The 72,089-nt window shown below is 37.8% G+C and overlaps 1 protein-coding gene and 3 non-coding genes across 7 annotated transcripts; 2 read left to right on the top strand and 2 right to left on the bottom strand.

The window, feature by feature from the left end:
- Positions 1-5,088: 5,088 nt before the first annotated feature.
- LOC112699828 (small nucleolar RNA R71) lies at positions 5,089-5,196 on the bottom strand. Its single transcript, XR_003152765.1, has one exon. It is a non-coding gene; the product is annotated as a small nucleolar RNA R71 (small nucleolar RNA).
- Positions 5,197-39,566: 34,370 nt separating this feature from the next.
- LOC112696565 (pyruvate dehydrogenase E1 component subunit alpha, mitochondrial) lies at positions 39,567-42,748 on the bottom strand. Of its 4 annotated transcripts, none has more exons than XM_025749376.3 (5): positions 42,204-42,748; positions 41,518-41,613; positions 41,351-41,422; positions 40,745-40,798; positions 39,567-39,901 (listed from the first exon to the last, which is right to left on the bottom strand). In XM_025749376.3, exons 2-5 carry the CDS (start codon positions 41,602-41,604, stop codon positions 39,701-39,703), a joined length of 414 nt encoding a protein of 137 aa, XP_025605161.1. In that variant the 5' UTR covers positions 41,605-41,613; positions 42,204-42,748; the 3' UTR covers positions 39,567-39,700. The 4 variants fall into 4 exon arrangements, with proteins under 4 accessions (XP_025605161.1, XP_025605163.1, XP_072053071.1 ...); XM_025749378.3 differs by having other exon boundaries at positions 41,518-41,590; positions 42,204-42,716; XM_072196970.1 differs by having other exon boundaries at positions 41,527-41,590; positions 42,204-42,713.
- Positions 42,749-53,494: 10,746 nt separating this feature from the next.
- On the top strand, positions 53,495-53,602 carry LOC112699942 (small nucleolar RNA R71). Its single transcript, XR_003152873.1, has one exon. It is a non-coding gene; the product is annotated as a small nucleolar RNA R71 (small nucleolar RNA).
- An 8,497-nt stretch (positions 53,603-62,099) lies between these two features.
- On the top strand, positions 62,100-62,207 carry LOC112700092 (small nucleolar RNA R71). Its single transcript, XR_003153014.1, has one exon. It is a non-coding gene; the product is annotated as a small nucleolar RNA R71 (small nucleolar RNA).
- The last annotated feature ends 9,882 nt before the right edge of the window (positions 62,208-72,089 follow it).

The raw sequence follows: 72,089 nt of genomic DNA, 5'->3' as shown, positions 1-72,089 counted from the left end.
GAACAACTTGAAGATCAAGGAAGAACAAAGAACATGCAATTCGAAAATTGAAAGACAAAGAAAAGCATGCAATTGACACCAAACTTAAAACATGACACTAAACTCACAGAAAAACTAAAAATTAATAAAGAAAAATAATATTTTTGAAAAACTTTTGAAAAGAAAATAAAAGTCTTTGACCCAAAAGACAAAATTTTCCTATTCTAAGCAACAAGATTCACCGTCAGTTGTTCAAACTCGAACAATCCCCGGCAATGGCGCCAAAAACTTGGTGCACGAAATTGTAAATCACAATTTTCACAACTCGTACCACTAACCAGCAAGTGCACTGGGTCGTCCAAGTAATACCTTACATGAGTAAGGGTCAAATCCCATGGAGATTGTCGGCTTGAAGCAAGCTATGGTTATCTTGTAACTCTTAGTCAGGATAATAATAAATCTCAGTTTTAATAGGTAGTAAATAAAAAGCATGGATTAAATAGTACTTGTTATGCAGTAATGGAGAATATGTTAGAGTTTTGGAGATGCTTTGTCTTCTGAATCGCTGCTTTCCCCCTGTCTTCTTCTTCACGCACGCAAGGTTCCTCCTATGGCAAGCTGTATGTTGGTGGATCACCGTTGTCAATGGCTACCATCCGTCCTCTCAGTGAAAATGGTCCAGGTGCACCGTCACCGCATGGCTAATCATCTGTCGGTTCTCACTCATGTTGGAATAGGATCCATTGATCCTTTTGCGTTTGTCACTACGCCCAACCTTTGTGAGGTTGAAGCTCGTCACAGTCATCCAATCCCTGAATCCTACTCGGAATACCACAGACAAGGTTTAGACTTTCCAGATTCTCAAGAATGCTGCCAATGGATTCTAGCTTATACCACAAAGACTCTGATTAAGGAATCCAAGAGATACTCATTCAATCTAAGGTAGAACGGAGGTGGTTGTCAGGCACGCATTCATAGAGAATGGTGATGAGTGTCACGGATCATCACATTCATCATATTGAAGTGCAAATGAATATCTTAGATAGAAACAAGCGTGTTCGAATAGAAAACAGAAATAATTGCATTAATCCATCGAGACACAGCAGAGCTCCTGATGAGAGGATAATTTATACACTTTTTGGCATTGTTTTTAGTATGTTTTTGGTATGATATAGTTAGTTTTTAGTATATTTTTATTAGTTTTTAGTTAAAATTCACTTTTCTGGACTTTACTATGAGTTTGTAGGTTTTTCTGTGATTTTAGGTATTTTCTGGCTGAAATTGAGGGACCTGAGCAAAAATCTGATTCAGAGACCAAAAAGGACTGCAGATGCTGTTGGATTCTGACCTCCCTGCACTCGAAGTGGATTTTCTGGAGCTACAGAAGCCCAATTGGCGCGCTCTCAACGGCGTTGGAAAGTAGACATCCTGGGCTTTCCAGCAATATATGATAGTCCATACTTTGCCCAATATTTGATGGCCCAAACCGGCGTTCAAAGTCACCCTCAGGAATCCCAGCGTTAAACGCTGGAACTGGCACCCAAATGGGAGTTAAACGCCCAAACTGGCACTAAAGCTGGCGTTTAACTCCAAGAAGAGTCTCTGCACGAAAAATGCTTCATTGCTCAGCCCAAGCACACACCAAGTGGGCCCGGAAGTGGATTTTTATGTCATTTACTCATTTCTGTACATCTTAGGCTACTTAGTAGGACCTTTGACTATTGTATTAGAGATCTTTGGATTGTTTTGAGATCCTTTGATCATCTTTGGACATCTAGTTCTTAGATCATTGGGAGGCTGGCCATTCGGCCATGCCTAGACCTTATGCTTATGTATTTTCAACGGTGGAGTTTCTACACACCATAGATTAAGGTGTGGAGCTCTGCTGTACCTCGAGTATTAATGCAATTACTATTGTTCTTCCATTCAATTCCGCTTGTTCTTGTTCTAAGATATCACTTGTTCTTCAACTTGATGAATGTGATGATCCGTGACACTCATCATCATTCTCACCCAAGAACAAGGTGACTGACAACCACTCTTGTTCTACAAGCGATCAAGGCTCTAGTGAATATCTCTTGGATTCCTGATTGCACGATGCATGGTTGATCGCCTGACAACCAAGTGCTCGTCTGACAAACGAGCAAACCATTCCGTGAGATCAGAGTCTTCGTGGTATAGGCGAGAACTGATGGCATCATTCAAGAGAATCCGGAAGGTCTAACCTTGTCTGTGGTATTCTGAGTAGGATTCAATGATTGAATGACTGTGACGTGCTTCAAACTCCTGAAGGCGGGGCGTTAGTGACAGACGCAAAAGAATCACTGGATTCTATTCCGGCCTGATTGAGAACCGACAGATGAATTCCGCTATGCTGTGACAGAGCATATGCAATCGCTTTCACTGAGAGGATGGGAGGTAGCCACTGACAACGGTGAAACCCTTGCTTAAGCTTGCCATGGAAAGGAGTAAGAAGGACTGGATGAAGACAGTAGGAAAGCAGAGAGACGGAAGGGAAGGCATCTTCATGCGCTTATCTGAAGTTCCTACCAATGAATTACATAAGTATCTCTATCTTTACCTTTGTGTTATTTTCGTTCATCACCATTACAATTTGAGTTTACCTGACTAAGATTTACAAGATGACCATAGCTTGCTTCAATACTAACAATCTCCGTGGGATCGACCCTTACTCGCGTAAGGTTTATTACTTGGACGACCCAGTGCACTTGCTGGTTAGTTGTGCGAAGTTGTGTAATGCCATGGTACTGAGCTACCAAGTTTTTGGGGTTCATGACCGGGGATTATGAGAGTTGTGAAAAAGTATTGTTCACAATTTCGCGCACCAAGTTTTTGGCGCCGTTGCCGGGGATTGTTCAAGTTTTGAGCAAGCTTTTGGTAACATCAGTGCCAAGATCCGGCAACAACACCAAGTTTTTGGCGTTATTGCCCGGGATTGTTCTAGTTTGGACAACTGACGGTTCATCTTGTTGCTTAGATTAGGTATTTATTTTTTTTCGAAATTCCTGAAGATGAATTCTAGAGTTTCATGATGATTTGTTGAAATCTGGCTGGCTGAGAAGCCATGTCTAATTTCATTGGACCGAGGTTTCAACTTATCACCACAAAAGCTTGTTGATTTTTATCAATCTTGCTTTTGGAGCAATGATCTGCTAAGGCTTGGCTGGCCTCTGGCCATGTCTAGTGTTTTGGACCGAAGCTTTCTTTGAAAGCTTGGCTGGCTGTGAAGCCATGTCTAATTCCTGGACCGGAGCCTTAGACTAGCATTGCACTGATTCCTGGAATTCTCATTAAGAATTTTGATACCTTTTTCCACTTAATTTTCGAAAAACACAAAAAAAATTCAGAAAAATCATAAAATCCAAAAATATTTCTTGTTTGAGTCTAGTGTCTCATCATAAGTTTGGTGTCAATTGCATGCATTCATTCATGTATCTTAGTGATCTTCAAGATGTTCTTGATGATTTACTTGCTCTGATCTTTGAATTCAATTGACTTGATTGTTTTGTGTGTCTCATATGCATTTTCATTTTGTTAGTGTCAGTAGTATACAAAACTGCTAAGTTTGGTGTCTTGCATGCATTGTTATTTGATTTTAATTGCATTTTGATTATTAAAAATCCAAAAATATTTTTTATTTGTGTCTTCTCAAGTCAATAATACAGAGAATTGAAGATTCAGAACATACAACAGAGGAATTGCACAGAGAAAGCTAGGCGTTCAAAACGCCCAGTGAAGAAGGACAGACTGGCGTTTAAACGCCAGCCAGGGTACCTGGTTGGGCGTTTAACGCCCAAAAGGGTAGCATTTTGGGCGTTAAACGCCAGAATGGATACCATTCTGGGCGTTTAATGCCAGGATGGCTAAAGGGGAAGATTTTGTTTTCAAATCAATTTTTTTCTAAGTTTTCAAAATCTTTTCAAAATCAAATCTTTTTCAAATCAATTTTTCAATCAAATCTTTTTCAAAATCAATTTCTTTCTATTTTCTAAGATACTTACTATCAATTAATGATTTGATTCAACATTTCAAGTATGTTACCTTTTCTGTTGAGAAAGGTTTAATGTTTGAATCATATCTTTTCTTGTTAGTCAAGTTTTTAATTTTCAAAATCAAATCTTTTTAAAATGTTTTTCAAATCATATCTTCTCAATCACATTTTTTTAAAAAAAAAAAAACTAAATCATATTTTCTTAACCACATCTTTTTCAAAATAGTTTTCAATCAAATCTTTTTGATTTCTAATTTTAAAATCTTTTTCAAAAATCACTTGATTTCTTTTCCACTTTCATTTTCGAAAATCAAGTAATGTTTTCAAAAATGTTTTCAAAATCTCTTACTTAATTTTCGAAAATTACTTCCCTCCTTCTCACATCCTTCTATTTATGGACTAACAATATCCCTTAATGCAAAATTCGAACTCCATCTTCTTTGATAAGTTCGAATTTTCTACTTCTGTCTTCTATTCTTCTTTTCCTCTGACACTTTAAGGAATCTCTATACTGTGACATAGAGGATTCCACATTTTCTTGTTCTCTTCTCTTTCTTATGAGCAGGAGCAAAGACAAAGGCATTCTTGTTGAGGCTGATCCTGAACCTGAAAGGACCTTGAAGAAAAAGCTAAAAGAAGCCAAAGCACAACTCTCTTTAGAGGACCTGACCGAATTCTTCAAAGAAGAAGGACATATGGCAGCCGAAAACAACAATGCCAACAATGCAAGAAAGGTGCTGGGTGACTTTACTGCACCTACTCCCGATTTCTATGGGAGAAGCATCTCTATCCCTGCCATTGGAGCAAACAACTTTGAGCTTAAGCCTCAATTAGTTTCTCTAATGCAACAGAATTGCAAGTTCCATGGACTTCCATTGGAAGATCCTCATCAGTTTTTAGCTGAGTTCTTACAAATCTGTGACACTGTCAAGACTAATGGGGTTGACCCTGAGGTCTACAGACTTATGCTATTCCCTTTTGCTGTAAGAGACAGAGCTAGAACATGGTTGGACTCTCAACCTAAAGAAAGCCTGGACTCTTGGGAAAAGCTAGTCAATGCCTTCTTGGCAAAGTTCTTTCCACCTCAAAAATTGAGTAAGCTTAGAGTGGAAGTCCAAACCTTCAGACAGAAGGAAGGAGAATCCCTCTATGAAGCTTGGGAAAGATACAAACAATTAATCAGAAAGTGTCCTTCTGATATGCTTTCTGAATGGAGCATCATAGGTATTTTCTATGATGGTCTCTCTGAACTATCCAAGATGTCTTTGGATAGCTCTGCTGGAGGATCTCTTCATTTGAAGAAGACGCCTACTGAAGCTCAAGAACTGATTGAAATGGTTGCAAATAACCAATTCATGTATACTTCTGAAAGGAATCCTGCGAACAATGGGACTAGTCAGAAGAAAGGAATTCTTGAGATTGACACTCTGAATGCCATATTGGCACAGAACAAAATATTGACCCAACAAGTCAATATGATTTCTCAAAGTCTGTCTGGAATGCAAAATGCACCAAGCAGTACTAAGGAAGCTTCATCTGAGGAAGAAGCTTATGATCCTGAGAACCCTTCAATAGAAGAGGTGAATTACATGGGAGAACCCTATGGAAACACCTACAATCCTTCATGGAGGAATCATCCAAATCTTTCATGGAAGGATCAACAGAGACCTCAACAAGGTTTCAATAACAATAATGGTGGAAGAAACAGGTTTAGCAATAGCAAGCCTTTTCCATCATCTTCTCAGCAACAGACAGAGAGTTCAAAGCAGAATACCTCTGACTTAGCAACCATGGTCTCTGATCTAATCAAAACCACTCAAAGTTTCATGACTGAAACTAGGTCCTCCATTAGGAATTTGGAAGGACAAGTGGGTCAGCTGAGCAAGAAAATTACTGAACTCCCTCATAGTACTCTTCCAAGCAATACAGAAGAAAATCCAAAAGGAGAGTGCAAGGCTATCAACATGGCCGAATTCTGGGAGGAAGAAGAGGCAGTGAACGCCACTGAGGAAGACCTCACTGGACGTCCACTGGCCTCCAATGAGTTCCCCAATGAGGAACCATGGGAATCTGAGGCTCAAACTGAGACCATAGAGATTCCATTGGACTTACTTCTGCCATTCATGAGCTCTGATGAGTATTCTTCCTCTGAAGTGGATGAGTATGTCACTGAAGAGCAAGTTGCCAAATACCTTGGAGCAATCATGAAGCTGAATGACAAGTTATTTGGAAATGAGACTTGGGAGGATGAATCCCCTTTGCTCACCAAAGAACTGAATGACTTGTCTAGGCAGAAACTGCCTCAAAAGAGGCAGGATCCTGGGAAGTTTTCTATACCTTGTACCATAGGCACCATGACCTTCAAGAAGGCCTTGTGTGACTTAGGGTCAAGTGTAAACCTCATGCCCCTCTCTGTAATGGAGAAATTAGGGATCTTTGAGGTGCAAGCTGCAAAAATCTCACTAGAGATGGCAGACAACTCAAGAAAACAAGCCTATGGACTTGTAGAGGATGTTTTGGTAAAGGTTGAAGACCATTACATCCCTACTGATTTCATAGTCCTAGAGACTGGGAAGTGCATGGATGAATCCATCATCCTTGGCAGACCCTTCCTAGCCACAGCAAAGGCTGTGATTGATGTTGATAGAGGAGAGTTGATCATTCAAGTGAATGAAGAATCCTTGGTGTCTTGGCCTAAGGATATCCCTCTGTCATCATGGAGAGGAAGCATGAAGAGCTTCTCTCAAAACAGAGCCAAAAAGAGCCCCCACAGTCAAACTCTAAGTTTGGTGTTGGGAGGTTCCAACACGGTTCTGAGCATTTCTGAGGCTCCATGAGAGTCCTCTGTCAAGCTAATGACATTAAAGAAGCGCTTGTTGGGAGGCAACCCAATGTTTTATAATTAACTATTTTCTTTTGTTATTATATGTCTTTTGTAGGTTGATGATCATAAGAAGTCACAAAATCCATGAAAAAAGCAAAAACAGAATGAAAAACAGGAAGAAAAACAGCACACCCTGGAGGACGCACCCACTGGCGTTTAAACGCCAGTGAGGTTAGCTGTTGGGCGTTTAACGCCCAGTCTGGCACCATTCTGGGCGTTTAACGCCAGAAAGGGGCACCAGACTGGCGTTAAACGCCAGAAAGGGGCAAGATGCTGGCGTTAAACGCCAGAAATGGGCACCAGCCCGGCGTTTAACGCCAGAAATGGCACAAAACGTGATTTTGAATGCCATTTGGTGCAGGGATGACTTTTCCTTGACACCTCAGGATCTGTGGACCCCACAGCATCCCCACCTACCCTACCACTCTCTCTCTTCTTCACCAATCACCTCAACACCTCTTCCCCAAAAACCCTTCACCTATCAAATCCCATCTTTCTCTTCACCACTCACATCCATCCTTCATAAAACCCCACCTACCCCACCATTCAAATTCAAACCACTTTCCCACCCAAATCCACCCTCAAATGGCCGAACCTCTCTCTCCCCCTCTCCTATATAAACCCTCCTTCACTCCTTCATTTTCACAAACCTTAAACACTACTTCTTCTCCCTTTTGGCCGAACACAAAGCCCTCTCCATCTCCTCCATTTCTTCTTCTTCTACTCTCTTCTTTCTTCTTTTGCTCGAGGACGAGCAACCATTTTAAGTTTGGTGTGGTAAAAGCATTGCTTTTTGTTTTTCCATAACCATTTATGGCATCCAAGGCCGGAGAAACCTCTAGAAAGAGGAAAGGGAAGGCAAAGGCTTCCACCTCCGAGTCATGGGAGATGGAAAGATTCATCTCAAGGGTGCATCAAGACCATTTCTATGAAGTTGTGGCCTTGAAGAAGGTGATCCCCGAGGTCCCTTTTTCACTCAAAAAGGGTGAATATCCGGAGATCCGACATGAGATCCGAAGAAGAGGTTGGGAAGTTCTTACCAACCCCATTCAACAAGTCGAAATCTTGATGGTTCAAGAGTTCTATGCCAATGCATGGATCACCAAGAACCATGACCAAAGTGTGAACCCAAATCCAAAGAATTATCTTGCTATGGTTCGGGGGAAATACTTGGATTTTAGTCCGGAAAGTGTGAGGGTGGCGTTCAACTTGCCTATGATGCAAGGAGATGAACATCCCTACACTAGAAGGGTCAACTTTGATCAAAGGTTGGACCAAGTCCTCACAGTCATATGTGAAGAGGGCGCCCAATGGAAGAGAGATTCAAGAGGAAAGCCGGTTCAATTAAGAAGGCAGGACCTCAAGCCCGTGGCTAGAGGATGGTTAGAGTTCATACAACGCTCAATCATTCCCACTAGCAACCGGTCCGAAGTTACCATAGACTGGGCTATCATGATCCATAGCATCATGATTGGAGAAGAAATAGAGGTTCATGAGGTTATAGCCCAAGAACTCTATAAGGTGGCGGACAAGTCCTCTACCTTGACAAGGTTAGCCTTTCTTCATCTCATTTGTCACCTCTGTTATTCAGTGGGAGTTGACATAGAGGGAGACACCCCCATTGATGAGGACAAGCCCATCACTAAGAAGAGGATGGAGCACACAAGAGATCCCACTCATCATGAGATCCCTGAGATTTCTCAAGGGATGCACTTTCCTCCACAAGACTATTGGGAGCAATTAAACACCTCCCTAGGAGAGTTGAGTTCCAACATGGGACAACTAAGGGTGGAGCATCAAGAACACTCCATCATCCTTCATGAAATTAGAGAAGATCAAAGAATCATGAGGGAGGAGCAACAAAGACAAGGAAGAGACATTGAGGAGCTCAAGCACTCCATAGGATCTTCAAGAGCAAGAAAGAGCCGCCATCACTAAGGTGGACCCGTTCCTTGATTTCCTTGTTCTTTATTCTTCTGTTTTTCGAATTTTATGCTTATGTTTATCCATGTATGTGTCTTGTGATCATTAGTGTCTTAGTGTCTATGCCTTAAAGTTATGAATGTCCTATGAATCCATCACCTTTCTTGAATAAAAACGTGCTTAATTGATAAAAGAAAGAATTGCATGAATTTTGAATTTTATAACAGTTTAATTATTTTGATGTGGTGGCAATATTTTTGTTCTCTGAATGTATGCTTAAACAGTGCATATGTATCTTGAATTTGTGGTTTATGAATGTTGGCTCTTGAAAGAATGATGAAAAAGGAGACATGTTACTGAGGATCTGAAAAATCAATAAAATGATTCTTGAAGCAAGAAAAAGCATTTCTATTCAAAAAAAAAAGAAAAACCGAAAAAAAAATTTATAGAGAAATAAGAGTTGTGATCCAAGGCAAATAAGAGTGTGCTTAAGAACCCTGGACACCTCTAATTGGGGACTTTAGCAAAGCTGAGTCACAATCTGAAAAGGTTCACCCAATTATGTGTCTGTGGCATGTATGTATCCGGTGGTAATACTGGAAGACAGAGTGCTTTGGGCCACAGCCAAGACTCAATAAGTAGCTTTGCTCAAGAATCATCATACTTTACTAGGAGAATCATTAACACTATCTGGATTCTAAGTTCCTAAAGAAGCCAATCATTCTAAGTTTCAAAGGATAGAGTGAGATGCCAAAACTGTTCAGAGGCAAAAAGCTAAAAGCCCCGCTCATCTAATTAATACTGATCTTCATAGATGTTTTTGGAATTCATTGCATATTCTCTTCTTTTTATCTTATTTGATTTTCAGTTGCTTGAGGACAAGCAACAATTTAAGTTTGGTGTTGTGATGAGCGGATAATTTATACACTTTTTGGCATTGTTTTTAGTATGTTTTTGGTATGATATAGTTAGTTTTTAGTATATTTTTATTAGTTTTTAGTTAAAATTCACTTTTCTGGACTTTACTATGAGTTTGTGTGTTTTTCTGTGATTTCAGGTATTTTCTGGCTGAAATTGAGGGACCTGAGCAAAAATCTGATTCAGAGACCAAAAAGGACTGCAGATGCTGTTGGATTCTGACCTCCCTGCACTCGAAGTGAATTTTCTGGAGCTACAGAAGCCCAATTGGCGCGCTCTCAACGGCGTTGGAAAGTAGACATCCTGGGCTTTCCAGCAATATATGATAGTCCATACTTTGCCCAAGATTTGATGGCCCAAACCGGCGTTCAAAGTCACCCTCAGGAATCCCAGCGTTAAACGCTGGAACTGCACCCAAATGGGAGTTAAACGCCCAAACTGGCACTAAAGCTGGCGTTTAACTCCAAGAAGAGTCTCTGCACGAAAAATGCTTCATTGCTCAGCCCAAGCACACACCAAGTGGGCCCGGAAGTGGATTTTTATGTCATTTACTCATTTCTGTACACCTTAGGCTACTAGTTTTTCTATAAGTAGGACCTTTGACTATTGTATTAGAGATCTTTGGATTGTTTTGAGATCCTTTGATCATCTTTGGACATCTAGTTCTTAGATCATTGGGAGGCTGGCCATTCGGCCATGCCTAGACCTTATGCTTATGTATTTTCAACGGTGGAGTTTCTACACACCATAGATTAAGGTGTGGAGCTCTGCTGTACCTCGAGTATTAATGCAATTACTATTGTTCTTCCATTCAATTCCGCTTGTTCTTGTTCTAAGATATCACTTGTTCTTCAACTTGATGAATGTGATGATTCGTGACACTCATCATCATTCTCACCCAAGAACAAGGTGACTGACAACCACTCTTGTTCTACAAGCGATCAAGGCTCTAGTGAATATCTCTTGGATTCCTGATTGCACGATGCATGGTTGATCGCCTGACAACCGAGTGCTCGTCTGACAAACGAGCCAACCATTCCGTGAGATCAGAGTCTTTGTGGTATAGGCGAGAACTGATGGCAGCATTCAAGAGAATCCGGAAGGTCTAACCTTGTCTGTGGTATTCTGAGTAGGATTCAATGATTGAATGACTGTGACGTGCTTCAAACTCCTGAAGGCGGGGCGTTAGTGACAGACGCAAAAGAATCACTGGATTCTATTCCGGCCTGATTGAGAACCGACAGATGAATTCCGCTATGCTGTGACAGAGCATATGCAATCGCTTTCACTGAGAGGATGGGAGGTAGCCACTGACAACGGTGAAACCCTTGCTTAAGCTTGCCATGGAAAGGAGTAAGAAGGACTGGATGAAGACAGTAGGAAAGCAGAGAGACGGAAGGGAAGGCATCTTCATGCGCTTATCTGAAGTTCCTACCAATGAATTACATAAGTATCTCTATCTTTACCTTTGTGTTATTTTCGTTCATCACCATTACAATTTGAGTTTGCCTGACTAAGATTTACAAGATGACCATAGCTTGCTTCAATACTAACAATCTCCGTGGGATCGACCCTTACTCGCGTAAGGTTTATTACTTGGACGACCCAGTGCACTTGCTGGTTAGTTGTGCAAAGTTGTGTAATGCCATGGTACTGAGCTACCAAGTTTTTGGGGTTCATGACCGGGGATTATGAGAGTTGTGAAAAAGTATTGTTCACAATTTCGCGCACCAGCTCCTCACCCCCAACAATGGAGTTTAGAGACTCAAGTCGTCAAAGATACAAAGTTCAGATCTAAAATGTCATGAGGTACAGAATAAATCTCTAAAAGTTGTTTAAATGCTAAACTAGTAACCTAGGTTTATAGAAAATGAGTAAACTAAGATAGATTGTGCATAAATCCACTTCCGGGGCCCACTTGGTGTGTGCTGGGGCTGAGACTTGAGCTTTTCATGTGCCTGGGCTGTTTCTAGAGTTAAACACCAGGTTATAACCTGTTTTGGGCGTTTAACTCCAACTTGTAACTTGTTTCTGGCGTTTAACGCCAGAATGGAACATGGAACTGGCGTTAAACGCCAGTTTACATCGTTTATCTTCTAGCAAAGTATGGACTATTATATATTGCTGAAAATCCCTGGATGTCTACTTTCCAACACAATTGAGAACGTGCCAATTGGATATCTGTAGCTCCAGAAAATTTATTTCGAGTGCAGGGAGGTCAGAATCCAACAACATCAGCAGTCCTTTTTCAGCCTGAATCAAATTTTTGCTCAGATCCCTCAATTTCAGCCAGAAAATACCTAAAATCACAAAAAAACACACAAACTCATAGTAAAGTCCAGAAATATGAATTTTGCATGAAAACTAATAAAAACATACTAAAAAGTAGCTAGAACCTACTAAAAACTACCTAAAAACAATGCCAAAAAGCGTATAAATTATCCGCTCATCAGATCCCATATTTTATTTTCACACCCGTCTTCAATTGATCTTCATGATTTTTCCGACCGGTTGGTTGACATATAGAATCCTCTTGAGTACACCAAGTCTTCTTCCAAGACCCATGTGAAGTAGCATTCCTCTAATCATGGTTCCTATACCTTGAGAGCTCGACCTCAATGAGCCTAATACCAAACTTCCAACGACTACACAACTCCTTTTTACCCTTAGTTCTACAAAGAGCTCTAAGTTGTCCATCCATTTCACTCAAGGCATATTCAAGTGAGAAAGTGAAGCTTAAAGGTAAGAGTTTTACCCACTTGAGAGTTATGTTGGACAGTGACTTAGGGAGGGAAACCTCCCCACACTTAGAGAATGCGAGGTCGACTTCCTTATGCTCTTCTTTGGGTATCTCCACCTCTTGACAACTTCTTTCAACTTCTTCTTGCTTGTTGACTTCTTCCAATTCTTCATCATCATCAATCAAATCAAACTTGGGAGGTTGTGTGAAATCTAGTTCAATATCAACTTCACATTCGAAGGAAGAGTCTTCAATGAGATCACCAACTTCATGTCCCATGGGGAAGGATTCAATTTTTGATAAGAAATCATTAATGATTGAGTCCATCTCTTGATCAACCTTTCATATTCTTCAATCTTTATATGCTTCGGAGGTTGTTGAGATCTACATGGTGGTTCCGCATCTCCTAAATCTTCAACCACTTCTTCCTTTGCTTTAATGACCATAGGTTTCCCCAATTGTTCCAATATAAACTTCGATTCCTCCTTCTTTACCGGATTTTCCAATCTCTTCTCTATGCTTTGCTCTTCCTTTAGTTCTCCACATGTAGCTACAAAAGTACCTTGAGAGTTCAAGCATTGGTAGGCTAAGGTATGCACTACCTTAGTCAAATTAGTTACAAACTCCAGTGTATCCCGTTACATATCCGCTTGTCCTTAAAGTATCAAAGCTAGAGAGTCATCTATTGGGGCTTGGGGTGAATAGGGAGGTTCATTATTTTGGAGAAAGGGTTCATAGTTAGAAGGTGGTTCTTCTTGGTAAGGGCATGGAGATGGTGTGTAATGAGGTGGGTCTTAGTAGTAATCATGATGGAAATAGGGTGGTTCTAAAGGTTCTTGCTCATAATGGTCACAAGGATGTGGTATGGGTGATTGGTCATACAATGGATATGGGTCACATGAAGGTGCTTGGTAAGAGTGGGCTTGTGAGCATAGTTGATGGTTATGTTGCGGGTAAGATTCATAAGCATATGGTGGTGGTTGATTATTACAAAAAGAATCACCATAGCCATTGAATTGACATGCATTAGGATGTGAATTATACCTATAATTGTCTGAAGGTTGTTGCCAATAAGAGTGATCAATTCCTTGAGGCTCCTCCCATATTTGATGGTTCCATCCTTGATACATGTTGTCATTAAAGTCCACATTTCCTACAACATAATTAGAACTACACTCATAGCCAAAGTGAGAATTTATAGTGGAAGAACAAAATAAAACTAACAAAACTAGAAAACAAGCAAAAGATAAACCTATTCACAATATTCACATATATACAATAACCAATAACATAACACCGTTGCAAGTCTCCGGCAACGGCGCCATTTTGATGAGCGGATTTTTGACGGTTTAGAATTTCACTAATGAAATCTCGTTGTAAAGTATAGTTTCCAAACCAACAATAATCCTTTCATACAAAAATTTGTTTGTCACAAGTACAAATCCCTAATAATCCTAATAACCGAAGTATTTAAACCTCGGGTCGTCTCTGAAAGGAATTCCATGGTAGTGTTCTTGTTATTGGTTATGGATTGCATATTTTGGGATTTTGGATAAGAAACAAGAAAAGTAAATGACAATGAAATTCTAATAATAAAAGCGGTCTTGGTAAGGATTGGTGATCAAGGATCTCTATCCTTATTGCTAACCACAACATGATAATTGCAAGGGTAAATCCCACTAAGTCATCCTTTAACTAATAGTAAAGGAGAGTTAAGTGAGCTATATCAACCCAAGTCCATAAGTCCTAGCTTCCCACTAATTGAATTATTGAGACCTAGAGTCAATGGCCATCAATTATCAATTACTTGGACATTAGTAACTCTAGAATTCCTAAGTTACCTTCCCAAGCCAAAAACATAAAATTCTACTTTAAAATCCAACCAAGCATTCTATCAAATACTTAGAAGGAACAAAAGGAAAGCATAGTAAAATAACAACAAGAATGAATTCTAATAACAATTAAATGCAAGGAATTAACAACAACAATCAAGGAAATCACAATTAACATGAATTACCTCAAATTACATTAAAAGGAAAATAAAAGAACAAAAGTAGATCCACAACAAAGTATAAGAACAAAATAGAAAAGATCACAACAAAAGAGTGGAGGAGCAAGATGTAACAACAAGGAATTGAATGGGGAAAGTAGATGAAAGCAAAGATTAAAACCTAGATCTAGAAATTCTAGCTAAACCTAATCCTAATTCTAGATAGAAGTGAGAGCTTCTCTCTCTAAAACCTAAACTAAAACTAACTAAATTCCTCCATGAATGAATGATGATTTTTCCCCTTCAATCCTTGGCTCCTTTAAGCATTTGGCGCCAAAGTTGGTTCCAGACTGGGCCCACAGCTCCTCAAAAATCGCTGGGCACGATTTCACTCAAAAATTACGTGCCATCATCGGCGCGTGTGTGCATAGCACGCGCGCGTCCATGGACATTTTCTAAATCTTTAACTTTTCATGAATTGTCCACTTTGCATGCTTTTCTCTTCACTCCTTTGATCCATTCCTAGCCCTATTCAATCTGAAATCACTAGCAAACACATCAAGGCATCTAGTGGAATCAAAGAGAGATTAAAACTATCAAATTAAGGACCTAAAAAGCATGTTTTCACACTTAAACACAAAACTATGCTATTTCAATGAATAAATGTGAGGAAAGGTTAACAAAATGCTTTAAATTCAATGTAAGATTAACCCTACAAATGGGGTTTATCATGGCACTGCTACATACGACAACAAGCGGCTGCGTCACCGGCGAAGCTCTCTGCTGCCGTTTTGCTCATCAGAAGTCATCACCGAAGCTGCAGCTGTTCTGTTCCATCGTTCTTCTATAAGTGCAGTAAGTTGTTTTGCTCTGAAAATCCTTTTTATCGTTGTTCTGTTATATGTTGCTGAGGTTTGTGCAACGTTATTGCAATAGGGTTAGTTTTGGTTCCTACATGTCGTGTTTGGAGTTGCTGTTGCTGTTGCAGAAACATTATGGAGTTGTGGTTACGGCTACCGCTGTTATGGGCTGGAAGAAAAAGTGTTTTGACGCGTTTTATGGCTTATGAGTTTTGACTATTTGAGGTAGGGTTTTTCTGAAATCTTGTTTTATGTTACGGAATTGTTATAAATTAATATTGATGCAAGAAATATATTTTTATGATTATGTGAGTCTTATGGATTAAACTGAGTTGCTCTGGATGATTGCAATATTTTTCCTGGTTGATTTATTGATTGTTTAAGAAGGCTAGGTATTTCAGAGTATTGGTTGACTTTGTTGAATTGGTTCTCTTGATATTTGAAATGATTTAATGTTGAAAATGATTGGATATTGGAAATAATTTGATATTGGAAATGATTTGAGAATGCAAATGATTTTGATATTGGAATTGCTTTGATTTATTGGAAATGATTTGAGATTTGGAAATGATTTTTGATGTTGGAATTTGTTTGATTTATTGGAAATGATTTGAGATTTGAAAATGATTTTAATGTTGGAATTGGTTTGATTTATTGGAAATGATTTGAGATTTACAAATGGTCTATTTTTGAATGCGCTAAGTTTTTTATTAAAAAGCGATTTTGGTTACTTGAAAATGAGTTTTTAAAAGAGAAATTGTTTTGAAGTTAATTTGGGACTTTTGATTTGGTGAAAATAAGTTTTATGAGGATTGGGACTTTTGATATGATAACTTCTTGGGTAGATACAGGGGTTGTGGTTCATCCACTTGCTGCAGGTTGAGGATTGGAACTCCTTGGGTAGATACAAGGGTTGTGGTTCCTCCCACTTGGTCTAGGTTGAGGATTGGAACTCCCTGGATAGATGCAAGGGTTGTGGTTCATCCCACTTGCTCCGGATTGAAGATTGGAACTCCCTGGGTAGATGCAAAGATCGTAATTTGCCCCCGCTTGATCCAGATTGAGGATTAGAACATCCTGGGTAGATGCAAGGGTTGTGGGTTGCCCTACTTGCTCCGGGTTGAGATTTGAGACTTTGTTGACCCTCTGTCGCAAGATGTGGTCGAACACCTAATCCTTTCCGGATGATTCCCCCAAGAGAAGGTGAATACCTCTTGGGGATGCGCACACCGAGGGACTATCCAGGGTTCGCTATCGAACATGTTGGGTTTTGGCTTATAACCAACAAATGAGTTCATTAGCCATAAGGCAAGCATGCATCATTTGCATCTACGTGACATTGTTTGGGTGTGCATATTGTATTTGGTTTGCCTGTGTAAATATTTCTGTTAAACTGCTAATTTCCATACTTGTTGTAATTCATCTTGATTGTGTTTGAACTTCATTACTTGTGATTGTGACTGGTTGGTTCGGATTACGGTGGTAGAGTATTGATTTATTTTGTTTCGGTAAGAGGCTGTGATTGCTGGGCCGGGCACCGTGATATGGGTACGTTATATGTCTTGGTAAGTTTGATTGGAATGGTACTCTGGTAAGTAGTGGAATGTTAAGGTATATTATGTTTGGTTTGGAGTTTTTATAAATAAAATATGAATTTGAATTTTTGGATAATTAACTGTTGATTTTCAAAAAGATTCATAAGACGAGCGATGATCACTGCGGTTGAAAATAATTTTCTTTTAAATATCTTCTTATGACAAATCTAAAACTCCTATGGTGAGACCGTGTAGTTAGATCCTCACCCTTTACATCCAACATTTTCAGGAAACGGAAGAGAAAGGATCGATTGATTCTACTGAGCATTTGGATGTTTATTTTCTATATTTTAGTTATTGTTTTCCCTCGACCTTATTATTATTACATTCTTGTAAGAGGGATATGACTCGGGATGGCAATGATATATATGTATATAATATTTGTAAGTTGTTTATGTAAGAAGTTTTGTATATATGTATATGCATATTTGTAAAAAGTGAAAAAGAACTTTCGATTTTCAAAGAAAACAGCGATACGGTTTTGAGTTAAAGGCTCTTATTTTATTATTAAGTATATAGTAGTCGTCGTAATATCCTCGCTATTAGAGTGGTGTAGCCGGAAGCATGGCATTCTGTAACACCCTACCACACAAAGCTTTACGATTAAGTCGTAAAACAGAGGTGGTGAGATATTATGACCTCTAAAAACAAAATATATACATAGATTTAGTTGGAAGAATGTGTAACTAGGAGCCTTGAAGAAAAGTTTAAGTAGAAACCACAAAAGAAAAGTGCATAGCACACATAAACGGAAAGCCAGATAAAAAGAGAAGGTAAAGCTTATATACATAAGATCAGAATACCAAATGATAAAGCTCCAGGCTCGACTTGCGAAGCTAAGGCTTGCCGGAGAATATATATATATCCCAGAAGTCCCAAAACAAATAGCCGACAACCTGTTTCTCCAATTCACGACTAAAAGGGACTGATAAACCCCATTTGTAAGGTTTATCTTGTGTTGAATTTAGGGGACTTTATCACCTTTTACCCACATTTATTCAATGAAATAGCATGGTTTTATAACTTCTCCCTTAATTGTGCTTAAGAATGAAAACATGCTTTTTAGGACTTAAAATAGCTAAATTTAATTCACCTTGATTCAATTAGATGCCTTGATATGTTTGTTAAGTGATTTCAGATGTAGGAGGCAAAGATTGGATCAAGGGAATGAAGAAAAAATGCATGTAAAGTTGGAGAACTCATGAAGAAATGATGGAACCAAAAAGCTGTCAAGCCTGACTTCTTCGCACTTAATTGACCATAACTTGAGCTACAGAGGTCCAAATGATGCGGTTTCAGTTGGGTTGGAAAGCTAACATCCGGGACTTCAAAATGATATAAGATTTGTCATAGTTGCATCTCGTATAGGGGTGCACACGCACACGGTACGTGGACGCGCCGATGGTGGCACATGATCCACTTAATGCAACTCGTGGCCAGCGATTTTAGAAGCCTTGTGGGCCCAATCCAACTCATTTCTAATGCTATTTAAGCCAAGGATTGAAGAGGGATGAGACATCTAATTACCATTAGTTTAGTTTATATTAGTTTTGGAGGAAAAGTAAGTTTTAGAGAGAGAAGCTCTCACTTCTCTCTAGGATTAGGCTAGAGGTAGATTAGGATCTCTTATATCTAGGTTAATTTCATGCTTTGATTTACTTTTTATTTTGTAATTCTTCTTCTTCTACATCTCTTCTCTCTAGTTTAGCATTTAATTCTTGTAATTCTTTACTTTTATGTTGATGCACTTTTGTTCTTCTATTTTCCTTTAATGCAATTCATGATTCATGTTTCTTTATTGTTCATTTGATTTGTTGTTGTTTAATTCTTTGCAATTGAGTAGTGTAGATTTACTTTTCTTGCAATTTTAGTATGCTTTCCTTTTATGCCTTCCAAGTGTTTGATGAAATGCTTGGTTGGATTTTAGAATAGAATTTTATGCTCTTGGCTTGGAGAGGTAACTTAGGAACTCTTGAGTTACTAATGTCCAAGTGATTGATGATTGGGAGCCATTGACTCTAGTTCTCACTAATTGGAATACTAGAGAATTAAGACTTATGGACTTGGATTGATATAGCTCATTTGACTTTCCTTTACTATTAGTTAAAGGATGATTTAGTGAGATTAATGCTTGCCAATTCTCATATTGTGGTTAGTGATTAGGATAGAAATCCTTGACCACCAACCCTTGCCAAGATCTTTTTAGCCATTAGTTTACTTTTTTCCATTTAACTTTCATGTCTCTTATCAAAACCCCAAAAATAACTCATAACCAGTAACAAGACACTTTATTGTAATTCCTAGAGAGAACGACCCGAGGTTTGAATACTTCGGTTATTAATTTTAGGGGTTTGTTACTTGTGACAAACAATCTTTTGTATGAAAGGATTATTGTTGGTTTAGAAACTATACTTGCAACGAGACTTCAATAGTGAAATTCTATACCATCAAAAATTCTATCATCAAAATGGCGCCGTTGTCAGGAATTGCAATGGTGTTATGTTATTGGTTATTGTATATATGTGAATATTGTGAATAGCTTGTCTTTTGCTTATTTTCTAGTTTTTGTTAGTTTTATTTTGTTTTTCCACTATGAATTCTCACTTTGGCTATGAGTTTGGTTCTAACTATGTTGTAGGCAATGAGAGCTTCAATGAGAATGTGTATCAAGAATGGGATAATCAAAGGTGGGAGGAGCCATATGCATATGATCAATCTTCATGGCAACAACCTCCCCCAATGCACTATGAAGAAGAGCCATTCTATGATGCATGTCAATCCAATGGCTATGGTGAATCTCCTTGTGATTTTCGAGAACCACCACCATATGCCTATGAGTCATATCCTCAACATGAACCTCAACCACACTCTCAAGCCTATTTTCACCAAACACCTCCATATGACCTTGATCCATATCCACCATACCAACCACCTTTTGAACCACATGAGCCCTACATGGAACCACCATTCCAAGATTACTACTCCCAAGAACCACCTCAATACACACTACCACATCCGTACCAAGAAGAACCACTTTCCTATAATGAACCCTTTCTCCAAGACACTGAACCCTCTTATCCACTCCAATCCTCAATGGATGAAATCCTTAGCCTTATACTTCAAGGGCAAGGAGAAATGCAAAGGGAGACACTAGAATTTGTAGCTACCTTAACCAAGGTAGTAAGCCTATTAGCCTCCCAATGCTTGAGTACTCAAAGAACTCCCATGGTCACATGTGAAGAATTAATTGAAGAGCATAGCATGAAGGAGAGATTGGAAACTCCGATGGAAAAGAAGGAATGTTATTTTGCATTAGAGCAATTGGAGAAGCCTATGATTATTAAAGAAAAGGAAGAAGTGGTTAAAGACTTAGGAGATACGGAACCTCCTTAGGAAGCTAAAATCATAGAGAATAGTTCCAAGAAGAGTGAATTTGATGTTGAGGAGGAGAGTGCACAACTTCCAAGGCAGTTGTTGAATGAAGACTTGGAAAGAATGAAGCAAGATTTGAGTTCCCTTGGTGATGAAGATCATGCATCCAATCTTCTTGGTGAAAAATCCTTTGAATTTGAAGAACCTTCTCCCAATGAATTTGAAAGTGATGTGGAGGTAGATTTCTCTCAACCTTCCATTTATGATTTGAGTGATGGAGAAGAGCTAGATGAAAATGATGAACAAAGGATTGAAAGTGAAGAAGTTTGTGAAGAGGTGGAGACAATCAAGGAAGCAAACAAGGGAGTAGAGCTTGCAAGGACATTAGAGATACCTCTCCCCAAGCCACCACCATCCATTCTCTCATTAAAGTGGGTAAATTCCTTACACTTGAGCTTTATTATTCCAATTGAATATGGTTTGCTTGAAACGGATGGTCAACTTAGACATATTTGTGGCTTTAAGAGCAAAAGGGAGATGATTAGTGGTTGGCAATATAAATCAAAGATCATGATGGTTGGGTGTAGAACTAGATCGCTTGGGTCTAAGATGATGTTTGGTCGCTTACATGAGAATTCAAAAGTCAAGCCACCCGGATGGACTAATAATAACGATAAACTTCAAGACAGCTGTGAAAATAGAGTGTGGGATCCCGGATTATAAGAAGAGGATCAAGTTTGGGAGCCCATGGTTTGTGAAGAACTCCACCCAAGCTTGGAGTTATTAATTTTGAAGAATGGTGCTTATTGGAGACTCAAGCATTGGTGGATGTTCCAAGATGAGTTCAAGCACAAGCCACCTTGATGAGGAGCTCCCCATAAGTCCAACTTAAGGACAATAAATAAAAGTGCTAGGTGGGAGACACCCCACCATGGTAAACTCTTTCCACTCTCTTCTAGCTTTGATTAATAAGTGATTTGAGTTACCATTATAGGTAGTTTTTCTTTTCATATAGTTGTTTTAATAATTTGGTTGCTAGTTGCTTGTGATGCAAGTTTTCCTTGCTCATATTTGAAAACTCTTCCAAGGCAAAAAGATTTTTTGTAATTTTGCATTTGTAGTTGGTTGTGTGTTGTAGGTAGTGTTAAGGAGATTTTTAGTATTTTTGAAAAAAAAATTTGAAAAAAAATTTCGGAAAAAAAAGGGGTCAGAGTGCGCGTATGCGCATAGCGTGCGTACGCGTCGATGGCACTACATGACTCCTGGTACATTTTTCAGAGAGTTGTGATAATTTTGAGCCAACGCTGGGCCCCTAGCACAGCGCACCTGGCGCGTACGCGCCCATGATCCCAACTACGCAAATTGCACGTAAGTGCGCTGGGCGCGCGTGCGTGGATTGTCCCTGCTGCATCCGCGCGTAAGCGTGCTGTGCACGCGCGCGGATTTGCACCCTGTTTTCCTCCTTTCTCCTTTCTCCTTGTTTTTTTCTTTTCTTCTTCTTTCTTTCTAATTTTTTTTCTTCTTCCTCTCTTGAAAAATAATTTAAATAAAATAAAAATAAATAAATAAATATAAAAATAAATAAATAAATAAATAAAATACTAAGAAAAAATTGTTTTCTTTTTTTTCTTCCATTTTCTTTTGTCTACTACATTTGCATACTTTTATTCTTTGCATTTTAATTTTGTTTCTATAATTTGTCCTCATTTTATTTTCTAAGTTTCTCCTTTTAATAATGGTGTTGAATTCTCTCACTCAATTGTTGAGAATTTCTTGCGTTGTTTTGGTGCTTCATGACTTGTTATATTAATTGTAATATTTGTCCACACACAAGATTAGTACTTTAGTGCTTCCTAATTCATTATCCTTTGTTTTTGTACTTCTTCATCATTGAGTTAGGATGGGACCAAGTGCTCGCATGCTTACCACTAATCTTGTTTGTGTCAATTCTTATTTGATCTTGATGCTCAAAATGCTCTTCATGCTTTGACTTTACTCTTGCATTAAGTATTAGTTGATATGCCCTTTGCTTATATTGTTTTCTCACTCACATGTTGTAGTTACCATGTAGTAGAGAACCACACCCTTATTTGGCATTAGCCCCCGCCTATGTTCTATTTACTTTCATATCTTTGTTATAGGCTTAATTTTCTTTCTTTTTCTTTTCTTTTAGTTTGGCCACCAAGAAGGAAGAAAAGGAAAAGCTTTTAAATGGGGCAACAAACAAGTCATCGACACAACCTTTCGAAGAAGCTCATCAATTGTAGCAACCCATCCACCTTGCTCTTCTTTGCATGCACCGAGGACGGTGCAATCTTCAAGTGTGGGGAGGTCGTTCGACCGATCTCCATGGACAACAATTTCCTTTTCAACACCAATTTTTTATTTTCTTTGTTAGATTAGCTATTGCATTGCATGATAGGTTGCATGGTAGTTAGAATTTGTATATATTTTTACCAATTCTTTCTTATTAGGACTACTTGGTTAGAGTGACGATTTCTTTTCCAAGAAACTATTTTAGGGCACCCTACCAATTTGAAAAATTTTGTTGAACTTGCTTGAAAGAATTCATTTTGGAACATGGTTTTTGAGCTAAGAACACAAGCTTGTGAGATTTGAGCCTAATGGTGTGGTTACATCTTATAACCACTTATTTTTCCTTCTTGTGTGTAATTGTTCTCTTTCTATGAATGTAATCTTTGATTTGTTTGATTCTTTATGTCCATTATTTTGTGTATTCATGCATTTATATTATTGAGGCCATCATTTCATTAACTCACTTACCCAAATAGCCTACCTTTTATCTTCCATTGTTAGCCAAATTTGAGCCTACACTTAACCCACTTGTTCTTTAATTTAGCACATTACAAGCCTTAAAGTGAAAAACAATAAATGTCCTTAATTTTGATCTTTGATTAGCTTAGGTTAGTGTGTGTGAGTATCATTCAAGAGTGGGAAAACTTGGGACATTGGTTGGGAAAAAGGGTGTATTTTGTATTTTGTTGAAAATGTTAAGAATTGGGTACATACTCATGTGTTAATTAAATGTAAAACCATATGCATTGATATTGAAAGAAAGAAAGAAATAGGAGAAAAACAAAAGAAAAAAGTGGAAAAGAAAAGAAAGGAAAAAGAAAAAAATATATAGAAAAAGAAAGAAAAAAAGAAAAGCAATAAAAAGGGGACAAAATGCCCCAAAGCGAAGCTCAATAAAGTCAATGCATATGTGTTGTGAAGCGAAAAAAAATGCATGAGTATGTGAAAAAGTGAGGAATGGGTAGTTAGATTAGTACTTAATTGTATAGGTTATTATATAGGTTAGGTGGGAAAGTCTAGGTTAATCAAAGATTCAAATTCTAGTCCACTTAACCATATATGATCCTACATTGACCCTAGCCCCATTACAACCTATGAAGAGACCTCATGATAATTGTGTGCATGCATGAAATAATTGTTGATTGTTAGATGAAAAACAAATCTTGGAAAGCATGATTAGGGGAGAATTGAGAGAATCGACCCTATACACTTGAGCGACTAGAGTGCAAACACTTTCGGTGAGGATTCGATACTCAATTCCTTAATTCCCGGCTTTCATAAGCGTTCTTCTTACAAGTCTACTTGAACTTCATTTTGATATTCGGATTGGTAGGATTCATGAGTCGTCATGGGACCTTATCCTACTTGTGCATGTATGTCTTGGAGATTGATTTATTTTTAACCAAGTAGGTAGAATCATTTTGCATTTAGCTGCATTCATATAGATAAATGCATATAGTTTAGGTTGCATTTAGATTAGCTCACATTGAATAAATGTTGATGCCCTTCGCTTTCTCTTGGTTTAAGCATGAGGACATGCTTGGTTTAAGTGTGGGGAGGTTGATAAACCCCATTTGTAGGGTTTATCGTGTGTTGAATTTAGGGGACTTTATCAACTTTTACCCACATTTATTTAATGAAATAGCATGGTTTTATAACTTCTCCCTTAATTATGCATAAGAGTGAAAACATGCTTTTTAGGACTTAAAATAGCTAAATTTAATTCACCTTGATTCCATTAGATGCCTTGATATGTTTGTTAAGTGATTTCAGATTTAGGAGGCAAAGATTGGATCAAGGGAATAAGGAAAAAAAGCATGTAAAGTTGGAGAACTCATGAAGAAATGATGGAACCAAAAAGCTGTCAAGCCTGACCTCTTCACACTTAATTGACCATAACTTGAGCTACAAAGGTCCACATAATGCGGTTCTAGTTAGATTGGAAAGCTAACATCCGGAGCTTCAAAATGATATAAGATTTGTTATAGTTGCATCGCGTATAAGGGCGCGCATGTGCACGGTACGCGGATGCGCCGATGGTGGCACATGATCCACTTAATGCAACTTGTGGCCAGTGATTTTAGAAGCCTTGTGGGCCCAATCCAACTCATTTCTGATGCTATTTAAGCCAAGGATTGAAGAGGAATGAGATATCTAGTTACCATTAGTTTAGTTTAGATTAGTTTTGGAGGGAAAGTTAGTTTTAGAGAGAGAAGTGAGTTAGAGGTAGATTAAGATCTCTTAGATCTAGGTTAATTTCATGCTTTGATTTACTTTTTCTTTTGTAATTCTTCTTCTTCTACATCTCTTCTCTCTAGTTTAGCATTTAATTCTTGTAGTTCTTTACTTTTATGTTGTTGCACTTTTGTTCTTCTATTTTCCTTTAATGCAGTTCATGATTCATGTTTCTTTATTGTTCATTTGATTTGTTGTTGTTTAATTCCTTGCAATTGAATAGTGTAGATTTACTTTTCTTGAAATTTTACTATGCTTTCCTTTTATGCCTTCCAAGTGTTTGATGAAATGCTTGGTTGGATTTTAGAATAGAATTTTATGCTCTTAGCTTGGAGAGGTAACTTAGAAACTCTTGAGTTACTAATGTCCAAGTGATTGATGATTGGGAGCCATTGACTCTAGTTCTCACTAATTGGAATAGTAGAGAATTAAGACTTATGGACTTGGATTGATATAGCTCATTTGACTTTCCTTTACTATTAGTTAAAGGATGATTTAGTGAGATTAATCCTTGCCAATTCTCATATTGTGGTTAGTGATTAGGATAGAAATCCTTGACCACCAACCCTTGCCAAGATCTTTTTAGCCATTAGTTTACTTTTTGCCATTTATCTTTCATGTCTCTTATCAAAACCCCAAAAATAACTCATAACCAATAACAAAACACTTTATTATAATTCCTAGGGAGAACGACCCGAGGTTTGAATACTTCGGTTATTAATTTTAGGGGTTTGTTACTTGTGACAAACAATCTTTTGTATAAAAGGATTATTGTTGGTTTATAAACTATACTTGCAACGAGACTTCAATAGTGAAATTATATACCATCAAAAATCCTATCATCAGGGACAAACATAAAAATGTATACAGAAGAGAATCTATATAGATATATACATAGCATAAATACAAAATATAACATCCCAAAGACCTAACTTCGCTTGCACTGGAAACTCCCGACGCTTAGCGAGGTGCCTCTCGACTTGCATATGAAAAATAATAATATATGTATAGAATGAGAACCGGAGGTTCTCAGCATGGTAATGGTGCCAACATAGGTAATATATAAGGTATCGGAAAAGCCAGAGGCATTCCTAGAACTCTGACACTCATAACTAAACTTAAAGAACTATATTAAACTATGAATTAAGTAAATTATCTAAAGTATCCGGATTCTAAATTTAGCTTTAACCTAACACTCCACTTTCTATCTCCTCCAGCCCTTCGAATCACCGGTGGAACTACCCCCATCACGCCTCCGCCAAAAAAGGGTCTCTCAGTTGCAAAGACATACAAGACAAGTAAAGAAAACACAACTAGGATGCAAATACAATAAGTAGGACAAATAGCAAATAAGCATGGAAAATCAATTAGGTAAACCAAAGTAATGCACACTCAAACAAAACATACAAATGCATATGATGTATGTCTTCCCTATGGCTGATAAGTCTCATCTATTGGTTATATAGCCAAACCTAACATGTTTGGTAGCTAACCTTGGATAGTCCCTCCCTGCACGTATCCCCAAGAGTTTATTCATATAATCTTAATCATTCATTTATCATCTCATTAGGGGAATTTTCGAGGAGTTAAAGTGCTCGACCACATCTTGTGACGTAGGATCAACAGAGTATCGAGTCTCAACCTGGAGCAAGTGGTGGCAAGCCACTGCATCTACGTAAGGAAACTCATATCTCAGATACATAGAAGTGATATGCCATAATCATTCAATATCAATCAATCATTATCAATACAGCTCTCATTCATTTCATATTCAGCATTTCTGCACTTCTCAAACATAAATCATCATTTCATAATCTTCCTTCAGTACCAAGTTACTCCCCTCTAAGTTCACCTCCTTTCCTATAATTAGAAACTAAGTATCAGAATTTAGAAGCCAACTATAGAAGTTTGGAGGCAAGAGAATAGGTTTAGATAAAAAAAATGCAACTTTTCCAAAATAAGGTGGTCATGCGTACGCATGCCACCCTATGCGTACGCATGGATGTAATTTTTGCCATACTCGCATACGCGAGCACCTCTTGCGTACGTGGGTGTTCAAAACAGATGGGGAGGCTCGCGTACTTGATGCACGAAAACTTGTATCGCTACAAATTTCCCTCGGCAAGTATATCGAGTTGTCGTCAAGTAAAAACTCACAATAGAGTGAGGTCGAATCCCACAGGGATTAACGAATTAAGCAATCAATGATTAATTGATTATCCTAGTTAGACGAATCATATTGGAGTGATAAGCAACAGGAAGTGTAAATAACAGAAAAGTAGAGGAAAGCAGTAAAGTGCAGAAAAGTAAATTGACATAAATGTAAAGTGCAGAAAGTAAATGACGACAGAAAGTAAATGTAAGAGCTAAAAATAAAATGAACATTGGGATCAAGAGATATTGAATTATCTGGATCAAGTTCATTCTCATCTCTTCCTCAATCAATGCATTCATTGATCTCCTTGGCAATCTTAAGTGATTGGATCCCAATTCCTTGGCAATCCAATCTCTCTAAGCTTGAACAATTGCCCAATTCCTTGATTTAATTGCTCATGGGAAGAGATGAGGCTTGGTCATTGATTATACCACACACATTCATAGATCAAAGTATTGGTAGGATTACATGTCACAATATCCATCCAACCTCCAACCTAATCCAACGTGAGAAAGCATTTCTAGCATGGTTTATGTGATTTCTCTTCCAAGCCTATCACAAAAACCCAAGTACATTCAATTTCTCTTCCAAGATAATTGAATGCTTGAATGAAAACCGAAAGATTTCTAGTAAAATCAAGAGAAAAGAAAGAAGAAGAAGAATGAAAACTACAATTGATCCATCAAATTACAGCAGAGCTCCCTAACCCAATGAAAAGAGTTAGTTGTTCATTACTCTATCAAAACAGAAAAGAAAGAAAGTGCAGAAAAATAAAGATGAAGATTAAAATTGAAATTGAAACTTCAAAGTTCATAAATGAAAAGTACAAACTGGAATTAAACTACTACTAAGAAAAGAAAAAGAAGAGAAAAGGAAGAAGAGTGTAGAGGGGAGGTGAGTCCGAAGACCCCTCTTCTCTGGTGTGTCCAGCCCCCAAAATACCGTTCTCCTTGAATGTTAAAACTAAGGCCTTTATATAGGCTCTCCTAAATTACAAAATGAAATAAAATTAAAAGAAAATTACAATTAAGTAAAAATTCCTATTCTAGATGCTTCTTGTGGCCTTGATTGGTTGACACTTGTGGGCTTGCTTGCTTGAGGTTGGGTTGTCCTTGAAAGAGAAGTGAATCAAGTTAAGGTCCATGTGCTAATTGTTAGTGCTACCGTTAGCCACACTAACACTACAAGTGTGGCGTTAGTACTGAAGTTAGTGTGGCTAACGTCACACTTGCTACCCAGTTGGTGTTTTTGGGGCTTAAAAGATTCCTATTATTTGTGCTCCAAATTCATGCCCACTATAAACCATTATATATCGTTAGAAAGATCTGAATGTCAGCTTTCTAACGCAACTAAAATCACCTCATTAGACCTCTATAATTCTTGTTTGAAGAAGGCATGGTCAGGCTGCCGGTTGAGATTTTGCCCACGTTAGTGGCACTAACGTGGCCACTAACGTAGGCTTTCTTTGTTTCGCTAAAGTTAGTGGCGTTAATGTTGCCACTAACTTCACAGCTGCCTCCTTCTTCCACGTTAATACCCACGTTAGTGGTGTTAACGTGGACCTTTTTTTGCTTCGCCAAAGTTAGTGGCGTTAACGTTGCCACTAACTTTCCATGCTTTCTTCCTTCAAAGTTAGTGACGTTAACATTGCCACTAACGTTGGAGCTTCTCCCCTCTTCCACGTTATTGCCCATGTTAGTGGCACTAACGGTGCCACTAACATGAGTCTCCTTGCCCTTCGCTCAAGTTAATGGCGTTAACGTTGCCACTAACATTCCAAACCTTCCTTCCTTCCACGTTAGTGTCCACGTTAGTGGCACTAATGTAGCCACTAACGCGGCACTTCTCTACTTCTTGTTACCTGAAATCAATCAAACATAGTGCATCAAAGTCTTACTCTTAATCATGAGATTATGCATCATCCATTCTATCATTCAATTCATGTATAATTCTCATGAAATCATTCAAAATTCACAATGTTTGCTTGAATCAAGGTATGAATGCATTTTCAACCAAATACTTGCTTATTTCCTAAGAAAATGCATGAAACCAACCTAAAGCATACAAAAAATGGCTAGTAAAACTAGCCAAGATGCTCTGGCATCAGTACCCGCCTACACCTCCGCGTATGCGTAAGTTCAAAACTGGACATCCTCGCGTACGCATGCATAATGCCTACGCATGATTTCAAAATTTGCCAAACTTGCGTGTGCGTCCACCCCATGCATATGCGAATATGTTGAAATAGAATAAATTCTCGTGTAAACATGCATGTGTCCGCGTGCGCATGCCTTGTATTTTTCAGAAAAGATGTTAAGTCTGCAGAAATCAATTTTCCACACCAAACTTCAAACGTGCATACTTTTTCATTAAAAATCATTTTTAGTCCGTTCATTGGACAGCAAAAACTTCACGAGCTCAATTTTCATTTGAAACAAGTTTTACAAAATTTGAGGGTCCGAAAGCCATATTATAGCCTGCCAAAGTTTAGTTAAAAATCAAGTTTTTATAAAAAGCACCAAACCTCTATTTTTGCTAAAACCTCAATTCAAACCAGTGTTTCACACCCCTAAAACACTACCAATTACATTTCAAACAATAACATATCCATTTCATCTCTTCCACAACATACTAATACTCAATTTTTATTATTTTCATCCCAATGGACCCATAACCAAATAGCACAATGCCCTATTCAACAATATTTCATCATCACAATTCGTTGTCAACTCCAATCATCTCAATCATTAACAATCAACATATTCTCATAGAGAACTCAAAATTATCATCCAAAATCACTAAACCTTAATAAGTTCACATAATCCAACCTATCCTATGGTCAACTATCCTATGTTTTCACGTTATGTTACATATTATCTACGAGAAACCAAAATCATACCTTGGTCAATTCCTCCCTAAGCTCAGAACACCCCAAAATCCTCAATTCACAAGCTTCAAGCCTCCACCAAAAGGGATTTTCAACACCCAACGCTCACTCAAGCTTCCAACTTCATCAATTTCGTTCCAATTCACATATATACCACCTAATTTCACATCATTACATCCATATTCATAAATTTAATACCTAAACTCATATAGTTAAAGAATTCACAATAATTTCTACAAGCTAGCTTGATCCTACCACATCAAAACATCAAAATCTTTACTACCCATGAACAAAATCTAAAAATTGAAGGGAGAAGAGACTGGTTGTGAATAATTGATTCCTTAAGACAATTCTTGGATGGTTTGGAAGAGCTCAATGTGGTAGTTGTGTGGCCGTAAATGGTGCGACAATCTGAGCTCAGAATTGAAAGATATGGGAGTTTGAATTTTGAACAAGGGTTAGGGCTCCTTCTTGCTTCCCCTTCCTCAATTCTTAGCATGATTCCCTTTGAATTTGGGGAAGAAAAGCTGAGTTTTCTCTTTTATATGGTGAGCTTTGGGCCTAATTTGGCCCGGTTTGACCGTTTCGTACCGTTGACCCATTTTTGGTCTAAAATCTTTAAAATTAGAGTTAAAATTTATATTTTAATTATTTTTACTTCTCTGGATTAATAAAATTTAATTCTCAAATTTATTTGATTAATAATTAATTTATTGGCTAATTATTCATTAATTATATGGGGTTTACATCTTACCCACCTAAATAAGAATTTTGTCCTAAAATTTAGATTCAGGATAGTCCTTTCTCATTTTGTCCTAGAACGGAAGTGTTTGTCAGGCACGCATTCATAAGTGAGAATGGTGATGAGTGTCACGGATCATCACATTCATCAGGTTGAAGTGCAAATGAATATCTTAGAATAAGAATAAGCATGAATTGAATAGAAAACAGTAGTAATTGCATTAATACTCGAGGTACAGCAGAGCTCCACACCTTAATCTATGGTGTGTAGAAACTCCACCGTTGAAAATATATAAGTGATGAAGGTCCAGGCATGGCCATGAGGCCAGCCCCCAAAACATGATCAAAGGATCAAAAGATAATCCAAAGATGATCTAAGGCTATTCCAAAGATCCAAAGATGTAAATACAATAGTAAAAAGTTCTATTTATACTAAACTAGTTACTAGGGTTTACAGAAATAAGTCTAAGTGCAGAAATCCACTTCCGGTGCCCACTTTGATGTGTGCTTGGGCTGAGCTTAAGCTTTACACATGCAGAGGCTTCTCTTGGAGTTAAACGCCAAGTTGTAACATGTTTTTGGCGTTTAATTCTGGATTGTGACGTGTTTCTGGCGTTTTACTCCAGAATGCAGCATAGAACTGGCGTTGAACGCCAGTTTGCATCATCTAAACTTGAATGAAGTATGAACTATTATATATTGCTGGAAAGCCCTGAATGTCTATTTTCTAACTCATTTGAGAGCGCACCATTTGAAGTTCTGTAGCTCCATAAAATCCATTTCGAGTGTAGGGAAGTCAGAATCCAACAACATATGTAGTCCTTTTTCAGCCTCCTATTAGATTTTTGCTCAGGTCCCTCAATTTCAGCCAGAAAATACCTGAAATCACAGAAAAACACACAAACTCATAGTAAAGTCTAGAAATGTGAATTTTGCATAAAAACTAATAAAAAACATCCATAAAAGTAGCTAGATCTTACTAAAAACTACCTAAAAACAATGCCAAAAAGCGTATAAATTATCCGCTCATCAGCTACCGACCCAATTCTCTTCAGAATCTGAAACTGGCCGATATAATGAGGATTCGGCTTCTTTGTCTTCATTGCTCTACCCACTCCTATTGCTGGTGTAACCCTTAGGAATACATGATCTCCTTCATCAAATTCTAAATGTTTCCGTTTCTTATCGACATAGCTTTTCTAGAGGCTTCGAGCAGCAAGGATTCTATTTTAGATATTCTTAATCTGTTTTGTGGTTTCAGCTACTAACTCAGGTCCCAATAAACTTAATTCTCCAATTTCATACTAACACAATGGAGATTGGCACTTTCTTCTATACAGAACCTCATACGGAGTCATTTCGATGCTCGCATGGTAATTATTATTATACGCAAACTCCACTAGTGGCATATACCGATCCTAGCTTGTCGGTTAATCCAGCACACAAGCCATCAATATATCTTCTATTGTTTGTATCGTCCTTTCTAATTGGCCATCGATTTGAGTATATTACGCAATGCTTAAGCTCAGTTGAGTTTCGAATGCTCTCTATAAAGCTTCCCAAAGTTTCAAAGTAAAATGAGGATCTTTGTCAGAGACTATAGTGGTAGGCACACTATGCAACCTTACAATCCCCTTAATGTAAAATTGTGCCAGCTCCTCCAAAGTACAATTCATTCGGACATGCAAGAAGTGAGCTGATTTCGTAAACCAATCTACAATCACCCAAATTGCATCAAATTCGGCCCAAGTCCTCGGCAATCCAGACACAAAATTCATTGTGATACTTTTCTATTTCCATTGTGAAATTTTCAAAGGTTGTAGGGTTCCTGATGGTCTCTGGTGTTCATTCTTTACCCTCTGACAAGTTAAGCACTTTGAAACGTGCAACGCCACATCGTTCTTCATTTTTGGCCACCAGAACATTGCTTTTAGGTCATAGTACATCTTAGTACTCCCTGGATGGATCGAAAACTTACTTCGGTGAGCTTCTATTAACACATCTTGCCTTAAATCTCCCACGTTTGCTACACATATCCTTCCCTTATACCTCCACACTCCTTCTCTATCTTGTGTGTCCTCTCTTGGTTTCTTTTGTTCAAATGCTTGCAACATTCTTCGCATCTCTTGATCATTCAACTAAGCCTTTTGAATCTCAACTTTGAAATCACTAGAGACATGCAATTGGTTCAAACACATATTTCCTGCTTCTTCTCTGACGCCCAAGTTGAGGTTCCCAAACTCTCTTAATAGCTTCTCTTCCTTAACCATCATCCAAGCAACACAAAACGATTTTGGTTCAAAGCATCTGTCACGATATTAGCTTTTCTTGGGTGGTAATTTAATTTGAAGTCAGTCTTTTAGTAGCTCCATCCACCTTCTCTGTCGCATATTTAGTTCCTTCTTATCCAAGAGATATTTCAAACTCTTGTTGTTAAGAAAACTTGGAATTTAAGCCTATATAGGTAGTGCCTCCACAACTTTAAGGCAAACACAACCGCAGCGAGTTCCAGGTCATGAGTTGGATAATTTACTTTGTAAGAACTAGAAGTTTAATTAGCCGTCTAATTAAAATAAAATAATAGTCAAATTTCTTGAAATAGGTTCAAAAATTTTGAAATTTTAATTTGAAAATTTAAATGTGACATTTGAGTTCAGTGGATCTTTCCGAGTAGAAAAATAAAATATTTTGCAAAAAAGTGTAAAAATGCACGCCAGTAAATTAGCCAGTAGTATCGGCTTAAGTTTGTCTGATACTGTGTGAGAGAAAATAAAACTATAGAAAAACTTAGAAAAGAATATTTGGAATTAAAAACTGGGCACTTATTCTAAAGATTTTGGTCCAAAGTTGGGCCAAATGAACCAAAAATACTAACAGGTTGGACTGGGTCCAAGCCCATATATATATATATATATATATATATATATATATATATATATATATATATATATATATATATATATATATATATATATACTTCATGAATGAGCCATTCAGCTGATTTAACATACTCATTTCAGAAATTGAGAGTGAGAGGGACGGTGGTAGAGAAGAGAAGAGAAGAGGGATTTGGTTACTATTTATCTTCTTCTTTATTTGCTCATATCTTGAGCTACGGTGCTCCGATTTACATGTCATTTGCGGTCACACAAAGCTCTTTCTGAACTCATCAATTTTAGCTAAACAAAGTGGTAAGAAACTCTTAATTTCTTGCCCAATTCTCTATCCTAATAGATTTTGCATTTTGGATTTGGTTATTTAGTAGACTTTGTGTTTTTGGTTGTTTTGGTGGTATCTAGCATTGGAAAATTGTTGGGTTTGTCCCAATCCATAGTGGATAAGGTAAGAAATCTCTTAACCCTTGTGGCTTGTCAATTTGTTAAACCCTAGGATTGAATTATGGTAATTTGTATGATAGCTAGCATAAATTGATGTTGGTTTGAGTGGAATTGGTGGTTTGGATTACTTAGAGTTGATTTTGGTGACTGAGCATTGTTAAGCATGCTTGAGGATCAATTTTGGTGGTTTTGTGCTTGTTAGGAATCGGCCAAGGTATGGTTTCGGTTTTCTTTAGCTAATATGTAATGTTGTGGGCAACTTAGGCTAGTGGACCTTAGGATAGGATTAAATTGTATGAAATTGCATGAATGGTTAATGGTTTTTGAGCATGTTATAATGATATGAAGTTGATGATAATTGATCATAGTTGTCACTATTGATGAGGATTTATAATGACTATTGATGAATTGATGATGAATATTGATTATTAATGATAATTGATAATGATTGTGATGTTGATAAGGAGTTACGTTGATTATTAGTGTTAATGATAAATTATGATGATGAATTGATACTTGGATTGAGAATTATTAAGATTGGTAATTATAAGTAGGAAATGTTGAAAAAGTTGATAATTTGGGAAATGAAAGGTTGGATGTTGTATGGTTGAATAATGAAGGAAATTCATAAGTTTTGGTGTGATTTAGGTTGAATTTGGGATTGTGGAATGAATTGCTATAGTGAGACATGTATGATCTAGGTGTTAGAATGCTTGAAAGATAATTGAGTATTGCTTATATGTTGCTTTGGATATGGCTAGTTAGGTTGTGATTTGAGTGTTTTGAAAACCAGAGGCTTTTATGACTTTTGGTAAAAACTTGTTTTCCACGAACTTCAACGAACCATAACCTGTCCTCCGGACTCTCAATTTTGATAAAACTTATTTTGAATGAAATTTGAATCCATGAGTATTATGCCATTTGAATAATGGATGAAAAATGATTTAAAACAAAAAGTTATGCGCATTTGAAATTTGGTACAAAAATCTGAATTCTGTAGTAAAACAGCTTTTTTCTGAAAATTGGGTGGTATGCGTAGATGGAATAGGGCCTGCGTACGCGAGCATTGGCCTCGGCCAAACACTCTTGCATATGCAACTCTGGCATGTGTACGCGGAAACCCTTTTCTGTTTTGAACGTTCGCATACGCCGACGATGCCCATGTATGCGACATTGTCAATTTGACACCCATGTGTATGCGGGACTGTGCATGCATACGTAATAAACCCCAATTTTAGGGTTTATCTTGTGTTAAATTTAGTGGATTTTTATCAACTTATCTCACATTTATTCGATGAAATAGCATGGTTTTGTGAATTTCTCCTAAATTGTGCTTAAGAGTGAAAACATGCTTTTTAGGCCCTTAATTTGCTAAATTTAATTCTCTTTAATTCTATTTGATGCCTTGATGTATTTGTTTAGTGATTTTAGGCTTAGAAGGAAAAGATTGGACTGAAGAAGTGAAGAAAACGCATGTAAAATAAAGAATTCATGGAGAAATGAGGATTTGGTGGAAATCATGCCCACGCGTACGCATGCCTCATGCCCGTGAGGAAGGAAATTGACCAGGCCACCCACGCGTACGCGTGACACTTGTCACGTGACCTCATTAAAGGAACACGTTGGAGGCGATTTCTAAACTTGCTAGATCCCAATTCAACTCATTTCTGAAGCTATTAGTAGCTAAATTCAAGAAAGATGAATGGGGGAGCAATTAGATTAGGTTAGAAACATGTCTTAGGGTAGTTTTCTAAAGAGAGAAGCTCCCTCTTCTCTCTAGAATTTAGGGTTCTTAGTTTAATTTCCCTTTAATTTCTCTCTTTAATTCTTGTTTTAGTGTAGTTTGATTTACATTTTCATGTTCTATTGTCTAGTCTCTTAGTTTCCTTTGTTAATTTCTCTTTTATGCCACTTTTTAGTTTATGAAATTTCTTGTTACTTTTAATTTCATTTGATGCAATTTGATGTTTTATGTTTCTTTGATGTTTGTTTGAGTTATTGTTGTTATTTTCTTGCATTTGCAATTGGTAGTAGTACATTTTATTATTTTTGCAATTTAATATTCTTTTCTTTTTATGCACACCAAGTGTTTGATAAAATGCTTGGCTTAGTTTTAGAGTAGATTTTGTGCATTCTTGGCTTGAAAAGAGAAATTAGGTGCTCTTGAGTCATTAATTCCCAACTTATGTTGGTGATCTAGAGTTGTTAATTAATATTGTTTCCATTGACACTAATCTTTTGCTAATTTAATTAGTAAGTCGATTAAGACTTATGGATTGAGATTAACTAGTCTTATTTGATTTTTCTCCCGATGTTGGAGATAACGAAATAAGATTATCTCTTGATAATTATTGTGTTATGATTAATGGCTAGGATAGAAAACTTTGATTCTCAATTCTTGCCATGAATGCCTCTTTAGTAATTGTTATATTTAGTTGTTTGCTTTCCTTTCTTGCAACTTAATTTCTAGTCTTCTTACCATCAACCCACCCCTTGATCTCATAACGAATAATTGAGCACTCGATTGTAATTCCTTGGGAGAACGACCTGCGAGCAATACTCTCAGTTATTTTTATTGGGTTGAACTTGTGAACAACCAAAATTAAACATTGATTGAGGGTTGTTTATTGGTTTAGATCTATATTTCAACGAGATTATTTTTGAATGAAAATTCTAGACCGACATTTGGCCTCTCATCAGTACACATGACCCTGTTTTGTTGAAAAATGTTATTTTTGTGTTTTAAGCCATCCTCTAGCCTTCTAAACCTCTCTAATCATTATTTGAGATCTATTAGTTAATGATTATGCTTGGGGATGAGTGAGAGGGTTTTAGGTGAATTAAAAAGGTTATTTGTTATTAGTTTAGAGTCGGTGACTCGGGTTTTGGAAGGCTTGTAGTTGAAATTAGTGAAAATTGAGTTGTGGAGTATTCCATTTATGAGAAATTGAGACATGAATAAGGTTGAGCAATACTTTATTGAAATGGTTAGTGAACTTGAAGGAACTTGACAAATAGGAATGATCATGAGGAGTTGAGAAGGTGAAAGTTCATAAGAATTACGAAAGGTCGAGGTTGATAAAATGGTTGAATATGAGCAGTTTTCACTTAATAATGAGTATGATATGTAATGATTTGGTAAGTCACTATGTGCCTGGCAAGGATGGTGGCTTAATCCTACTTGTTGAGGTAGCGGCGCTGGCGTAGAGACTATGGGGGGTATTCCATCACATAACCTTTCTTGCCATAAGAGTGAGTCGGGTACTATATCCCATAAAGCGCATATGAGTGAGCCGGACACTATATCCCAGGATGGAGAGAGTGAATCGGGTACTATATCCCAGGATTGCACATTAAAGTGAGATGGGCACTATATCGAAGGACCGCACATAGTGAGTCAGGCACTATATACCAAGAACGTGGCAGAAAGGCGACATCCAAAAGGATGTGTCGGATTGGAAACTTTGAACTGACAAGTGATATCACGAGCCAAAATAGGATAGGCATTCATCATATACATCTTCTACATGCTGGCTTGCTTTGATTACTTGAGTTATGTCTAATTGAATAATATGCCTAATTGCTAGTTGATTTACCTGCTATATATGTATATTACTTGTTTGCATTAAATGTGTTTTACTGACATTGAGGAGGATTGGTAGGCGGTGGCGATGGGATTGCACGGAGGGTAGGTTGGCAAAAGCTGTGGGATAGCGGTGACCATTAGAGTAGAAATCCCTTAATTTAGATTACATTGTTTATTGTTTTATTTCACTACAACAAACAAGGGTTTTTACAACGGTCAAAAACCATTGCCATAGATAAAAAAACCATTCCTAAAACTTTAGGCAATGCTTTGGCAACAGTTTTTGACCTGTGGTATATGCGGCCGTTTTCAATGGTCATAGGCAACAGTTTTTTACCTAAGGCAACGGTAACAAAAAAATCGTTGCCACAGTTACTAGCATAGACAACAGTTTTGACCAAAAATTTTAAACAACGGTTTCAATCCGTTACTCGATAAGCAATGCTTTAGAACCGTTCTTATTAATGATCCAACAGTTTAATACCGTAACTAGATAGGCAACGGTTTTAAACTTTTGTAGTTTTATTATGGGATAAGTACTTTTTTCGTCCCCAAGGTCTGGGGTCAAAATCAAAATCGTCCCTGACCTTTTTTTGTTATTAAAATCATCCTCAACGTTTAAAAACGATTTAAAATCATCCTTTTCCGAATTTTTGGACCAAAATACCCTTAACTATTAATAAAAATTAAAAATAATATTAAAAAAAAAACACCCCACCCCAATTTCTTCGTCTCTCTCCTCCCCCCCAATTTCTTCGTCTCTCTCTCCATCACCCCCAACCCGCCGCCGCCCCGCGTCCGGCCCGCCACTGCCCTGCGTCCAGCCCGTCGCCGCCCCGCGTCCAGCCCGCAGCCGCCCCGCGTCCAAGCCGCCGCCGCCCAGCGTCCAGCCCGCGCCGCCCCGCGTCCAGCCTGCCGCTGCCCCTGCTTTTGCTTTCTGCCTTCTGCTTCTTCTTATTCTTTTTCTTCTTCTTCTATGAACTGAATTTTTGATGAAATTTGTTGTTGTTGATGAAATTTGTTGTTGCTGAAATTTGAATTTCTGAATTTTTGATAAAATTTGTTGTTGTTGCTGATGAAATCTGATGATGATGATGATGATGACCATGAAGAGAGGGTATGAGGAAGGGGGTTGGGGGTTACTGTGAGGGAGTGGGGTGAGGGGTAAGGGGGTGAGGGGTGGGAGGGGGTTATAGTGAGAGGGAGTAGGGTGAGGGATGAGGGGGTGGGAGGGGGTTACAGTAGGAGGGAAGGGGAGACGGAAAAGGGGAGGAGGGAAGGGGAGACGGGGAGGGGAGACTGGGGGTAGGGGTGGGGGTAGGGTGGGGGAGGGAGGGGAGGGGAGGGCGGGAAGTGGAGGAGGAGGGGGAAGGGGAGACCGGGGATGGGGTGGGGGTGGGGGCAAGGGTGGGGGAGGCGGGAAGGGGAGGAGGGAAGGGAGGGGAGGGGAGGAGGAGGGGAGGGGAGACCGGGGTTGGGGAGGGGTGGGGTGGGCGAGGGGAGGGGAGGAGGAGGGGGAAGGGTAGACCGGTGAGGAGTGGGAGGAGGGGTTACAGTGGAGAGGGAGTGGGGTGAGGGGTGGGGGGTTACAGTGTGGGAGGGTGGTGGTGGTGGTAGAAAAATGATGATGATGAGGGTATTTTGGTCCAAAAATTCGGGAAAGGATGATTTTAAAGCGTTTTTAAACGTTAAGGATGATTTTAATAAAAAAAAGATCGGGGACGATTTTGATTTCGACCCGAGACTTTGGGGACGAAAAAAGTACTTATCCCTTTTATTATTCACAAAGCCAACGGTTTTAAAGCATTACCGTTGGTGTCATTTTTTGGCAACGGTTTTAATACCATTGCCATTTTATAGTCGTCTAAGACAACAATTTTAACACCATTGTCTTTTGTAATTTTTGACAACGATTTTTTGTAATATATAATTCTTTATTTACAATTATTTTCTCATGAATGAAATTAGTTCCAACTTTTTTTTAATTCATTACCAATAAATAACCTAAACTATTTGAATCAAATTACAAAAAAAATTAATTGAATATTTTCCATCAAATTTGATTTATAAAAATTGTTGTAAAATCTACAATCACATTAGATCATCATTGCAAAATAACATAATACTAATCTACGTCATAACTATTTGTACTTATATCATCATCATTTTTCAAAGTACCATAATACTATAGCCTAAGTCATGACAACCTCGAACTATATCATCTAATTTTACAAAAAATACAATAACAAAAAAGAGTTGAAATAGATAAGTAGCAAATAAGTTTATCATCATGTCCACAAGTTCATCTTCTCTAAAATTTGCTCTTAAAATTTTGACCTTAAGTTTGATTTGCCCTCCAACATGGTTTTCCTGTAAACAAAACAAAAAATAATAAATCAAATATAAAACTACACATCTTTAATACTAATAATGTTTACTAAAATTGTTTGGGAGAGAGAGAGGACAATCATATATATAATTAAAATTTGTTGGCTCAGAGACTGGTATTAAAATTTCTGTCTCTGTCCCCAAAATTTTAGTATTTTAGTGCTTCCAAAATGTAGGGACACAGGGGACTGATATTTTTAAAAACAGAGACTGAAATTTTAATAATATTTTATACCTAAAATACTCTCATTTTAATTAATTAATTCCAATTTTATCCTTTATGCAAATTAAATTAGAGTTTTATTCTTGTTTCAATTTTTGTCTCTCACTTGACACTAAACAGAATACTAAAACTTATTTCAGTCTCTGTCTCTTAGTCTCTGTCTCTCAGTCTCAGTCTTTCAGTATCTGTCTCTCCACCAAACACTACCTTAAAGACACGGACATATGTTTTAGACTAACGATAAGTAATTTTTCCAATCAATAGCTTATTACTTCTAAAGGATTTCTAGAAGTCAACTGCTAATGTTCAAAAGATAACATCTCAACCAATCATGAAACTAACAATTTGTATCTAACAATTTTAAAAGTAAAAGGCAAAATCTCAATTTGTCATTTTCTTATACTCGATGAAACTAGTAATGAATTTGGAATAAATTAATACCTCAACTCCTAAACCCTTAACATATACATTGGTAAAAAGTTCAGATGGGTCGGCATTGGGCATTACAGATTACAGAAAATGAACATGAAAAGTAAGATTGTTAATCATGTACGGCGATCACAAGGTATGGCTGATTGAAATATATATTTTTTGTTCTTTACCTTTGCTTTAGCGATGGCATCATCGACGTCTTTTCTGACTTGTTTCTCAATGTCCTAAAAGAAGAAGATCAATTGAATATATTCAGCATAGTACTTAAAATAAAATGTTTTATCTGACCCCTAAAACATCAAAATATATACTTGCATGTTCCAACTACAAATCTTCTTAAACTCCAATTGAATTGGAAACTTGAAAGAAACTAATGAATACTACTAGTAATTCACAAAATAGGCACCTTCTACACATAGCAAAAATAGTTATAGGCAAATATAACTCAATTTAACAGTACTTACTATAATAAGATCTTATACCCTATGAGAGGACTCGAATCCATTTACAAACTCCAAAGTATGGTAAACACGAATTGGAAGCCACAAAAAATATAACGTAGCCCATAATTCTTTAAATCAAGTCTGATACCTTACATCATAATAAAGAAAAGTTTAATCCATGAACTATCTTCAAAGAAATAAAAAAAAAGGTATGGTAAATTTGGCAAAGATGTCATCAATATGGAAGTCATAGTATTATACATAACCAAGCCTTAAAATTATCGCACTTCACATCGGAAGAACAAAGTAAGAAGTCTAGTTTCTTTTGATTACCTTCATCTCCTTCTCAGAAGCAATGCCATGAGCCAATAATAGCTTCCTCACTCTCTCAATTAGATCACGCTCCTATAATCATATTAACCAAGAGAAAAATTTGTGAAAGAACTCCATGATATTAAAATAACATCACATTATATGCTTTGCTTAGTAGTGTGACAAACCTGTCTCACATTGGAAATCTCGTCACATGTACGGTATGTGCTGCTAGGATCAGACATAGAGTGCCTGTGGTATCTATAGGTGTCCATTTCAAGAATCTTTACAAAATAATCAAGAATACAAGAAAGCAATAAGAGTAAAGCAAATACCAAACTTTGATAATTTAATCGAAACTACACAAATGCTAGAAAGTATTAAAGTTAGGGCAATCCTATATGTAGCACTTGGGTTGAGAAAGCCCAATCTTACCTTATATACACAAGTAAGCTTTAATTCAAAGATCTATACGTACATCCATGTCTGATGGCTACAAAGTTTTCATGGTTAATTCGATACCACTTATAAGTTCTTTCAGAGATCTATTTACCAAATCAAAATCATAACAGTATTATAGTAAATTAATATTAAAATTGAAACAAATTCAAATCAGGATTGCCAGAGAACCAGTTACATACTAAATCAATATTAAAATCAAAATTAAATCACAACAGCATTTCCAAATTACCAGTTACCAAATCAACATCAAAACAACATTATACCAAATCAACATTAAAATCAATATTAGGCGACATCAAAGTAACTCGCAGCAACAGCTTCAGTTAACATAAACACTTTAACAATAACCCTCACAGCAACAACGGGATGACTTAGACGAGCAAAGAGAAATCAGAAACAGGGTAAAGCTCACCAGGACAGTGGCGAGTTACAGCAGAAACAGAGTGGCGATCCAGACACCAACGGCGACGCACAGCTCAACAGCGACGGCGATCCCAACCCCTCCAGCGACGGCTTGGTAGCAATAGAGGTAACCTCCTCCTCCCTCATCGTGTTTCTCTCTAAGCGCGAACCCTTTCTCTCTCTTCGAGCTCTTCAGTGGCGGCAGTGATAGGAGGTGCAACGGCGACGACGAGGTCGACGGTCAGGACCTTCAGCGGCGGTGATCGAGTCCTCGACGACGGTGGCTACTTCTCTCTCGCGCGCACTCTTCTCCATCTCCACACCCTCCGGTTCACGCAACGATGGCGGCGGCTCCACGGAATGGCAGCAGCAGGCGGGCAAGGTGCAGTGACAGCGTGCTCTTCTCCCTTTCCTTCCCTTTTTCGTTCCCGATTCCCCTTCTTCTCTCTTTTCCCTTTCTTTCTTTTCCCTTTTCCTTCTATTTCTTTTTATGTATGTGTGTCTAGGGATTTAAGATAACAAGGTTAGGAATTTTGTGAAATTGGGGTTTTATTTGATAATTCTAGAATTAGAGTAAAATATATATTAGTAATATAATAATTTTAAAAAATATTTAAGATATAATAATAATATAGAATTTAAATTTAATACTGTAAAGATTATTTTTAAAATGTATAAAATTTTATTCATTAATTTATCAATGAGTTAAAATAATTATTTATAATTTAATATTAATGATATTTTATAAAATACAATTTTTAGCCAAAAAATATTAATTATTTAAATTAAATGATATAATTTTTTATCAGTTTCCGTCACTAGAACTTTAATTTTAAATTATATGAAATAACCAATTATAAAAATTATACAAGAATATTAATTAAATTAACTCCAAATATTAATAAAACTAATTTAATTACTCTTAATAGATTAGTTTATAAATAAGAAGTTCAAATTAATAATAAGTCATCACTTTTTCATAATAAAAGTTACTTAAATTAAATTGTACAATTATTTCTTATTTTCAATTATTAAAATTATACAAAATATTTCATTATAATAAAATTACTTAAGAGTATTAATTTATTTTTTATTTTCAATTACTAAAATTATACAAAATATTCCATTATAATAAAATTACTTAAGAGTATTAATTTATTCAAAATGAATTTATCTCCGAATCTCTTTAATTATTTTCTAATAGAATAATTTTTAAAATTATAAATTTTAAACTTAATAAGATAAAATCATAATTTATTCATATTTAGATTTTTAAAAATATATAATATTTATTATAAATTTATTTTAATTTTATTTTTTCTAAAAATAATATTTGTTATATATTTATAACAATAGTTTTTTAGTATTTTATAAGTTTAGTATTTATAGAAAAAATTATTTAAATTTGTATGATTATTTATAATTATTTTTATATGTGTCTTTTAATTTGTATAATTATTTAAATAATATTAGAAAATGAGGAAGTATAGGGAGCTCATGGAATATTTGAACAATGGGGTTTAGGAATGTTCGATTCAGTATTAGAGATATAACCATTAGTGTTATATTTTCCTATCAGCTTAAGCTTTTGGGCTGAGTGGTTTCACGACATGGTATCAGAGCTCTAGATCCGAGGGATGAGTGGTTTCATGACATAAGATATTTATTATCCCTGGTACCCGGACGGTTATTCTGGATAGTATGGGTGATGTTCATTTTATTCATATTGGGCCAAAGATTTAGCCCATTATACACATTATACACTTAGACTATTGGCTCCCTAGTAGTACTCCTTGAAAATTATTGTTTGATAAACCATTGTTGTAATGGTTATAAAAGTGTTCTTTAAAATAGTCAAAGAGAACGGTTTTATTTTGTTGCTATAACGTAATGAAAAATTGAATTTCAACAGCAACATTGTAAAAACTGTTGTCTAAGACCATCTAATAGAACAGTTTTAAAGTGTAGCATTTCGGCAACGATTTTTATGCATTTTTTTGTACAATTATTTAAACAACAATAAAAAAATCGTTGCTTAAAAACGAATCATGGTAACGGTTATAAAACCGTTCTTTAAAATAGTCAAAGATAACGGTTTTAATTTGTTGCTATAAATTGATGAAAAATTAAATTCAACAGTAACACTTTAAAAAACCGTTGTCTAAACCTATCTAAGAGAACAGTTTTACGGCGTTGTAAAATTTGGCGTTGCTAAAGGCCATATTTGTTGTAGTGTTATATATTTTGTTAACCTTGAATGTGTGTATCAATATGAAGTTCTAGGATTGCCTTTGGCTTCCTAGAACTTTTTATCTTATCTATTAGGCACTGTTACGATACTGAGAACCTCCGATTCTCATACCATATGTTGTGGTTGTTTTTCCGATGCAGGTTGTAACCTAACTCGGTGAGTTTGTATATGGCGACAAAGCAGAGGATGATTCAGCTTCTTGTTTTAATTTATTTTTCTAGTCTTTCCCTTTTATATATTTTGTTGCCTTAGAGGCTTGTATTTTGAAAACTTTGAGAGATCGGATGTTAACTATTATAAACATCAAAATTCTGTTATTTTCTGTTTGAGCTAGCTGGCCTAAACTCCACAGGCTATGACTAGTCACTTTTGTAATATATATATATATATATATATATATATATATATATATATATATATATATATATATATATCTTGTCTACTTCGTGCTTTTGTATTTCTATCTGTTTTCTGTGTCTTTGAGCTTTATTCCTTCATCAGGCTTCTAGTATATTATACTCCTTGATTTTGTACCTACTATATGAGCCTTAGAACTATCGTGGCCCTTTGTTATCCTTTGCCTTACGGTTAGAGGTAAGGCTTAGGGTGATAAGGTATTACATTTAGTGGTATCAGAATGGTTTGTCCTCGTGAGCCTGAGGGATGGACCGATTGTGCTTCGTTGCATACTTTGGGTCATTTTTCTTTCGTGCTATTTAGGATATTTGTTTGATATGCATAGCATGCTTATTTATGAGTGCCTTCTTGGGATAATTGAAGCATTGAGTTTGAGGTATTAAGACTGATCACCTTGATATCGATTATTTGGTGTGGACAGGACCCTGAATGGTGACTCACAGATGAGGTCAAACACGCACTCGAAGAGAGAATAAGGGTAACCTATCAACAGACAATTATGTTGAATTTATGATGGTGATGACCAACTTAGTTAACACGATGCAAGCTAGCACTGCTGCGACTACTCATGCTATGGAACAGATAGGGCACCAGCTGAAAATAGAAATGGAGAAAGGACTAGGAACAATTTAGGTAGTGTCCCGATGATGTTAGCTACTTTCTTGAAGGTTAACCCGCCAACTTTCAAGGGAACGACAAATTCTACTGAAGCAGATAACTGGTTTCAAGACATAGAGCGTCCGTTGCGAGCTCAGCATGTTCCAAAAAATCAATTTGTGTAGTTTGTGGCTTACCAACTGATGGGAGAAGCTTAACACTAGTGGTACGGAGAGTGCCGACTAATGCAACTACAGAATGAGGACATTTCGTGGGAGCTATTTCAGACTGCCTTCTACAAGAAGTATTTTTCGGAGTCAATGAGGGAGGCCAGAGAGTTAGAACTCATGCAGTTGAAGCAAGGATTTATGACTGTAGTGGAGTATATTAGCTAGTTTGAGGAACTCTGTAGGTTCTCAAGGATTTGTCAGGGTGCTCCTCAGTCCTATGAGAGCTGGAAGTGTATCAAGTGTTGATATTAGTGAGGATTTATAATGACTATTGATGAACTGATGATAAATATTGATGATTAATGATAATTGATAATGATTGTGATGTTGATAAGGAGTTACGGTGATTATTGCTGATAATAATAAATTATGATGATGAATTGATGGTTGGGTTGAGAATTATTGAGATTGGTAATTATAAGTAGGAAATGTTGAAAAAGTTGAGAATTCGGGAAATTAAAGGTTCGATGTTGTCTGGTTGAATAATAAAGGAAATTCATAAGTTTTGGTGTGATTTAGGTTGAATTTGGAATTATGGAATGAATTGCCATAGTGAGAGATGTATAATCTAGGTGTTTGAATGTTTGAAAGATGATTGAGAGCTGCTTATATGTTGCTTTGGATATGGCTAGTTTAGTTGTGATTTGAGTGTTTTGAAAACAAGAGGGTTTTACGACTTTTGGTAAAAACTTATTTTTGACATAATTCAACGAGCCATAACTTGGCCCCCGGACCCTCAATTTTGATAAAACTTATTTTCAATGAAAGTTGGGTTCGTGAGGATTATGTCGTTCGAAAAATAGATGAAAAATATTTAAAACATAAAAGTTATGTGTGTTTGAAGCTTGGTGTAAAAATCTGAATTCAGCAACAAAACAACTTTTTTAGAAAATTTTGTGGTATGCGTATGCAGAAGAAGACAGAAACATGCAATTGACACCAAACTTAACATGGATGAATGCAAGAAGAACAGAAATATGCAATTGACACCAAACTTAACATGAGACTAGTGTCTCAATAAGAAACATAAAATAATTTTTTAATTTTTTTGATTTTGTAATTTTTTTGGATTTTTCGAAAATTAAGTGGAAAAGAAAATAAAGGTATCAAAATTCTTAATGAGAATTCCAGGAATCATGCAGTGTTAGTCTAAAGCTTCAGTCTAAAGGAATTAGACATGGCTAGCCAAGCTTCATCAGGACATTGCATTCAAGAGCTAAATTGATAAAAATCAATCAGCTTTGGTGATGATAAAAACATCACCTTAAAACACTAGAATTCATTCTTAAGAACTCTGAAGAAAAATACCTAATCTAAGCAATAAGATGAACCGTCAGTTGTCCAAACTCAACAATCCCCGGCAACGGCGCCAAAAACTTGGTGCACGAAATTGTGATCATCAATGGCGCCATCAACATGGTACGCACAATTGCAATCTCAACTCTTTATCACAACTCCGCACAACTAACCAGCAAGTGCAATGGGTCGTCCAAGTAATAAACCTTACGCGAGTAAGGGTCGATCCCACGGAGATTGTTGGTATGAAGCAAGCTATGGTCATCTTGTAAATCTCAGTCAGGCAGAATCAAATGGTTATGGATGATTTATGAATAAAGCATAAAGATAAAGATAGAGATACTTATGTAATTCATTGGTGAGAATTTTAGATAAGCGTATGGAGATGCTTTGTCCCTTCCGTCTCTCTGCTTTCCTACTGTCTTCATCCAATCCTTCTTACTCCTTTCCATGGCAAGCTGTATGTAGGGTTTCACTGTTGTCAGTGGCTACCTCCCATCCTCTCAGTGAAAATGTTCAACGCACCCTGTCACGGCACGGCTATTCAGCTGTCGATTCTCGATCATGTCGGAATAGAATCCAGTGATTCTTTTGCGTTTGTCACTAACACCCCACAATCGCGAGTTTGAAGCTCGTCACAGTCATTCAATCATTGAATCCTACTCAGAATACCACAGACAAGGTTTAGACCTTCTGGATTCTCTTGAATGCCTCCATCAATTCTAGCTTATACCACGAAGATTCCGATTAAGGGATCCAAGAGATAAACATTCAAGCCTTCTTTGCTTGTAGAACGGGAGTGGTTGTCAGGCACTCGTTCATAAGTGAGAATGATGATGAGCGTCACATAATCATCACATTCATCAAGTTCTTGGGTGCAAATGAATATCTTGGAATAAGAACAAGCTGAATTGAATAGAAGAACAATAGTAATTGCATTAATACTCGAGGTACAGCAGAGCTCCACACCTTAATCTGTGGTGTGTAGAAACTCCATCGTTGAAAATACATAAGAACAAGGTCTAGGCATGGCCGAATGGCCAGCCTCCCAATGATCTAAGAACTAGGCATCCAAAGATGATCAAAAGATCTAAAATGATCCAAAGATGAAAATACAATAGTAAAAGGTCCTATTTATAGAGAACTAGTAGCCTAGGGTTTACAAAGATGAGTAAATTACATAAAAATCCACTTCCGGGCCCACTTGGTGTGTGCTTGGGCTGGGCATTGAAGCATTTTCGTGTAGAGACTTCTCTTGGAGTTAAACACCAGCTTTTGTGCCAGTTTGGGCGTTTAACTCCCATTCTTGTGCCAGTTCCGGCGTTTAACGCCGGGCAGTTTTGAGCTGATTTAGAACGCCAGTTTGGGCCATCAACTCTCGAGCAAAGTATGAACTATTATATATTTCTGGAAAGCCCAGGATGTCTACTTTCCAACGCCGTTAGAAGCGCGCCAATTAGGCTTCTATAGCTCTAGAAAATCCACTTCGAGTGCAGGGAGGTCAGAATCCAACAGCATCTGCAGTCCTTTTCAGCCTCTGAATCAAATTTTTGCTCAGGTCCCTCAATTTCAGCCAGAAAATACCTGAAATCACAGAAAAACACACAAACTCATAGTAAAGTTCAAAAAAGTAAATTTTAACTAAAAACTAATAAAAATATACTAAAAACTAACTAAAACATACTAAAACATACTAAAAACAATGCCAAAAAGCGTATAAATTGTCCGCTCATCACAACACCAAACTTAAATTGTTGCTTGTCCCCAAGAAACTGAAAATCAAATAGGATAAAAAAAGAGAATATGCTATAAACTCTGAACTATCAATGAAACTTAGCTCCAATTAGATGAGCGGGACTAGTAGCTTTTTGCCTCTGAACAGTTTTGGCATCTCGCTTTATCCTTTGAAGTTCAGAATGATTGGCTTCTATAGGAACTCAGAATTCAGATAGTGTTATTGATTCTCCTAGTTAAGTATGTTGATTCTTGAACACAGCTACTTTATGAGTCTTGGCCGTGGCCCAAAGCACTCTGTTTTCCAGTATTACCACCGGATACATCCATGCCATAGACACATAACTGGGTGAACCTTTTCAGATTGTGACTCAGCTTTGCTAGAGTCCCCAATTAGAGGTGTCCAGGGTTCTTAAGCACACTCTTTTTGCTTTAGATCACGACTTTAACCGCTTAGTCTCAAGTTTCCACTTGACACCTTCACGCCACAAGCACATGGTTAGGGACAGCTTGGTTTAGCCGCTTAGGCCAGGATATTATTCCTGTAGGCCCTCCTATCCAATGATGCTCAAAGCCTTGGATCCTTTTTATTACCCTTGCCTTTTGGTTTAAAGGGCTATTGGCTTTTTCTGCTTGCTCTTTCTTTTTTTTTTTGCAAGCTTTTTACTGCTTTTTCTTGCTTCAAGAATCATTTTTATGATTTTTTAGATCCTCAGTAACATGTCTCCTTTTTCATCATTCTTTCAAGAGCCAACAATTTTAACATTCATGAACAATAATTCAAAAGACATATGCACTGTTCAAGCATACATTCAGAAAACAAAAAGTATTGTCACCACATCAAAATAATTAAGCTAGTTTTAAGGATGAATTCGAAATCATGTACTTCTTGTTCTTTTGTAATAAAAACAGTTTTCATTTAAGAAAGGTGATGGACTCAAAGGACATTCATAGCTTTTAAGGCATAGACACTAAGACACTAATGATCACAAGACACAAACATGGATAAACATAAGCATAAAACTCAAAAAACAGAAAAATAAGGAACAAGGAGATTAAAGAACGGGTCCACCTTAGTGATGGCGGCTTGTTCTTCCTCTTGAAGATCTTATGGAGTGCTTGAGCTCCTCAATGTCTCTTCCTTGCCTTTGTTACTCCTCTCCCATGATTCTTTGATATTCTCTAATTTCATGGAGGAGGATGGAATGTTCTTGGTGCTCCACCCTTAGTTGTCCCATGTTGGAACTTAATTCTCCTAGGGAGGTGTTGATTTGCTCCCAATAGTTTTGTGGAGGAAAGTGCATTCCTTGAGGCATCTCAGGGATTTCATGATGAGTGGGATCTCTTGTTTGCTCCATCCTTTTCTTAGTGATGGGCTTGTCCTCATCAATGGGGATGTCTCCCTCTATGTCAACTTCAACTGAATAACAGAGGTGACAAATGAGATGAGGAAAGGGTAACCTTGCCAAGGTAGAGGATTTTTCCGCCACCTTATAAAGTTCTTGGGCTATAACCTCATGAACTTCTACTTCCTCTCCAATCATGATGCTATGAATCATGATAGCCCGGTCTATAGTAACTTCGGACCGGTTGCTAGTGGGAATGATTGAGCGTTGGATAAACTCCAACCATCCTCTAGCCACGGGCTTGAGGTCATGCCTTCTCAGTTGAACCGGCTTTCCTCTTGAATCTCTCTTCCATTGAGCACCCTCTTCACAAATGTCTATGAGGACTTGGTCCAACTTTTGATCGAAGTTGACCCTTCTAGTGTATGGGTGTTCATCTCCTTACATCATGGGCAAGTTGAATGCCAACCTTACATTTTTCGGACTAAAATCTAAGTATTTCCCCCGAACCATTGTAAGCCAATTCTTTGGGTCCGGGTTCACACTTTGATCATGGTTCTTGGTGATCCATGCATTGGCATAGAACTCTTGAACCATTAAGATTTTGACTTGTTGAATAGGGTTGGTAAGAACTTTCCAACCTCTTCTTCGAATCTCATGTCGGATCTCCGGATATTCACTCTTTTGAGTTTAAAAGGGACCTCGGGGATCACCTTCTTCAAGGCCACAACTTCATAGAAGTGATCTTGATGCACCCTTGAGATGAATCTCTCCATCTCCCATGACTCGGAGGTGGAAGATTTTGCCTTCCCTTTCCTCTTTCTAGAGGTTTTTCCGGCCTTGGATGCCATAAATGGTTATGGAAAAACAAAAAGCAATGCTTTTACCACACCAAACTTAAAAGGTTTGCTCGTCCTCGAGCAAAAGAAGAAAGAAGAGAGTAGAAGAAGAAGAAATAGAGGAGATGTAGATGGCTTTGTGGTTCGGCCAAAGGGGAAGAAGTAGTGTTTAGGTTGTGTGAAAATGAAGGGGTGAAGATGGGTTTATATAGGGGTGGAGAGAGGGGTTAGGTTCGGTTATGTGAGGATGGGTTTGGGAGGGAAAGTGGTTTGAATTTGAATGGTGAGGTATGTGAGGTTTTATGAAGGATGGAAGTGAGTGGTGAAGAGAAAGATGGGATTTGATAGGTGAGGGGTTTTTGGGAAAGAGTGGTTGAGGTGATTGGTGAATGGGTGAAGAAGAAGAGAGAGGCTGGTGGGGTAGGTGGGGATCCTGTGGGGTCCACAGATCCTGAGGTGTCAAGGAAAAGTCATCCCTACACCAAGTGGCGAGCAAAAATGCTCTTCATGCCAAATCTGGTGTTAAACGTCGGGCTGGTGCCCATTTCTGGCGTTTAACGCCAGCTTCTTGCCCTTTCCTGGCGTTTAACGCCAGTCTAGTGCCCCTTTCTGGTGTTAAACGCCCAGAATGGTGTCAGACTGGGCGTTAAACGCCCATTTGCTGCCCTTATTGGCGTTTAAACGCCAGCAAGGTCTTCCTCCAGGGTGTGCTATTTTTCTTTCTGTTTTTCATTATGTTTTTGCTTTTTCAATTGATTTTGTGACTTCTCATGATCATCAACCTACAGAAAACATGAAATAACAAAGGAAAATAGATTAAATATTACATTGGGTTGCCTCCCAACAAGCGCTTCTTTAATGTCAGTAGCTTGACAATGGGCTCTCATGGAGCCTCACAGATACTCAGAGCAATGTTGGAACCTCCCAACACCAAACTTAGAATTTGAATGTGGGGGTTCAACACCAAACTTAGAAGTTGGTTGTGGCCTCCCAATACCAAACTTAGAGTTTGACTATGGGGGCTCTGTTTGACTCTGTTTTGAGAGAAGCTCTTCATGCTTCTTCTCCATGGTGACAGAGGGATATCCTTGAGCCTTAAACACAAGGGATTCTTCATTCACTTGAATGATCAATTCTCCTCTGTCAACATCAATCACAGCCTTTGCTGTGGCTAGGAAGGGTCTGCCAAGGATGATGGATTCATCCATACACTTCCCAGTCTCTAGGACTATGAAATCAGCAGGGATGTAATGGTCTTTAATCTTTACCAGAACATCCTCTACAAGTCTATAAGCTTGTTTTCTTGAATTGTCTGCCATCGCTTGTGAGATTCTTGCAGCTTGTACCGCAAAGATCCCTAGCTTCTCCATTACAGAGAGAGGCATGAGGTTTATGCTTGACCCTAGGTCACACAGAGCCTTCTTAAAGGTCATGGTGCCTATGGTACAAGGTATTGAAAACTTCCCAGGATCTTGTCTTCTTTGAGGTAATTCCTGCCTAGACAAGTCATCCAGTTCTTTGATGAGCAAAGGGGGTTCATCCTCCCAAGTCTCATTACCAAATAACTTGTCATTTAGCTTCATGATTGCTCCAAGGTATTTAGCAACTTGCTCTTCGGTGACATACTCATCCTCTTCAGAGGAAGAATACTCATCAGAGCTCATGAATGGCAGAAGTAAATCCAATGGAATCTCTATGGTCTCAGTGTGAGCCTCAGATTCCCATGGTTCCTCATTAGGGAACTCATTGGAGGCCAGTGGATGTCCATTGAGGTTTTCCTCAGTGGTGTTCACTACCTCTTCCTCCTCTCCAAATTTGGCCATGTAGGTCATGTTGATGGCCTTGCATTCTCCTTTTGGATTCTCTTCTATATTGCTTGGAAGAGTACAAGAAGGGAGTTCAGTAATTTTCTTACTCAGCTGACCCACTTGTGCCTCCAAGTTTCTAATGGAGGACCTTGTTTCAGTCATGAAACTTTGAGTGGTTTTGATTAGATCAGGGACCATGGTTGCTAAGTCAGAGTGGCTCTGCTTAGAATTCTCTGTCTGTTGCTGAGAAGATGATGGAAAAGGCTTGCCATTGCTAAACCTGTTTCTTCCACCATTATTGTTGTTGAAACCCTGTTGAGGTCTCTGTTGATCCTTCCATGAGAGATTTGGATTATTTCTCCATGAAGGATTGTAGGTGTTTTCATAGGGTTCTCCCATGTAATTCACCTCTTCCATTGAAGGGTTCTCAGGATCATAAGCTTCTTCTTCAGATGAAGCATCCTTAGTACTGCCTGGTGCAGCTTGCATGCCAGACAAACTTTCAGAAATCAAATTGACTTGCTGAGTCAATATCTTGTTCTGAGCCAATATGGCATTCAGAGTATCAATCTCAAGAACTCCTTTCTTCTTATTTGTCCCATTGTTCACAGGATTCCTTTCAGAAGTGTACATGAATTGGTTATTTGCAACCATTTCAATGAGCTCTTGAGCTTCTGTAGGCGTCTTTTTCAGATGAAGAGATCCTCCAGCAGAGCTATCCAATGACATTTTGGACAGTTCAAATAAATCATCATAGAAGATACCTATGATGCTCCATTCAGAAAGCATGTCAAAAGGACATTTTCTGATCAATTGTTTGTATCTTTCCCAAGCTTCATAGAGGGATTCTCCTTCCTTCTGTCTGAAGGTTTGGACTTCCACTCTAAGCTTACTCAATTTCTGAGGTGGAAAGAACTTTGCCAAGAAGGCATTGACTAGCTTTTCTCAAGAGTTCAGGCTTTCTTTAGGTTGTGAGTCCAACCATCTCCTAGTTCTGTCTCTTACAGCAAAAGGGAATAGCATAAGTCTGTAGACCTCAGGGTCAACCCCATTAGTCTTGACAGTGTCACAGATTTGCAAGAACTCAGCTAAAAACTGATGATGATCTTCCAATGGAAGTCCATGGAACTTACAATTCTGTTGCATTAGAGAAACCAATTGAGGCTTAAGCTCAAAGTTGTTTGCTCCAATGGCAGGGATAGAGATGCTTCTCTCATAGAAGTCAGGAGTAGGTGCAGTAAAGTCACCCAGCACCTTCCTTGCATTATTGGTATTGTTGTTGTTTTCGGCTGCCATGTCTTCTTCTTTGAAGATTTCTGTTAGGTCCTCTACAGAGAGTTGTGCCTTAGCTTCTCTTAGCTTTCGCTTCAAGGTCCTTTCATGTTTAGGATCAGCCTCAACAAGAATGCTTTTGTCTTTGCTCCTGCTCATATGAAAGAGAAGAGAACAAGAAAATGTGGAATCCTCTATGTCACAGTATAGAGATTCCTTGAGGTGTCAGAGGAAAAGAAAAATAGAAGGAGAGGTAGAAGAATTCGAACTTATCAAAAGAGATGGAGTTCAAATTGTGCATTGAGGAGTAGTGTTAGTCCATAAATAGAAGGATGTGAGAAGAGGGGAAGAAATTTTCAAAATTTAAGTAAAATATTTAAAAACATTTTGAAAAACACTAATTAATTTTCGAAAACCAAGGGTTGGAAAAGAAATCAAGTGATTTTTGAAAAAGATTTTGAAATTAGAAATCAAAAAGATATGATTGAAAATTATTTTGAAAAAGATGTGATTAAAATATATGATTTGAAAAGTTATGGTTTTAAAAAAATGTGATTGAGAAGATATGATTTGAAAAACAATTTAAAAAGATTTGATTTTAAAAATTAATAACTTGGCTAACAAGAAAAGATATGATTCAAACATTAAACCATTCTCAACAGAAAAGGCAACATACTTGAAATGTTGAATCAAATCATTAATTGATAGCAAGTATGTTTGAAAATGGGAAGAAATTGATTTTGAAAAAGATTTGATTGAAAAGATTTGATTTGAAAAAGATTTGATTTTGAAAAATGTTGAAAACTTGAAAAAAATTTGAATTGAAAACAGAATCTTCCCTCTTGTGCCATCCTGGCGTTAAACGGCCAGAATGGTGCACATTTTGGCGTTTAACGCCCAAAGCACTACCCTTTTGGGCGTTAAACGCCCAGCCAGGCACCCTGGCTGGCGTTTAAACGCCAGTTTGCCTTCTTCACTGGGCGTTTTGAACGCCCAGTTTTTTCTGTGTAATTCCTCTACTGTATGTTCTGAATCTTCAATTATCTGTATTATTGACTTGAAAAGACACAAATTAAAAATTTTTTGGATTCTTAATAATGAGGAATAATTAAAATGCAACTAAAATCAAATAACAATGCATGCATGAGACCAAACTTAGCAGTTTGTATACTACTGACACTAACAAAATGAGAATGCACATAACAAAACACTCAAGTCAAGAGAATTCAAAGATCAGAGTAATGAAATCATCAAGAACATCTTGAAGATCACTTAAGACACATGGATGAATGCAAGAAGAACAGAAACATGCAATTGACACCAAACTTAACATGAGACTAGTGTCTCAATAAGAAACATAAAATAATTTTTTAATTTTTTTTATTTTGTAATTTTTTTGGATTTTTTGAAAATTAAGTGGAAAAGAAAATAAAGGTATCAAAATTCTTAATGAGAATTCCAGGAATTATGCAGTGTTAATCTAAAGCTTCAGTCTAAAGGAATTAGACATGGCTAGCCAAGCTTCAGCAGGACATTGCATTCAAGAGCTAAATTGATGAAAATCAATCAGCTTTGGTGATGATAAGAACATCACCTTGAAACACTAGAATTCATTCTTAAGAACTCTGAAGAAAAATACCTAATCTAAGCAACAAGATGAACCGTCAGTAGTTCAAACTCAACAATTCCCGGCAACGGCGCCAAAAACTTGGTGCACGAAATTGTGATAATCAATGGCGACATCAACATGGTACGCACAATTGCAATCTCAACTCTTTATCACAACTCCGCACAACTAAACACCAAGTGCACTGGGTCGTCCAAGTAATAAACCTTACGCGAGTAAGGGTCGATCCCACGGAGATTGTTGGTATGAAGCAAGCTATGGTCATCTTGTAAATCTCAGTCAGGTAGAATCAAATGGTTATGGATGATTTATGAATAAAGATACTTATGTAATTCATTGGTGAGAATTTTAGATAAGCGTATGGAGATGCTTTGTCCCTTCCGTCTCTCTGCTTTCCTACTGTCTTCATCCAATCCTTCTTACTCCTTTCCATGGCAAGCTGTATGTAGGGTTTCACCGTTGTCAGTGGCTACCTCCCATCCTCTCAGTGAAAATGTTCAACGCATCCTGTCACGGCACGGCTATTCAGCTGTCGATTCTCGATCATGTCGGAATAGAATCCAGTGATTCTTTTGCGTCTGTCCCTAACGCTCCACAATTGCGAGTTTGAAGCTCGTCACAGTCATTCAATCATTGAATCCTACTCAGAATACCACAGACAAGGTTTAGACCTTCCGGATTCTCTTGAATGCCTCCATCAATTCTAACTTATACCACGAAGATTCCGATTAAGGGATCCAAGAGATAAACATTCAAGCCTTGTTTGCTTGTAGAACGGGAGTGGTTGTCAGGCACTCGTTCATAAGTGAGAATGATGATGAGTGTCACATAATCATCACATTCATCAAGTTCTTGGGTGCAAATGAATATCTTGGAATAAGAACAAGCTGAATTGAATAGAAGAACAATAGTAATTGCATTAATACTCGAGGTACAGCAGAGCTCCACACCTTAATCTATGGTGTGTAGAAACTCCACCGTTGAAAATACATATGAACAAGGTCTAGGCATGGCCGAATGGCCAGCCTCCCAATGATCTAAGAACTAGGCATCCAGAGATGATCAAAAGATCTAAAATGATCCAAAGATGAAAATACAATAGTAAAAGGTCCTATTTATAGAGAACTAGTAGCCTAGGGTTTACAAAGATGAGTAAATTACATAAAAATCCACTTCCGGGTCCACTTGGTGTGTGCTTGGGCTGGGCATTGAAGCATTTTCGTGTAGAGACTTCTCTTGGAGTTAAACGCCAGCTTTTGTTCCAGTTTGGGCGTTTAACTCCCATTCTTGTGCCAGTTCTAGCGTTTAACGCCGGGCAGTTTTGAGCTGATTTGAAACGAAAGTTTGGGCCATCAAATCTCGGGCAAAGTATGGACTATTATATATTATTGGAAAGCCCAGGATGTCTACTTTTTAACGCCGTTAAGAGCGCGCCAATTGGGCTTCTGTAGCTCCAGAAAATCCACTTCGAGTGTAGGGAGGTCAGAATCCAACAGCATCTGCAGTCCTTTTCAGCCTCTGAATCAAATTTTTGCTCTGGTCCCTCAATTTCAGCCAGAAAATACCTGAAATCACAGAAAAACACACAAACTCATAGTGAAGTCCAAAAAAGTGAATTTTAACTAAAAACTAATAAAAATATACTAAAAACTAACTAAAACATACTAAAAACATACTAAAAACAATGCCAAAAAGCGTATAAATTGTCCGCTCATCACAACACCAAACTTAAATTGTTGCTTGTCCCCAAGCAACTGAAAATCAAATAGGATAAAAAAAGAGAATATACTATAAACTCCGAACCATCAATGAAACTTAGCTCCAATTAGATGAGCGGGACTAGTAGCTTTTTGCCTCTGAACAGTTTTGGCAACTCGCTTTATCCTTTGAAGTTCAGAATGATTGGCTTCTATAGGAACTCAGAATTTAGATAGTGTTATTGATTCTCCTAGTTAAGTATGTTGATTCTTGAACACAGCTACTTTATGAGTCTTGGCCATGGCCCAAAGCACTCTGTTTTCTAGTATTACCACCGGATACATCCATGCCACAGACACATAACTGGGTGAACCTTTTCAGATTGTGACTCAGCTTTGCTAGAGTCCCCAATTAGAGGTGTCCAAGGTTCTTAAGCACACTCTTTTGCTTTAGATCACGACTTTAACCGCTTAGTCTCAAGTTTCCACTTGACACCTTCACGCCACAAGCACATGGTTAGGGACAGCTTGGTTTAGCCGCTTAGGCCAGGATATTATTCCTGTAGGCCCTCCTATCCACTGATGCTCAAAGCCTTGGATCCTTTTTATTACCCTTGCCTTTTGGTTTAAAGGGCTATTGGCTTTTTCTGCTTGCTCTTTCTTTTTTTTTTGCAAGCTTTTCACTGCTTTTTCTTGCTTCAAGAATCATTTTTATGATTTTTCAGATCCTCAGTAACATGTCTCCTTTTTCATCATTCTTTCAAGCGCCAACAATTTTAACATTCATGAACAACAATTCAAAAGACATATGCACTGTTCAAGCATACATTCAGAAAACAAAAAGTATTGTCACCACATCAAAATAATTAAGCTAGTTTTAAGGATGAATTCGAAATCATGTACTTCTTGTTCTTTTGTAATAAAAACAGTTTTCATTTAAGAAAGGTGATGGACTCATAGGACATTCATAGATTTTAAGGCATAGACACTAAGACACTAATGATCATAAGACACAAACATGGATAAACATAAGCTTAAAATTCGAAAAACAGGAAAATAAGGAACAAGGAGATTAAAGAACGGGTCCACCTTAGTGATGGCGGCTTGTTCTTCCTCTTGAAGATCTTATGGAGTGCTTGAGCTCCTCAATGTCTCTTCCTTGCCTTTGTTACTCCTCTCTCATGATTCTTTGATCTTCTCTAATTTCATGGAGGAGGATGGAATGTTCTTGGTGCTCCACCCTTAGTTGTCCCATGTTGGAACTTAATTCTTATAGGGAGGTGTTGATTTGCTCCCAATAGTTTTGTGGAGGAAAGTGCATCCCTTGAGGCATCTCAGGGATTTCATGATGAGTGGGATCTCTTGTTTGCTCCATCCTTTTCTTAGTGATGGGCTTGTCCTCATCAATGGGGCTGTCTCCCTCTATGTCAACTCCAACTGAATAACAGAGGTGACAAATGAGATGAGGAAAGGCTAACCTTGCCAAGGTAGAGGATTTGCCGCCACCTTATAAAGTTCTTGGGTTATAACCTCATGAACTTCTACTTCCTCTCCAATCATGATGCTATGAATCATGATAGCTCGGTCTATAGTAACTTCAGACCGGTTGCTAGTGGGAATGATTGACCGTTGGATAAACTCCAACCATCCTCTAGCCACGGGCTTGAGGTCATGCCTTCTCAGTTGAACCGGCTTTCCTCTTGAATCTCTCTTCTATTGAGTGCCCTCTTCACAAATGTCTATGAGGACTTGGTCCAACCTTTGATCAAAGTTGACCCTTCTAGTGTATGGGTGTTCATCTCCTTGCATCATAGGCAAGTTGAATGCCAACCTAACTTTTTTCGGACTAAAATCTAAGTATTTCCCCCGAACCATTGTAAGCCAATTCTTTGGGTCCGGGTTCACACTTTGATCATGGTTCTTGGTGATCCATGCATTGGCATAGAACTCTTGAACCATTAAGATTCCAACTTGTTGAATGGGGTTGGTAAGAACTTCCCATCCTCTTCTTCGAATCTCATGTCGGATCTCTGGATATTCACTCTTTTGAGTTTAAAAGGGACCTCGGGGATCACCTTCTTCAAGGCCACAACTTCATAGAAGTGGTCTTGATGCACCCTTGAGATGAATCTCTCCATCTCCCATGACTCGGAGGTGGAAGCTTTTGCCTTCCCTTTCCTCTTTCTAGAGGTTTCTCCGGCCTTGGATGCCATAAATGGTTATGGAAAAACAAAAAGCAATGCTTTTACCACACCAAACTTAAAAGGTTTGCTCATCCTCGAGCAAAAGAAGAAAGAAGAGAGTAGAAGAAGAAGAAATAGAGGAGATAGAGATGGCTTTGTGGTTCGGCCAAAGGGGAAGAAGTAGTGTTTAGGTTGTGTGAAAATGAAGGGGTGAAGATGGGTTTATATAGGGGTGGAGAGAGGGGTAGGGTTCGGTTATGTGAGGGTGGGTTTGGGAGGGAAAGTGGTTTGAATTTGAATGGTGTGGTATGTGAGGTTTTATGAAGGATGGATGTGAGTGGTGAAGAGAAAGATGGGATTTGATGGGTGAGAGGTTTTTGGGGAAGAGTGGTTGAGGTGATTGGTGAATGGGTGAAGAAGAAGAGAGAGGGTGGTGGGGTAGGTGGGGATCCTGTGGGGTCCACAGATCCTGAGGTGTCAAGGAAAAGTCATCCCTGCACTAAGTGGCGAGCAAAAATGCTCTTCATGCCAAATCTGGTGTTAAACGCCGGGCTGGTGCCCATTTCTGGCGTTTAACGCCAGCTTCTTGCCCTTTCCTGGCGTTTAACGCCAGTCTGGTGCCCCTTTCTGGCGTTAAACTCCCAGAATGGTGTCAGACTGGGCGTTAAACGCCCATTTACTGCCCTTACTGGCGTTTAAATGCCAGCAAGGTTTTCCTCCAGGGTGTGCTATTTTTCTTTCTGTTTGTCATTCTGTTTTTGCTTTTTCAATTGATTTTGTGATTTCTCATGATCATCAACCTACAGAAAACATGAAATAACAAAGGAAAATAGATTAAATATAACATTGGGTTGCCTCCCAACAAGCGCTTCTTTAATGTCAGTAGCTTGACAGTAGGCTCTCATGGAGCCTCACAGATACTCAGAGCAATGTTGGAACCTCCCAACACCAAACTTAGAATTTGAATGTGGGGGTACAACACCAAACTTAGAAGTTGGTTGTGGCCTCCCAACACCAAACTTAGAGTTTGACTGTGGGGGCTCTGTTTGACTCTGTTTTGAGAGAAGCTCTTCATGCTTCTTCTCCATCGTGACAGAGGGATATCCTTGAGCCTTAAACACAAGGGATTCTTCATTCATTTGAATGATCAATTCTCCTCTGTCAACATCAATCACAGCCTTTACTGTGGCTAGGAAGGGTCTGCCAAGGATGATGGATTCATCCATGCACTTCCCAGTCTCTAGGACTATGAAATCAGCAGGGATGTAATGGTCTTTAATCTTTACCAGAACATCCTCTACAAGTCCATAAGCTTGTTTTCTTGAATTGTCTGCCATCTCTAGTGAGATTCTTGCAGCTTGTACCTCAAAGATCCCTAGCTTCTCCATTACAGAGAGAGGCATGAGGTTTATGCTTGACCCTAGGTCACACAGAGCCTTCTTAAAGGTCATGGTACCTATGGTACAAGGTATTGAAAACTTCCCAGGATCTTGACTCTTTTGAGGTAATTCCTGCCTAGACAAGTCATCCAGTTCTTTGGTGAGCAAAGGGGGTTCATCCTCCCAAGTCTCATTACCAAATAACTTGTCATTTAGCTTCATGATTGCTCCAAGGTATTTAGCAACTTGCTCTTCGGTGACATACTCATCCTCTTCAGAGGAAGAATACTCATCAGAGCTCATGAATGGCAGAAGTAAATCCAATGGAATCTCTATGGTCTCAGTGTGAGCCTCAGATTCCCATGGTTCCTCATTAGGGAACACATTGGAGGCCAGTGGACGTCCATTGAGGTTTTCCTCAGTGGCGTTCACTGCCTCTTCCTCCTCTCCAAATTCGGCCATGTAGGTCATGTTGATGGCCTTGCATTCTCCTTTTGGATTCTCTTCTATATTGCTTGGAAGAGTACAAGGAGGGTGTTCAGTAATTTTCTTACTCAGCTGACCCACTTGTGCCTCCAAGTTTCTAATGGAGGACCTTATTTCAGTCATGAAACTTTGAGTGGTTTTGATTAGATCAGAGACCATGGTTGCTAAGTCAGAGTGGCTCTGCTTAGAATTCTCTGTCTGTTGCTGAGAAGATGATGGAAAAGGCTTGCCATTGCTAAACCTGTTTCTTCCACCATTATTGTTGTTGAAACCTTGTTGAGGTCTCTGTTGATCCTTCCATGAGAGATTTGGATGATTTCTCCATGAAGGATTATAGGTGTTTCCATAGGGTTCTCCCATGTAATTCACCTCTTCCATTGAAGGGTTCTCAGGATCATAAGCTTCTTCTTCAGATGAAGCATCCTTAGTACTGCTTGGTGCAGCTTGCATGCCAGACAAACTTTGAGAAATCAAATTGACTTGCTGAGTCAATATCTTGTTCTGAGCCAATATGGCATTTAGAGTATCAATCTCAAGAACTCCTTTCTTCTGATTTGTCCCATTGTTCACAGGATTCCTTTCAGAAGTGTACATGAATTGGTTATTTGCAACCATTTCAATGAGCTCTTGAGCTTCTGTAGGCGTCTTCTTCAGATGAAGAGATCCTCCAGCAGAGCTATCCAATGACATTTTGGACAGTTCAGATAGACCATCATAGAAGATACCTATGATGCTCCATTCAGAAAGCATGTCAGAAGGACATTTTCTGATCAATTGTTTGTATCTTTCCCAAGCTTCATAGAGGGATTCTCCTTCCTTCTGTCTGAAGGTTTGGACTTCCACTCTAAGCTTACTCAATTTTTGAGGTGGAAAGAACTTTGCCAAGAAGGCATTGACTAGCTTTTCCCAAGAGTTCAGGCTTTCTTTAGGTTGTGAGTCCAACCATGTCCTAGCTCTGTCTCTTACAGCAAAAGGGAATAGCATAAGTTTGTAGACCTTAGGGTCAACCCCATTAGTCTTGACAGTGTCACAGATTTGCAAGAACTCAGCTAAAAACTGATGAGGATCTTCCAATGGAAGTCCATGGAACTTGCAATTCTGTTGCATTAGAGAAACCAATTGAGGCTTAAGCTCAAAGTTGTTTGCTCCAATGGCAGGGATAGAGATGCTTCTCCCATAGAAGTCGGGAGTAGGTGCAGTAAAGTCACCCAGCACCTTCCTTGCATTGTTGGCATTGTTGTTGTTTTCGGTTGCCATGTCTTCTTCTTTGAAGATTTCTGTTAGGTCCTCTACAGAGAGTTGTGCCTTAGCTTTTCTTAGCTTTCGCTTCAAGGTCCTTTCATGTTTAGGATCAGCCTCAACAAGAATACTTTTGTCTTTGCTCCTACTCATATGAAAGAGAAGAGAACAAGAAAATGTGGAATCCTCTATGTCACAGTATAGAGATTCCTTGAGGTGTCAGAGGAAAAGAAAAATAGAAGGAGAAGTAGAAGAATTCGATCTTATCAAAAGAGATGGAGTTCAAATTGTGCATTGAGGAGTAGTGTTAGTCCATAAATAGAAGGATGTGAGAAGAGGGGAAGAAATTTTCGAAATTTAAGTAAAAGATTTAAAAACATTTTGAAAAACACTAATTGATTTTCGAAAACCAAGGGTGGAAAAGAAATCAAGTGATTTTTGAAAAAGATTTTGAAATTAGAAATAAAAAAGATATGATTGAAAATTATTTTGAAAAAGATGTGATTAAAATATATGATTTGAAAATTTATGGTTTTAAAAAAGATGTGATTGAGAAATATGATTTGAAAAACAATTTAAAAAGATTTGATTTTAAAAATTAATAACTTGGCTAACAAGAAAAGATATGATTCAAACATTAAACCATTCTCAACAGAAAAGGCAACATACTTGAAATGTTGAATCAAATCCTTAATTGATAGCAAGTATTTTTGAAAATGGGAAGAAATTGATTTTGAAAAAGATTTGATTGAAAAGATTTGATTTGAAAAAGATTTGATTTTGAAAAATGTTGAAAACTTGAAAAAAATTTGAATTGAAAACAGAATCTTCCTTCTTGTGCCATCCTGGCGTTAAACGCCCAGAATGGTGCACATTCTGGCGTTTAACGACCAAAGCACTACCCTTTTGGGCGTTAAACGCCCAGCCAGGCACCCTGACTGGCGTTTAAACGCCAGTTTGCCTTCTTCACTGGGCGTTTTGAATGCCCAGTTTTTTCTGTGTAATTCCTCTGCTGTATGTTCTGAATCTTCAATTCTCTGTATTATTGACTTGAAAAGACATAAATTAAAAACTTTTGGATTTTTAATAATGAAAAATAATCAAAATGCAACTAAAATCAAATAACAATGCATGCATGACACCAAACTTAGCAGTTTGTATACTACTGACACTAACAAAAAGAGAATGCACATAACAAAACACTGAAGTCAAGAGAATTCAAAGATCAGAGCAATAAAATCATCAAGAACATCTTGAAGATCACTTAAGACACATGGATGAATGCAAGAAGAACAGAAACATGCAATTGACACCAAACTTAACATGAGACTAGTGTCTCAATAAGAAACATAAAATAATTTTTTAATTTTTTTGATTTTGTAATTTTTTTTGGATTTTTCGAAAATTAAGTGGAAAAGAAAATAAATGTATCAAAATTCTTAATGAGAATTCCAGGAATCATGCAGTGTTAGTCTAAAGCTTCAGTCTAAAGGAATTAGACATAGCTAGCCAAGCTTCAGCAGGACATTGCATTCAAGAGCTAAATTGATGAAAATCAATCAGCTTTGGTGATGATAAGAACATCACCTTGAAACACTAGAATTCATTCTTAAGAACTCTGAAGAAAAATACCTAATCTAAGCAACAAGATGAACCGTCAGTTGTCCAAACTCAACAATCCCCGGCAACGGCGCCAAAAACTTGGTGCACGAAATTGTGATCATCAATGGCGCCATCAACATGGTACGCACAATTGCAATCTCAACTCTTTATCACAACTCCGCACAACTAACCAGCAAGTGCACTGGGTCGTCCAAGTAATAAACCTTACGCGAGTAAGGGTCGATCCTACGGAGATTGTTGGTATGAAGCAAGCTATGGTCATCTTGTAAATCTCAGTCAGGCAGAATCAAATGGTTATGGATGATTTATGAATAAAGCTTAAAGATAAAGATAGAGATACTTATGTAATTCATTGGTGAGAATTTCAAATAAGCGTATGGAGATGCTTTGTCCCTTCCGTCTCTCTGCTTTCCTACTGTCTTCATCCAATCCTTCTTACTCCTTTACATGGCAAGCTGTATGTAGGGTTTCACTGTTGTCAGTGGCTACCTCCCATCCTCTCAGTGAAAATGTTCAACGCACCCTGTCACAGCACGGCTATTCAGCTGTCGGTTCTCGATCATGTCGGAATAGAATCCAGTGATTCTTTTGTGTCTGTCACTAACGCCCCACAATCGCGAGTTTGAAGCTCGTCACAGTCATTCAATCATTGAATCCTACTCAGAATACCACAGACAAGGTTTAGACCTTCCGGATTCTCTTGAATGCCGCCATCAATTCTAGCTTATACCACAAAAATTCTGATTAAGGGATCCAAGAGATAAACATTCAAGCCTTGTTTGCTTGTAGAACGGGAGTGGTTGTCAGGCACTCGTTCATAAGTGAGAATGATGATGAGCGTCACATAATCATCACATTCATCAAGTTCTTGGGTGCAAATGAATATCTTGGAATAAGAACAAGCTGAATTGAATAGAAGAACAATAGTAATTGCATTAATACTCGAGGTACAGCAGAGCTCCACACCTTAATCTATGGTGTGTAGAAACTCCACCGTTGAAAATACATAAGAACAAGGTCTAGGCATGGCCGAATGGCCAGCCTCCCAATGATCTAAGAAATAGGCGTCCAAAGATGATCAAAAGATCTAAAATGATCCAAAGATGAAAATACAATAGTAAAAGGTCCTATTTATAGAGAACTAGTAGTCTAGGGTTTACAAAGATGAGTAAATTACATAAAAATCTACTTCCGGGCCCACTTGGTGTGTGCTTGGGCTGGGCATTGAAGCATTTTCGTGTAGAGACTTCTCTTGGAGTTAAACACCAGCTTTTGTGCCAGTTTGGGCGTTTAACTCCCATTCTTGTGCCAGTTCCGGCGTTTAACGCCGGGCAGTTTTGAGCTGATTTAGAACGCCAGTTTGGGCCATCAACTCTCGAGCAAAGTATGAACTATTATATATTTCTGGAAAGCCCAGGATGTCTACTTTCTAACGCAGTTGAGAGCGCGCCAATCAGGCTTCTGTAGTACCCGAAAATCCACTTCGAGTGTAGGGAGGTCAGAATCCAACAGCATCTGCAGTCCTTTTCAGCCTCTGAATCAGATTTTTGCTCAGGTCCCTCAATTTCAGCCAGAAAATACTTGAAATCATAGAAAAACACACAAACTCATAGTAAAGTCCAGAAAAGTGAATTTTAACTAAAAACTAATAAAAATATACTACAAACTAACTAAAACATACTAAAAACAATGCCAAAAAGCGTATAAATTGTCCGCTCATCAGTAACCCTTTTCTGTTTTGGATGTTCGTGTACGTGGACGGTGCCCACGTATGCGACATTGGAAATTTGTCACCCATGCGTACGCGGGACTGTGCTTGCATACGCATGACCCTATTTTGCTGAAAAATGTGAATTTTGTATTTTTAAGTTCTCTTCTTGCCTTTTAAACTTCTCAAATCATTGTTTGAGATCCTTTAACTAATGATTAGGCTTTGGGACCATAAGAGAGTTTTGAGTGAATTAAAAAGGTTATTTGTTATCAGTTTAGAGCTGGTGACTCAGTTTTTGGAAGGCTTGTGGTTGAAATTAGTGAAATTTAAGTTGTCGAGTATTACATTGATGAGAAATTCAAACTTGAATGAGGTTGAGCAATACTTTATTGAAATGGTAAGTGAAAGTTGATGAGAATTACGAAAGATCAAGGTTGATGAAATGGTTGAATATGAGCAGTGATCATTGAATAGTGAGTTTGATATGTATTGTTTTGGTAAGTCACTATGCGCCTGATAAGAATGGTCGTTTAATCCCACCTGTCAAGGTAGCGGCGCCGGCGTAGGGGCTGTGGGGGGTATCCCGCCTACATTCAGTGGTTCAGATGTGAGGGCTGAGGTAGTATCCCACTCACATAATTGGTGCACAAAATTGTGATCATCAACAATGGCGCCAAAGACTTGGTGCTCTCAAACGTGAATCACACTTTGTCACAACTTCGCACAACTAACCAGCAAGTGCACTGGGTCGTCTAAGTAATACCTTACGTGAGTAAGGGTCGATCCCACGGAGATTGTCGGCTTGAAGCAAGCTATGGTCACCTTGTAAATATCAATCAGGCGGATTTAAATGGGTTATGGAGTTTTCATAATTAAAAGATAAATAAAACATAAAGTAAAGATAGAGATATTTATGCAATTCATTGGTGGGAATTTCAGATAAGCGTATGGAGATGCTTCATCCCTCTTGAATCTCTGCTTTCCTACTGCATTCATCTAATCCTTCATACTCCTTTCCATGGAAAGCTGTATGTTCGGGTTTCACCGGCGTCAATGGCTACCTCCCGTCCTCTCAGTGAAAATGGTCCAAATGCATTGTCACAGCACGACTAATCATCTGTCGATTCTCGATCATGTTGGAATAGGATTTACTATCCTTTTGCGTCTGTCATTACGCACAACACTCGCGAGTTTAAAGCTCGTCACAGTCATCCCTTCCCAAATCCTACTCGTAATACCACAGACAAGGTTTAGACTTTTCGGATCTCAGGAATGGCCGTCAATAATTCTAGCTTATACCACGAAGACTCCGATCTTTTGGAATGGAGGCTAAGAGATACACACTCGATCTAAGGTAGAACGGAAGTGGTTGTCAGGCACGCGTTCAAAGGTTGAGAATAGTGATGAGTGTTACGGATCATCACATTCATCAGGTTGAAGTGCAACGAATATCTTAGAATAAGAATAAGCATGAATTGAATAGAAAACAGTAGTAATTGCAATAATACTCGAGGAATAGCAGAGCTCCACACCCTTAATCTATGGTGTGTAGAAACTCCACCGTTGAAAATACATAAGTGATTAAGGTAGGCATGGCCGTGAGGCCAGCCCCCAATGTCTAAGGAAAACATTCCAAAAATGTCAAATTCCATGATTCCAAAGATAGATGAAAATACAATAGTAAAAGGTCCTATTTTATAATGAAACTAGCTACTAGGGTTTACATAAATAGGTAAATGATGCAGAAATCCACTTCCGGGCCCACTTGGTGTGTACTTAGACTGAGCATTGAGCTTCACACGTGTAGAGGCTTCTCTTGGAGTTAAACGCCAACTTTGGTAGCAGTTTGGGCGTTTAACTCCAACTTTTATGCCAGTTCTGGCGTTTTGACTTTAAAATAGGGCAGAGAAGGGGCGTTTGAACGCCATTTTGCGTCATCAAAACTTGAGAAAAGTATAGACTATTACATATTTCTTGAAAGCCCTGGATGTCTACTTTCCATCGCAATTGAGAGCGCGCCATTTAGAGTTATGTAGCTCCCGAAAATTCACTTCGAATGCAGGGAGGTCAGAATCCAACAGCATCTGCAGTCCTTTGTCAGCCTCTAAATCAGATTTTTGCTCAGGTCTCTCAATTTCTGCCAGAAAATACCTAAAATCACAGAAAAACACACAAAATCATAGTAAAGTCCAGAAATATGAATTTTGCATAAAAACTAATAAAAACATCCCAAAAAGTAGCTAGATCCTACTAAAAACTACCTAAAAATAATGCCAAAAAGCGTATAAATTATCCGCTCATCACAACACCAAAATTAAATTGTTGCTTGTCCCCAAGAAAATGAAAACAAAATAGGATAAAAAGAAGAGAATATACAATGAATCCCACAGTATCAATGAAACTTGGTCCTAATTAGATGAACAGGGCTTGTAGCTTTTTGCTTCTGAACAGTTTTGGCATCTCACTTTTTCTTTTGAAATTCAGAATGATTGGCATCTATAGGAACTCAGAGTTTCAGATAGCGTTATTGATTCTCCTAGTTCAGTACATTGATTCTTGAACACAGCTACTTTATGAGTCTTGGCCGTGACCCTAAGCACTTTGTTTTCCAGTATTACCACCGGATACATAAATGCCACAGACACATAACTGGGTGAACCTTTTCAGATTGTGACTCAGCTTTGTTAAAGTCCCCAGTTAGAGGTGTCCAGAGTTCTTAAGCACACTCTTTTGCTTTGGATAATGACTTTAACCACTCAGTCTCAAGTTTTTCACTTGGACCTGCATGCCACAAGCACATTGTTAGGGACAGCTTGATTTAGCTGCTTATGCCCGGATTTTATTTCCTTGGGCCCTCCTATCTATTAATGCTCAAAGGCTTGGATCCTTTTTACCCTTGCCTTTTGGTTTTAAGATCTTTTGTTTGAGTCTTGTGTTAGTTTTTAAGTTTGGTATCCCTTTTTGTGTTCATGTTTTTCTTTGAAAGTTCAAAATTGTTCTTGTTTTCTTTCTTGATGTTCGAAATTTTTTGGATAACTTTTCTTGTTTGATTTCAAAATCCTTAAGTTTGGTGTCTTTTTTGTGTTTCTTGGTTTTTCTTTCCTTTAGTTTTTCAAAAATTTTTCTTGAGTGTTCTTTATAGTATTCGAACTGTTCTTGTTATTTTTTTGATTTGATATTAAGATTTTTAAGTTTGGTGTCCTTTTCTATTTTTCTTTCCAAATTTTTGAAATTATAGTCAATTGATTTCTAAATTTTTAAGTTTGGTATCTTTTAGTGTTTGTCTTTTTAATTTTTCAAAATTTGAAATTTCAAAATTCAAATTTTAAACTTTCTTGTTATCTTTTCAAATCATTGTCTTATCTTTTTCTTTAAAATTCAAAATTTTGTCTTATCTTGTTTTAAATTCAAATTTTAAAATTGAAATTTCAAATTCTTATCATACATTAATTTAAGTTCAATTTCAAACTTCAAGATTTCAAAATTCAAAATTTTAAAATTCAAGTTTTAAAATTCAGATTTCAAATATTAAATTTCAAATTTCAAAAATCAAAATTTTCAAAATTCAATTTTCAAATTTTAAAAATTAAATCTTTTCAAATATTTCAAATCTTATCTTTCATAATCTGTGTTTGACTTTTTCTTCCCAATTTTAATTTTCAAGATCTTCTTTTGACTTTTCCTTTTTGAATTTCAAATTTTTAAAATCAAATCTTTTATTCTTTTCAAATCTTGTTAGTTAGTTAGTTGCTAGTTTCATCTTATTCTAATTTTAAAAGTTGGGTATCTCTTTTATTCTCCTTTCTCTTTCCTCTTTTAATTTCAAAACTTTAAAAAAAATCAAATTTGTTGTTTTAATTTTAATTTTGCAAATCTTTGATTGATTCTTTCTTTTTTGTAATTTTAAAAATTTTCAAAATCAAATCTTTTATCTTATTTTCAAATATTTTTAATTAATTGTTTGCTTTATCTTGTTTTAATTTTCAGTTTGGTATTTCTTTAATTTTTCTTTTCTCTTTCTTTTTGAATTTCAAACATTTTTACACACATTTCTTTCTAATTTTTTAAAATTTTTCAAATTTCATAATTATTTTTTCTTTCTATTTTTATTTATTTTTTTAAAAAAGAGAATTTTTAATTCTTATTCTTTCTTCTTGGGTATCTCACTGGGAGTTATCTATACTTTGACATAGAGACTCCCATTTTTCTTTGTCTCTTGCTTGTGCAGGAATACAAAAAATCACTATGGATCCAAATGAGGATGCAAAACCCAGAAGAACCTTGGGATCTTATACAGCTCCCACTCTTGACTTCTACGGAAGGAGCATTAGTATACCTCCTACTAGAGTAGCTCATTTTGAGCTCAACCCACAATTGATAATTTTGGTGCAACAAACTTGCCAGTTTCACGGACTTCCTTAAGAAGACCCCACTAGATTCCTCTCTGACTTCCTGGAGATCTGTGATACTGTAAAGACCAAGGGAGTGGATCCTGAAGTCTACAGGATGATGCTTTTCCCATTTGCTTTGAGAGCTCAAGCAAAGGATTGGTTGGATGTCCAACTCAAGGGGAGCTTGATTACCTGGAGTCAGGTAGTCATCAAATTTCTGAACAAGTACTTTCCCCCCAAATAAGCTAACCCAACTAAGACTGGACATTCAAGGCTTCAAACAAGAGGATAATGAGTCTTTTTGTGATGCCTGCGAACGGTACAAGTTGATGCTCAGAAAATGTCCCATTGAAATATTCACAGAGTGGGTCAAGCTGGATATCTTCTATGATGGACTCTCTGAAAGAGCCAAGGTATCCCTGAATAATTCTGCGGGTGGCTCTTTACACATGAAGAAGACTCTAGAAGAGGCCAACGAACTCATTAAGATGGTGGCTAACAATTAATACCTATACTCATTAGAGAAGACCTCAATGAAAAGGGAGGACAACAGAGTGTCAACCGAATTTGCTATCCATGAACAAAATGAATCTTTAGTCCAGCAGCTGAACTTTCGCACACAACAAGTGTTGAGCCTGCAAAGTTTAGTAAACAACCCTCTTCCTCAGCCTCCCCAGCCTCGAAGTACTTTTGACCTGGCACCTACAATAGCAAAAGTTGTAAAGAGCCAACAAGGCTTCATGCAAGAGACCAAAGCCTCCATAAGGAATATGGAAGCACGGTTGAACCAGGCTAAACAACGCTTGTATGAACAGATAAGAGAAGAGTGCCAAGCTCTTCAATTAAGGAGTACCCTGAACACCCAGCCTCAGAATAGTAAGAGGCAGGGAGAAGAGCTGGCAGAAGATGAACAAGCTGTAGTTCAAGGCACTCATGAGAGTGCTGAACGCCCAGAAAGGGGCAGCCAGGGTGTCCAACACCCAGAGGGGGGAAATCAGGGCATTCAACGCCTAATAGGGGGTATCCCAGGCGTCCAACACCCAGAAAAGTGGTAATCCAGGCATTGAATGCCAGTCCAAGGGAGGCCAGACACGTGTAAGTGCTGAGAACACCTCTCCTAAGCAAGCTGGTAGCCCTTCTATAGGCACTACAGACACTCACCCTGCACCGTTCATGGCCCTCGAGTACAAGGCCAAGTTACCATACCCTCATGGACTCTGGAAAACAGAAAAAGATAGGCAATTTGCCAAATTCTTAGAAGCTTTCAAGAAACTGGAGATCGAAATCCCTTTTACAGAGGCTCTTGAATAAATTCATTCATATGCTAAGTTCATGAAGGAAATATTGAATAACAAGAGGGATTGGAGGGAAGTAGAGATAGTGGTGCTTACTAAGGAGTGCAGTGTAGTCATTTAGAGGAACCTTCCTTAGAAACTTCAGAGACCCCCCTAACACTCTTCCTAGAAACACAGAAGTGAATCCAGGAGAAGAGTGTAAGGTCCTCATTAACACAAAGGAGGCTAAGCCTAAGATGGTACATACTATTGAGGAACTAGATGAAGAAGAGACTCAAGAAGAGGTTGGAAGCACATTGTTACATGCCCCTTTCGTGAGAAGAAAGCCTAAAGTGCCACACCCTCAGAAGACCCAAAAGGAGAGAAAGGACAAGCACTACTCACAATCCTTGGAAGGCTCTAGGAAGCTGCAAATCAATATTCCTTTTCCTAAGGTTTTGGAGCAATGGTATCTATCTACTAGAAGAAACCTCTC

This window comes from Arachis hypogaea, chromosome 6 (assembly GCF_003086295.3).
Source record: "Arachis hypogaea cultivar Tifrunner chromosome 6, arahy.Tifrunner.gnm2.J5K5, whole genome shotgun sequence".
NCBI classification, from domain to species: Eukaryota; Viridiplantae; Streptophyta; class Magnoliopsida; order Fabales; family Fabaceae; genus Arachis; species Arachis hypogaea.
This window is presented reverse-complemented; position numbering and strand designations above follow the sequence as displayed.

Bases quoted from the DNA above. Each gene is read 5' to 3' on its own strand.
- LOC112696565 (XM_025749376.3), bottom strand. From the start codon at position 41,604: ATGGACACCTATAGATACCACAGGCACTCTATGTCTGATCCTAGCAGC. The intron at 41,423-41,517 runs GTTTGTCACACT...ATATGATTATAG, and splicing joins AGATTTCCAATGTGAGACAG to GAGCGTGATCTAATTGAGAG. The intron at 40,799-41,350 runs GTAATCAAAAGA...TTCTTCTTTTAG, and splicing joins CTTCTGAGAAGGAGATGAAG to GACATTGAGAAACAAGTCAG.